Raw genomic sequence first — 72089 nt, forward strand, 5'->3', positions numbered from 1 at the left:
TAGATTTCTGCAGCCCTTCCTTCCGGGCCAATCCACCGTTATTAGCTCAGCGGACCGAACAGCACATTATACCTACCATACATCGTCAGTTAGAAAGTGTCTTTTATACATACACTTTATAACTATGTATGGTACTTATAATACTTAAAATAAAGTATTATGTAAACCTTATCATAATTATAAACATGTAATAACAAGTGTTATAAGTGCCTTAGTTATACAGTAAGTGCATAATAATGCATTATAAACGCGATTATAATGCATTATAGACCTGACCTTTAAGTTAAGTGTTACCGGGGACTTCAACGTGTGTCAAAATAAGGAACTGTAAAATATAACAAGTTGAAAATCTTACAGTGGAATCAAATGGGTTTTGGACTACTTATACAGGCTCGCATGGAAGCCCATTTCCGCGGATTCTGTAAGTCATTATAATGAGAAATGTTCTCAAAATAATAATGACTTAGTATCTCACAATAACGAGAAACTTGATGAAGTCATTATGTTGATACAGATCTCTGGAGGAAATGGACTTCCATAGGAGGCTTGACTTCAATTTGCATGTTTCTGTACTCAGGCTGAAGGTCAGAATGTGAGTGGGTGCAACACTTAATGTAGCGAACCGATTATGATTAGAATGAATAATCGATTATAATAAAATAATTGATTTGGGGGGGAGAAATGTACAGTACATCGTCTGTCGGGTGGAAACCTCATATGTCTAAAACGGTTACTTTTCACGATTCAAATTCAAAAGCATCAAAAGTAGCAGATCCACAAGCTCGTTTCGAGCCTCTGGATCTGCTACTTTTGATGCTTTTGTGTGACACTGATCAGGTAGGGCAGTGGTTCTCTCAAACTCTTTCATGTCAAGGACCGCCCAAATTGACACTTATTAGCCCGCGGACCCCCATTTGAAAAGAAATGCCAGGGACCCCCATAATAAATAAAAAAAATATCAAAAAATGCACAGGGCAGACATGACAAATAACACTATATAATAAAATACACAAAGAAATCATTGACATAAAAAAAAAAAAAAAAAAGAGGAAATAGCTGCATCGATTCGTTACTATAAAAAAGACACGTTCTCGATTATTCAAGTAATCGAAATGGTCATCGATAGAATCATCACCAAAAGAAATAAAATAATGAATGGTTGCAGCCCTACAGTTATATGTGAGCCCAATGAAGAGCAGGTAAAGCCAGCAAATTTGAGTCTCACTTTTAACAACACACACCACACACGCACACACACCCACCCACACACGCACACACCCACCCACCCACCCACCCACACGCACGCACGCACGCACGCACGCACGCACGCACGCACGCACGCACACATACGCAGTTACCAAGGTAACCCCAAATTTATACCATCTCTACATCCTTGGTAACAAGGTAAAGTTGCATAGACACTTCCACAGAAAACCAGTCCATACAGTTTGAGTTTACAACTTTGGTTCTCAAACTAGGGAGACATTTGAGGGGTTCACTTGAGGAGAATGGTTTGATTTCACTATGACAGTATACAGTACCGTATATACAGTAATTATATATATTGTCTCTGTCGGGAGTAAAATGTCCAAAACTGTTCAGGAAATGGAAAAAAGGTGCCCGTGGATCCAATGTAGTTGTTATTCAGTCATAATCTCTCGTTAATACTTTTCATTGGTTAAATGAAACCTGGCACAGCCACACTTTCACAAAGAAGAAGCAAAAATAACGTTGCGACGTGTTGTGAGCTTGTAGATCAGCTGTTTTTGCTCACTTCTGCACTTTATTGTGCTCCAAAGTAGGAACAATGGAGATACAAGGTTTATATCGTTGCTGTCAGGCGGACATCTCTCATACTACAGTACATGCGTCAAACAAAAGCACCAAAAGTAGCAGATCTACAAACTCGAAACGTTGCGCGAAGCTTGTACTTTTGCTTTTTGAATTTGAATCCTAAAAAGTAACAGTTTTGGACATATGAGGTGAGGTTTCCACCCGACAGAGATGATATTCTATCTGCCTGGGGGACCTTGACGCGAAAAGTCCAATGCCGATGCCAATGTTGGAGAGTCCTACACCAGATACACCAGTCCGAACGCGACGTGTTGTTGTGAGCTTGTAGATCGGCTATTTTTGAATATACAAAAGTCTAAAATAATTGCTAAGATAAAAATGTAGTTAAGTTTAGTTAGTCTGTGTTGTGACTTTAAGACCTCTTTCACTGTGCAATGCAAGTCAGCGAGGACACAATTTTGGAATATCAATTCCTAATCAACGGAGCAACTAGCCTATTGAAGATATCTCGACCAATATTTGGAGCTACATCAGGCCAGTGTAAAGTACACAACCCAAACCTCTACCAAACTAAGTCATTCTGCTTTAACTGTTGGCCAGCAGGCTACTGTGTTGGGGAGGGAGACGGTCCCATGGTGTCCAGCAGCCCACCTACTCCTCCTGGCGTATTTATATTTCTTTATCACATCTCTCGAGGATAACTTAACCCATTAACACCGGGAAAGCATCTGTCACTTTAGATTACAACTACTTTAACCCTTATCTTATACTTTGGCTATTCAAAAATAGCAGCTATACAAGCTATGAGCTTGTAGATCTGCAATTTTTTGAAAAATCCTGAAATGATTTGCAAATCTTTGAATATATATATTTTTTAAAGTGAATACGTGTAACTCAAATCTTTGCTTCTGGTGAATCATTCTACAAATGTCTTCTAAATCCTAACAGTATTTTGAAAAAACGTATGTTGCTATAATCAGTGGTTTCTCAAACATTTTCATGTCAAAGACCCCGCAAAAGTATATGTATTTGGCCACGGACCCCCATCTCAAAATATGTTGTTCCAGGGACCCCCCCAGAAGCAAAGATGAGTCCAAAATGTTCGCTTTAAAAAAACAAATATATATTCAAAGATTTGCACACATGTTCATGATTTAAAAAAATATATCAGATCCACAAGCTTATAGCACGGCAGCGCTATGAGCTTGTAGATCTGCTATTTTTGAAAAACCAAAGTATAAAACAATGGTTAAAGTGGTTACAGAGATGCGTTCCCGGTTTTAATGGGTTAAAGCCCTCAGGAGGGCAACCAAAGCCTTTTTTTTCCTCCCGCTAAAGGCTGAAGGAGCCATGATGCACTCAAGGTTGTTTACCTCTCTGCCAAGAGGGCTGTCACGGTGAGAGTGGGCAGCACAATGACATGTTTCTATGGTTACTCGTGGGTTTGAGCTAAAAAACCTATAAATGTGCCCGCACTTCCCGGTAGTACCGATATTACAAACATCAAACTGTCCTCTAGCAGTTCATACTGTTTCTCTCATACTTTTTCAATGTCAAGTCCAGGACCCCCAAAGTAATATAATGTATTTAGGCCACGGCGGACCCCCATCTGAAAATATTTTGTGCCAGGGATATTTATGTGGCATGGGGGGGAAATAGATGATCTACAAGCTCAAAACATGTCACGTTTTGAGCTTGTAAATCTGCCATTTCCACTATTTTTGAATTGTGACGATTATGCAAAAAAAAAATTGAGTGATTATCTCAAATAATTGTAATTAGGCGATTATGTAATAATTGTGACAGGCGGACTCATGGTGGCACATTAATGTAAACATCTGCATACAGACAGACAGTATGGTGCTACCGTTCTAAACATCAAGTAGCCTACATACAGTACCTGCTACTACAGTACATATGCCACCTGTGTATACGTACAGTGTATATATATATATATATATATATATATATATATATATATATATATATACATACACACACACACACACACACACCTATAACTTTTGGATTATTTGTTTTTTTCTTCTCACCTGCTTTTACCACCTGATTCCAGGCGGTCCCCAGCGAAATTAGGAAAAGTTCCCCATTTTATTTTTCGGCTATTCAAAAATAGCCAATCTACAAGCTTACAACACGTAGTGATGGCGACGTGTTGTAGCTTGTAGATCAGCTATTTTTGCCTTTTACAAATGTTGTCAAATTTTGACACATCTTCTCTTATGGGGGTCCCTAAGGCACACGGTCTTTACAAATGGGGGTTGGTGACCAAATACATATACATTTTGGGGTCGTTGACATGAAAATATTTGAGAACCACTGCTAGTAGAAGAAAACAACAGTAAAATAAGAATGGAATGCATTCTACCCAAATCCAAATACATAATGTATGTATGAATGTATGAAATGAATGTAATATCACAGCCATTCTAGCTATAGCTATAACCCTGTTTATACTCCGCAGAAGTATGGTGTTGCTTGCTGAAAAAACTGCTATAGTAACGGTACTACTAAAGTCTGTATCTGGGTATTGTGTAGCTCTGGTCCATAGCGTCAGAAGGGTAACAGGATAGGTGGGCACTAGGGACATCTGGGCACTGGCTATTTTGTCCAAAATGTTTTTTTTTTTAAATAGTAAAGTAAAGTATTCATGATTAGAACATGCTTAAACATCTGACAATTAAGGTCTAATATTTCTACAATTGCAGCAAATTGCTACAAAACCTCTATATCCAGTCATTTTGGGGCATAAACAAGAAGTTGGAAGGGTAAATATAAGTCTAGCTCTGGTCCATAGTGTTAGAAGGAGTTCTATGGACCAGAGCTACTGTAGGTATTGGCCATAGTCTCTCAATCATCAAAATGTCCCGCTTTTCAACATAATAGAAAATGCCACAGTTAAAACAATAATAATAATTGTTGTTTTCAGGGGTTGCATTATAGACGTTTATCAATCATGTTCAGGGGTCATCATCACCATGCTGGCTTGTGGTGGACAATAGCTGTCAAAATTTGCCAAAGACATACAAAATCAGTGGACAATATCACCAGAAACACAAAAAGAGCTAGCCCTGAATGACCATAACAGGTCTGTGACTCTGAGAGTGTACAAATGGAACCAAATGGACGGGTCCATTTGGTTCCATTTGTACACTCTCAGAGTCATGAGGGTCCTTGCAAATAAAATATAAATACTAGTATTACTAGTGGACTCCTAATAATGCGCCATAGTGTCATAGTCAGTGTAATCAGTGTCATATATATTCTGAAGAAAGCCTGGAGACTTGACATTCAGCTTTGAGTATTATGATCAAAATAAGAACATTATAATGGTGTTATTATAATGGTCTAAAATTAGCCACGGACAAGGCCAAGTCTTGTGTTGACATATTGATGACCCCTGATCATGTTCTGTCCATCTCTTTTTTGCTTTATTGTTAAATTATTTGCACTGTTTCTGTAAAGCACTTGTGCTTTATTTTTGCTCTGTAAAACGCACTTTGAGCTGTATTTCATGTCATACAAGGTGCTTGAAAAAAATCAAGTTTATTATTATTATTGTTGTCTGAATAGGCTCTATGCACAGCAGCCATATTATCACTTCCTTCACAGGTGTTACCAATGATACTAATGAAGGCTCTGTTCCATTTAGTGTAGCAGTGGTTTCCACGACCCCCATAACTCAAAGTGTACAAATGGAACGGGTCCATTTGGTTCCATTTGTACACTGTCAGAGTTACACAACTGTAAGGGGCCATTTGGAAGCCCATGAGGGTCCCCGGACCCCAACTTTAGACCCACTGGTGTAACAGAGTGTTTCCAGTGAGTGAGCCAACATGCACAATATCAGTAGCCTGGCGTAGACAGACTATATCACTGCAGAGCACTCGCAGATTCGTCTGGTCCCAGGCTACAATATCAGCACCCTGACTCCGTTTGACCATTAGTATCATTGGTAACACCTGTGAATGTCTTCATAATATGGCTGCTGTGAATAGAACTGCCAATCGGTCGTCACGCGTGCGTGACTGTGCACGAATGGGCGTGCACGAACGTGCGCATTTTATTTAAGAGGGTCCCGGGTTGGGGAAGGTGAAAATAACAGTCACCCTAATGTACAACTATTAAACTAGTACAGATACATAGTCATATCATTCATAACAACATAACACAGACATAATACAGTAGTACTTACACTATTAAGGATGAAGTTTTATGTCCAGGACCCAGTAGTTCTTCTCTATATACATACATTCATAATTACATTCATAATTCCTTCGTAAATCCACACATCCAGCCATGAAATGCGTTCTAAATGACCGGCTTCTCCTCTCACCACTCTGCCATGGGCGCCGCCATGTTGTTTTTGAAAAACAAACCTTTATGGACACAAGTGTCCTTGTCAAAAACAATTCAACGTTCAAACCACGCCCCTGTTTAGACAGAGGAGGAAAAAGTGTGGTGGAAAAAGTACTCACATTTTTCATTTAAGTAAAAGTATCAATACTGCAATGTAGAAATACTCTGTTACAAGAAAAAGTCCGGAATTCTAAATTTACTTGAGTAAAAGTACAAAAGTATTTCAAATATTTTATATTTTGAAAATAGCAGATCTACCAGCTCACATTGCGTTGCATCACCACACATTGTGAGCTGATCAGTGATCAGCTTTAATAATAATCAAAATCTAAGTAACTAAAGTTTTCTAATAATTGTAGTGGAGTAAAAGTACAATAGTTGCCTCTGAGATGTAGTGGAGTAGAAGTAAAAGTACTGAAAACTGGAAATGCTCCAGTAAAGTAAAAAATACGTAAAAACTACTTGAGTAAATGTACTTAGTTACTTTATACCACTGCAAGTGTGTAGCAGTTTGATTTGAACAACTGTAAATGCCGAAAACAAAAGTGTTTTATTAGCTTTTGAAATGTTTTGAAATGTTTAAAGAGAGAAAATATATATATATATTTGTGGAACTCATTTTTGTGACTACGCATTTTTAACACAAATCTTCTATTCTGGGGGTCCCTGGCACAAAACTTTTTCAGATGGGGGTCTGCGGCCAAATATATATCGATCCTCATGTCCTTGACATGAAAAAGTTTGAGAACCTCAACCTCTTGTCTTAAAGTGTCCCTGCTTTAGCTACATGATGTCTTCTGGCATCCCTTTGAAAACATGCAGCCAGTCACACCTGACCTGTCCTGAATGCATGCTGTAGGTCAGCACTCAGCATGTTCTATATTTTGTATTGTTGGTCAGCATGTTCTATATTTTGTATTGTTGGTGGTCAGCAAGTTCTATATTTAGCATTTTGATTCAGCAGCACAGCTGGTATGCACAATCTTTTTATTTTAGATGTCTCTGCTTGTTACCGTAGCAACCCCCTTTTATCTTCCTATGTGGTTGGCCTCTCAGTTGAGCAAATTGTAGGATAATATCTATGTATGAGAGTGTGCCAGTGGTGGAAGAAGCACTCAGATTTGTACTTTGTACTTTTACATTGTGAACAGTTGAAATTTAAATGAGTGCAAGATACACAATTTAGTTTTTTTACGTTAACCACTGCTCTGTATATATATGGATGCTACCATAGCATCCATATTCTGAGGAGAACTGTATAGCCAAAAATAGCAGATCTACAAGCTCGCGCTGAGAAGCGTTGTGAGTTTGTAGATCGGCGATTTTCGGCAAAGAGGTTTGGTGTAGAGGGAAAAAAGAGCAGACCATAAGTTCAGAGTGAAAGTCAAGTTTACTAAGTGTTGACGGTTTAAGTGGTTAAATGTCTGAAAATACACATTAACATGCCACAGTAATGATGCTGTCAAATAAGTCTATGAAGCTATGAAATCTATGAAAAAGGTTAATCTGCAACACGGTTTTATACAAGATGTAGTGGGAGGTCCCTGCTTCAGCTCTCTCTCTCTCTCTCTCTCAGCTAAGGGGTCCTTGGCTAAATGTTGAAGACCCCTGATTTAGTAATGTTCCAGCGAAAATAGTTGAAGGTGCTGTTAACAGCCTATAAAGACTACAAAGACTGTTAACAGCCAGCCTAGAAAGACTGTCACCTTGTCATCTCCCATTGCACTGCCACAGCACAAACACAAAGCACAGAAACAAATCACACCAAACAAACCAAATGACACCACGAGGCAAGAGTTACATTTTTTAAATGATTGTTATTTCTAAAAGGAAAAGGAAAAAGGAACATCATGATTCCACTTGTTGCACCCTGGCTGAATGTATTACATCAGCGGTTCTCTATTTATTATTTATAGCTGTTATATTTTAAAAAGAAAATTCGCATCAAAATTGGTATAACCACTTTAACCCTTATATTTATAACACTTTTGAATAATTTAGAAACATTTAAACAGCATAAATTGTAATCTTTTGTCATGGAGGTCCCTGTCACAACATTCTTTCAGATGGAGGTCTGTGGCCAAATCCATATCAATTTGGGGGTCCTTGACATGAAGATGTTTGAGAGCCAGTGTAAAACACAACAAGGATACAAACAAGGCTGTCATCATCATTACACGTAGCCTACATCACTTCTGCAGCGTGACTCTTTGAGGTAAATTTCCACAGTCAAGTGCTAGATTGTACTGAGACACTGCCTCCACATGAGGAGGAGGATGAGGAGGAGGAGGAGGAGGAGGAGGAGGAGGAGAAATGGAGACTCCTGCAGCCCTCCACAAACACAAGGATACTTAATGCAGTGGCTCTCCGACTTTTTCATGTCAAGGACCCCCCAAAAATATATAGATTTGGCCGTGGACCCCATTTGAAAATATTTTGTGTCAGGGACCCCCAGAAGAGAAGATTTTGTCTTTTTATTCAACATCTTTCAAAAATATAGCAGATGCACTTGTCGATCTGCTGTTTTTAATAGCCAATTAAAGTATATAAAATGTGGATAAAGTTGTTAGAATGATTGTGATGTTATATTAACTAGTTTTGCTGGGGACCCCCCTCATAAGGACCTCTGGGAGGATCCCCGGACCACACTTTGAGAACCACTGCCTTACTTCTGCAAAGTGTGACTTTGATGCCAACTTCCACAGTATCCAGTAAGTGATTACTGATTGTACTACTGAGAGATGGCTTCCATCCCGGAGAGAGAGATCCACACAAGAAGATGAGAAGGAGGAGGAGGAGGAGGATGGCGAGGGTCTAATCAGAGCTCCCCGGAGCTCCCACCTTTGATCTGAGCTCGCACACAGCCATGTTGCCATGTCTGGTTATTATTATAAGCGACTTTGGGCTTGTTTTTTCTGTAAAATTGTAAAATATTGGTAGTTGCGGGTTGCGGTTTTTCTGGGCTTGTTTCTAAACAAGTATAGTTGCTTAGTTTCATGTCAAATAACCCCAAATTAATATGTATTTGTCAGCAGGACCCCGATCAGAAAATAGTTTTGCCAGGGACCCCCCATGCAAGATTTATGTGTTTAAAAAATATTTCACATTTATTAAAAAAACAAAATAATTCAAGATTTGTTTTGAAAAGAGAAAATAGCCTACTAAGTTGCACACTGCGTTGTGAGCTTGTAGATCTGCTATTTACTGAGCACGACACCAGCAACGCAACTAAGTGAGACTTGAGCTGGAGACGACAGTGAGCTCCTTAGTGTGACGTCAGCAGTGTTGTAAAGTAATTAAGTGCATTTACAAGAACAGTTTCGAGGTATTTTTTACTTCCAATTTTCAGTACTTTACTTCTACGCCATTACATCACAGAGGCAAATATTGTACTTTTACTCCACTACAATTAAAAACGTTAGTTACTAGTTACCTCGTAGATTTTGATTATTACAAAACATACATTAACCACTTCAGCCCCATATACATTTTGGCCATTTGAAAATTGCCGATCTACAAGCTCACAATGCGTCGCGATGGGACGCATTGTGAGCTTGCAGATCTGCTATTTCAAAAAGGCTTTCATACAATTTACACATTTGAAAACTTGTGAAATTCTTCATAACGAATACTACCTGCTTTTGGTACTTTAAGTAGGCTACATTTTGATACCAATACTTTGAATTCCTGGCTTTTACCCGTAACAGTATATTTCTACACTGCAGTGTTGATTCTTTTACTGAAGTAAAAAATGTGAATACTTTCTCCACCACTGGACGGCAGTGAGCTAAAACCCGGGGCTCTCTACGGCCCGCCATCCGTCACATGTACATCAGAGTCAAGCGGGCGCCACACCGCCCCAAGGCAACAACAGGATGTGGCTCCTTAGAGGAGGAACGAGGAGAGAGGGGAAATGGCTTTATGACACTATTTAGACCGTTGACTGTGCTCATCCATCCAGACAAAGATCTGTCATCACACAGTGAGCACATATGATATCCCACTGGAGAGCAGCGAGAGCAGATGTGCTACTTTTGCTGTTTTTGAATTTGAATGCTGAAAAGTAACGGTTTTGGAAATATGAGGTTTCCCACCCGCTTGCAGTGATGGAAAAAGTCCTCACATGGTCTACTTAAGTAAAAGTATCATCAATACCCTATTGTAGAAAATAGAAATACAAGCAACACGTTTTGAGCTTGTCGATCTGCTACTTTTGCTGTTTTTGAATTCGAATCCTGAAACGTAACAGTTTTGGACATACTGTATGAGGGACATGTTTTTGCCTAGTAGTGTATATTCTGTCATTAAATGTTTCGATGAATTGAGTACAAAGGACCCCAATGGAAACAAGCCATAGTGCTTTCTTGGGTTTAAAATCCTCTTAACAGACATTGTATTGAACTGTACTTCCCTGTGCTTGTCTTTGCAAACTGTTAATAAAGTATTCAATCAATCAAACATGTACAGAGGAGGGATAGTGAGTATATCGGTAGAAGGATAGGATACTGAGGTTGGAATTGCCAGGCAGGACGCCTAGAGGAAGACCAAAGAGGAGATTAATGGATTTAGTGAAATAGGACATGTGTGAGAGAAGAGGAGGCAGAGGACAGGGTGAGATGGAGGCAGGTGATTCGCTGTGGCGACCCCTGAAGGGAACAGCCGAAAGGAAAAGAAGAAGAAGAGATTTTCACCCGACAGAGTCGATATGTTTATTAGCCACTTTCAACCTGGCAGCCTTATTTTTGGGCATGTAACAGGCATAAAAAAGGGGACGGGCAGATCTACAAGGTCAAAATATGTCGCATCATGTCATGCAAATACCAAATTGGAATTGGAACATTATAAAATTGAAGCTGATAAATGGGTTCTCTCTCGTGAAAATGCATACTGTTTACTAAAGAGCTGGAGAGACAAGGAGAGCCTGTTACTGAACAAACACTCTAGCAATGACCACAATAACAAATATTAAGCTATAACCTTTTAACTACAACAAAAAAAAGTTTAGTTTTATCCAATAAATATCATTTACAATACCTTTGACTTTGAATTAGGTTGAACACTTCAACTTTTACAACCAGTGAGGCCTGACAGACGCTACCTGCAGCTATGTCTTATAGACTATGGATTTTATTAAGTGTATCGACGATTGAGTGGGTTCATCTGGAGGTCACTAATCCTAAAATCAATGTTCATGGATGTGCTTTCATGTTAGGGTTCAATGAGAGGTCTTTGAACACAACCAGATGTAAGACAGAGGGATTCACAGTGGTTACCATGATGGGCCCCAGGGTTTTCATCTGAGATATTTTGAATCTCTAAAAAGAGTTTAAATTAAAACAAGTGGTGGTGACAGGCAAATCGTTCCCCTTGCCCTAGTGTCACTATATTCTGGGGCAAACATTCGGAAAAATAACTTAAGCACTGGCTTTTCGCTTATGCAGTGAGTTGAAGTGTGTCATTTTGTTCTTAGTTTGAAGTCAATTGGATTATTTTTGAGTTATGGCCAGAAAACAATTTAGGCTTCTTTTTTTTTTACCTTTGACCTTGACCCAATTACCCCCAAAGTTCTCAGTAGTCTAGCAACAACTCTGTTCACCCCACTGGACCAATATTTTCCACCGCAATTTCGGGATCATGGAGCTTCTGTTCAGTTTCTGGAAGTTAGAAGTAAACACTAGCAGTGCAAGCAATGGTCTTTTTCAGGCCAAGCAGCAGGCAGGAGTGAAAGCAGCGATATTTTGAAAGAGACGTTGGCTAAGGTCTAAGGAGAGGTATTAGCCTCACGAGCCAACCTCCAGGAGGAACAAATACCTCTGAAATCCCTCGCTAAAGACCATGCACACAAACAGAACCTGTCACAAGACATGGCAAAACCACCGCTTCCAGCGCTGGATGTACACGGCTTCAGTGGCTTGAGACTGAGAAACCGACGGCGATGTTGCCAGGCAGATTCATTGAGCAGATTACTGAGTGGGCCGGGTCTGAAGTTCAGTGGCAGTATGTATTAATTTCATCCTCTCAGAACTTTCTTCGGGATTGGCAGCCAGAAAAAAAGTTTGGACATTGGTTTGACTATTTTATAAGCCCCTTATATGCTTTACATTTTTGACTAAAAAGTCATCTCCTTTGAAAAGCAGCAGCAGCCTCGCTCGCCTCCTTCTTTTCACCCACGTCGCTGCCTCCCAGCAGCTAGCTCCACGTTCCAACATGACAAACAGCCCACGGTAATCTCACCCTCCCTCCCATGCCTCTCTCATCCTGTTTTTTGGAGGACGATTACATTTCACCAGCAACAGAACCCCATGACAAATGAGCACACAGCATTAATGTGTTAGATGGGAAGTGGATGAGGGGAGCGGAGGGTAGGAGGGTGAGGGGGGGGGGTTGCTGCCTCTACGTGTCCAAGGTGACCTTTTGTGGATGGCTACTGTGATTCACATCCAGCCTGTCCGGCGGTATTGAGAAGTGAGCGGTGCTGGTTGGAGGAGGCATTGGCAGCGAGAAGCAATCTCACACCATCTCAGCTTCAAGAGCAACGAGGAGCAGGCTGATAGGTCTCCACAACGCCTGTGACCAGTGCTCAGACGGGATGATAAGTGTGATGTTATTCTCAGGGCCTGTTTCACACCGACAGCCCCTCCAGGCAGTGCACATCTGTCACCGATCTTTACCCATAGAACACAGAAGCTAGGAAAGCGTGGTCCTCGGAACACAGATATGCACCTGGTTGCGTACCCAGGGCTGTGTCAGTCATCAGGACAGGCATCAGGACACGAGGAACGTGTGGGGGGAATTAAGTGAAAGTGCTTTTGGTGGTGCGCCAATAGAGGCCCTTCGACAAGCGATTCCAATTTGGGATGATCGGATGTTGTTGCGCTCATGGCAATTGCAGGCAAACGGTATGGAGTATCAAAACCCTGTTTGACATTGTCACATGACTCATGAGACCATGTATGCCTAATTTGGTCTACCTACAAATGTGTGGCAGGTTGGAGAAACATGATGATGCACTTTTAATCCAAGTCTCTTTGTACTATACCTCTTTATATTAAATTATTTTTCAGTTTAGGTATTGAAGTTAGAGCTTCATTAGAGCTGCAGATCTGATTCAGTTGAACTAGATTTTTATTAATTTTATTGGATGCCTTTCAAGGCTCTGCCATCCTAGCGCTCAAACCCACACAACAACTGTTCTGTTGCATGTAGTTCTCAATCTTGTTTTATCTCATTTTCACGTTGCCCTTTCAATATTTTCTTATCTATGTATATTCATGAAACTTTGTTTAATAATCTGTGTCTGTCCAGACATGTAGTATACTGTATGTAGTGCAAGACTCTAAAGGAATGCAATGAACGTGTTTGGTCACAGTAACCTTGACCTTTGACCTTTGACCACCTACTTATAATCAGTTCATTCTTGAGGAATAATAAAATGTATTATTATTATGGACATACTCAGTTCCATTGGGGGGAGGGATATCCCCCCCACTTTTGGGATGAAGAAAAAAGAAAAAGGAGAAACCTCCGACAATCTGCACTTCATGGAGTACAGAATTAACCGAATTAACCAAATGAATGTAACAAAAACACACAAAAAAAATAACAAACCCGGTACAAAACCACTTCGCGTCCCCTTCGGTTGCAAAATGCTCTCTGCATCCCTGCCCCATTCAACTTCACACTCCATATTAGACTCACTGAAAACACACGTCCCTGCTTTTGGTGACTTACATTGTCCTTCTAATGAATGAGCAGAGCTTCATTTTTCAATTTGTTATTTTGTTATGTTAATATTTTCTGTAATGTAACGTTGCATCAAAGAATCCTGCAACATACACGGAGTAACTAATTGAAAATTGGCATTCATTACAAGGACAATATTTTCAATGAGTCTAACATGGAGTTTGAAGTTCAATGTGCTTATTATATTGGAGGGGTGGGGGGGTTCAAGTGAATATCAAATATCTAACCAGGCAACTTAAAAACTATCTGAGGTGCACACACAAGAGCCTGAGTAGACGTGAAAATACCCATGGGCCATGTTTAAAAGTGAAATACCCCTTTAAAGCCTACTTACTAAGTTAACCGGAATCCTCTACAGCTTAATCTCATCGCTGAATACAACCGATATATTGTACATCAAAGAGCGGCTCAAACAACGGGTTGTGAGCTTCTAGATCGGCTATTTTTGGCCAACGTTCACACCAGAATAGGGACGCTATAGGTTCACGTGGTTAAGCTGACAAAATGAGTATTCTGTGATGGATAGGCTGAATTTCCCCTCTCTACCGTTCCCCCTTCCGCTCCAACCACTACCATCAGCTATTTCCTCTACCTCTCGTCTCCCCAGGGACTCCTGGGTAATTAATGCTACTAATTAACATGCTACCCTTCTGTCCTATGAATCCATCTGCAGTCTCTTAGATCACAGCCTAGAGTCGGGTAAGGATTCTTAAGCACCAGGTCTCGCCCAACAAATCCACTCTTGATCTTGTGGATTTTAGCCTAAACTGTCTTTCTTTCTAAACTGTCTTGTTTTATTTCTACTTATTTTGTTTTTGCTATATTCAAATGTCCTTTCATATTTTCTCGCTGTGTCCTGAATAGGTGTTCAAGGAGATAGGTATCTATATCCTTTTTTCCTCTTTTGTATTCATTCAAATGCCCTTTTATATGTATTTACATTTGCTATAACTCTCCTGTTCTACCCCAGATTTGAACCCGGGTTTTCTGCACAAATGCTGCAATTTGTTAATGTGTTTGTTCACGTAATCAGTAACTAAGTAATAGAGCCTGCCTGCTTGCTCTGGGGAGAAATAGAATTTTTACCTTCAGGTCAAAATTTTGGTCAAACCAGAAACAGGATTGTGTCCAAGGTCGTGTCCAACCTAGACACAGGATCTAATTGTCTCAATAGAAGAGCAGGGAGACCAAATACAACCACCCCAATTGTATAAGTTATATCGTAATAACATACTCTACCATAAAGATTGTATAAGTTATATTATAACATACTCTACCATGCAGATTGTATAGGTCAGGGTTCCCCAAATAGTTTTCCCCAAGGGCCAAATTATGTCTAGTGTACCAAGTCGAGGGCCAGGGGCATTGCCGAAATCGTGCACGCGTGCACATTTTTGAGTTTTCTATTCATTTTTTTTCTCTTTTTTTATCTAGCAAATTTGACACTGTGTTATTTTAGGCCTGGGATTCTTAAATCCTGTGTTGTGGGTCACACAAGGAAAAAATGCACTCTGGAAACAAAAGAAGTTGAGAACCAACCATTTACTTAAAAATATTTGGTTGTTACAGTCTGCTTGAAAAGTAATACAGCAGCCAGTTGTACATACTGAAAATCAAAATAGGTCCAGAATCAACAATTTACCTACAGATGTGTTTGTTACTGTCTGCTTGAACAGTAAAGCGTCTTAAAGCGACCCTGTTCTGGCCATGTCATAATAGCTGAACATTCGGCGAGAATAGCAGATTTGCAACCTCACAAAGAGTCGCGTTGTGATCTTTTAGGTCAGATATTTTCATTAGCCCATTGAAATGGTTCCGTGAGTCGTGACCCCAAAAAAACAGGTCGCGAGCCATTGTTTGGGAACCACTGAGCCAGTGGATCTGCTAAACCAGCGGTCTTCAATGTTTTTCAGCCTGTAGTAGGACCCCTAGCTGAGAGAGAGATGAAGCAGGGACCCCCCACTACATATATAGTATAGAATTGTGTTGCAGATTGAACTTTTTCATAGATTTCATAGGCTTGTTTGACAGCACTATCATCAATGTAGTACAAATGTATGTTTTTTGTTTATTTTTTACACATTAGCTTCTCTATTAATTGGATGTTAATGTGTAATTTCAGACTCTTAAAGTCTCAATACCAAAATTGACCATTGGCTCTGTACTTGGTTTGCTCTTTTTTCCCTTTACACCAAACCTATTTGCTATTTTTGGCTCATGTTCCCCTCACTCCCCCCACACAGACTAAGATTTGGAGGACCCCCTGTAGTAACTCTGAGGACCCCCTAGGGGTCCTGGACCCCCTGTTGAAGACACCTGTGCTAAACGGTATGTCTGCTCAAGTACAGGCGAGTCCGGCCCGGACGGCTGGCATAGCGGTCCGGGCACCAAGGCTGCTAATGCGTGTCGCAGGTTTCAATCCTGATCCCAACGACCTTTGCTGCGTGTCACTCCCCATCTCTCTCTCCCCATTTCCTGTCAGTCTACTGTATACTATCAAATAAAGGCTGAAAAGCCAAAAAAAATCTTTAAAAAAAAAGAAAAAGTATAGGCGAGTCAAAGCCCTTTAATAGGTCCTCATTTTTGTCTTCCAGAGACACAGTTTTGAGAAAATGAATCTTTTATACATTCTCCTTTGGCACAAGAGGCTTTTATCTCCGTCCAATTTGCATTTTTGGCCCTGAGGCAATTTACATTTTTATAGCATAATTAATGAGCAGGAACACCATTTACATTTTTTGGCTCTATTTGCCGGGTACATTGTCTAGACAGTCTAGCCTACCTGGTAGAGAGAAGTTCTCCTTTGGAAATGTGTGAGTGTTTTGTGTGCACGAGTGTGTAGGGCTGCAACAGTTAATGGAACTAATCGATTTAATCGATTATTTAAAATAAATATCGATAATTGATCATTTGATAATCATTTTTATCAAGATAATTTATTAACAGGTTTTTCAAAAAACTCAAAAAATAGCACATGTACGAGGTGGTACATCTGCAATTTTTGAAAAAAACTTGAAAGTGTTAAAAAAAAAATGATACTTTGAATATTTGTTTATTTTTTAACGCAAATCTTCTCTGTGCCTGGGGTCCCTGGCCCCTGGCTGGCACAATACATTTTCAGATGAGGGTCCGTGGCCAAATACATATCATTTACACTTTGATAACTGGGTAGGAGAGGGGGGTGCTTTCAGGTGCAAATCAAGGCCAAAGGTGACCCATGTCGCTCACTTCAAGTTCAACTGTTCTCCAAATCAAACAAACAGAGGCGGTCCTCCAGAGAAAATGAAGCCATTTATAAGCAGCACAAAAGAAGACAATTCATACAAGTATCATTCATATTCTCTGGCAAAAAGATGAAAGGGAATGATTTATCTTTTTTCTGCCAAGTCAAGGACCTGTTTTTTCATTTGAGAATGTACCTTCCCTTCAAGGGGATTGGAAATGGAATACATACTGGGGGTCAGGATAAAAGAGCATGCATTGATAAATAATTGACTATATAAAATCTCTCAATATTATATAGTCAGTTGTTGATTTCAGGATTAAAGAGATGGGAGACACATTGCAGTTTATAATAAGCCTACTTTTGTTATCTACTGTATGACTAAAGATCTCCCCGGTTGATTATGATTATGATATAACTGTTATTAAACAATTTGAGAAACTAAAGGCACACCTTTTAAATGTTCTAGATATGCAAGAAAGAAACAAGACAGTGCAAGAAACCTTAAAGCTTGAAGAAAATGCAATTTTGTCCAATCTGTATGGTATAGAGTATGTTAAGGGACAATTGACGGTCAGCTCAGACATGTTCATGTATACATGCACGGTGATTAGGCACCTCCGCTACGCATTGGTGCCTAATCACCCTGCCGGGATTTATTTCTCAATAATGACCGTCGACCCGCCAATCATCCCGTTTATTACACGGCTACTTAATAAATAAATTAATAAATTGACCCAAAAGTAACAACAAAACGAAGTATTTCGTTGTTTACGGCAATGAAAGTATTCCATAAGTGTTGCACTGGCTGTCCGCCCAGCGAACACGGTCACCTCGGAAAGTGTTGATCAAATAGAATACATTTTCGGTTACTGCATTGTCTATTTCTCACTTCAAATATTTTCAAAAACATTCCTAAGAGCAATGTTTAGTTTTAAACGACATTGTGCGTTTGTTTACATGGCTGCCTGGTTCGAAACAGCGCAAAATCAAGCAGCACAGGTTGATATGAGCAGATGCTCTGAGTCTTTAATTAGACGGTCTGTTATAGAGCTCATCGGTCATTATAAAGAAAAATAACACACCACTGAATTCAGTGATTGACCAATCAGAATCAAGCATTCAACCAAGCCTTGTAATAATACCATATAACTTATACAATTGGGGTGGTTGTATGTCGTCTCCCTGCTTTTCTATTGAGACATTTAGATCGTGTCAAAGGTCATGTCTCACCTTATGTCTCAATTTATCCCCTGGACCGGTAGGCAGGCTCTATAAGCTCAATTGCAAAAATGTCTGCACTTGCACAGGAAACCGGGTTCAAATCCGGGGAAAGAAGAGGGAAGTTACATAGTGCAGCTTTAAAACCTAATTATACTCAGCTGTGCGCAGCGTCACACCAAAATACTTAGTATAACTCAGCCTTTATTTATGTGTGATATTAACAGGCTTGGTAAGCATTGGACTCTGGCCTCTAGGCAATGTTTCTGCCATCAGAAATTATTTTCCCTGAAGCTCAGAGTGATTTGTATGAGTGTGATCCAATTAGCTTAACCTTTTAAAACCGGGAAAGCATCTGTGTAACCGCTTTAACCATTATTTTATACTTTGGCTATTCAAAAATAGCAGATATACAAGCTCAAAGCGCATCACTTCGTACCGCACTATGAGCTTGTAGTGAGCATGTGCAAATCTTTGAATACATTTTTTAAAGCAATCATTTTTTACTAAAATCTGTGCTTCTGGGGGTCCCTAAAACAAAATGTTTTGAGATGGGGGGGGGGGGGGGGGGTCTGCAGCCAAACATATACATTTGGGGGTCCTTTACATGCAAATGTTTGAGAACCACTGCTATTGAAAGTAACATAATTTTTTCAGAAAACTGTTAGAATCGGCCTCAGGTCTTAATGGCTTAAATGGGTAGGACAGGACAACTAGCTCACAGAGGGGAGCAGATTAAGAGCCTCTTGCCAAAACAGAGCAGGTGCATCATAACAATGTGTAAAAACCTTTATTAGAGCTGCAGAAAAAAATGAAATGAACTACAGCTGCGTACCCCGCTGTAATGGTGATCTTACAGCATTTTCTATTTGTAAATGGGTGTTATGCTAAAATCACATGGAAAGGGAACAGCTGGGATTCCTAGTGCCATTTAAGTACGGAGGTAGTGGATTTGTCACGGAGGTAGTGGATGTGTCACAACGGGAGTGGATGTGTCACAGAGGTAGTGGATGTGTCACAGAGGTAGCGGATGTGTCACAGAGGTAGTGGATATGTCACAGCGGGAGTGGATGTGTCACAGAGGTAGTGGATGTTTCACAGAGGTAGTGGATGTGTCACAGAGGGAGTGGATGTGTCACAGAGGTAGTGGATGTTTCACAGAGGTAGTGGATGTGTCACAGAGGGAGTGGATGTGTCACAGAGGTAGTGGATGTTTCACAGAGGTAGTGGATGTGTCACAGAGGGAGTGGATGTGTCACAGAGGTAGTGGATGTGTCACAGAGGTAGTGGATGTGTCACAGAGGTAGTGGATATGTCACAGCGGGAGTGGATGTGTCACAGAGGTAGGGGATGTGTCACAGGTAGTGGATGTGTCACAGAGGTAGTGGATGTGTCACAGGTAGTGGATGTGTCACAGAGGGAGTGGATGTGTCACAGAGGGAGTGGATGTGTCACAGAGGGAGTGGATGTGTCACAGAGGGAGTGGATGTGTCACAGAGGTAGTGGATGTGTCACAGAGGGAGTGGATGTGACACAGAGGTCACCACCAGTTACGTAAATTACCCGGCTGTCATTTGGCCTGTCACAATTATTACATAATCGCCTGACTGCAATTATTTGATATAATTGCAAAATGGCTTAATCATTAAATCAATAGATAAAGTGAAAATGGCTTAATAGCAAACATAGCCAATCTGCAAGGTCACAACGCTCATTGTGAGCTTGTAGATCTGCTATTTTTTTCTATTTTGGACATTGATGAGCAATGGAAGCCGTTACAGAATAAGAACACCATTACGTGGGCACTTTAACATAACGGCCATGCCATGTTGTAAACGTGACATTATTAGCCCCGGACAATTTAATGAAAATTGAACAAGAGCAGCGCACTAGGAGCTCTGAAAATGCTCAAAAGGCATTCTGAGCTGAAGAATTCATTAAAGACCAAATCCACGAGGGAGCAACTAACCTGATTACATACCCTGAAGGCAATTGTGCGTCCATAGCTGCTGTGCCTGCGTGAGCAGAGCTACATGTACATGACCTCGCTGTGGAAATGTACAACCATCTAAAGGTTGTGTCATTTCTGTCAAATGGTTTGTAACATTGGTGGGCAACTTTGATGATAGAGAGGGCCACTATATTTCCACACTCACTCCAGAGGTCCACATTGCATATACTGGCGGGCCATCTATGTCACACAAAAGTTCCAAAAATAGCCGATCTACAAGCTCAAAACGCATCACAGTGCGACGCGTTTTGAGCTTGTAGATCTGCTATTTTTGCTATTTTGAAATTGGAATCCATGGAATCCATTTTTGATTTTACTTCAAATGCGTTTAGTTATACTTATGTTAACTTTATGAACTTAAATACAAAAACATTGGACATAAAAAATAGATTTTTAATACTAGTCATTAAGCTACTAATATAGAAGTAATTAAAGCGGGTCATGTTTGCATGTTTGGAATTGTAACAGATGAACTTAATTAAGTGAAGGTGGGGGCCGCATGTGGCCCCGGCCCCCCGGGCCTCAGTTGCCCATGTATGGTTTGTAACAATAATGAGCAGCTGAAGGGTAATCAGTGACTCTGAAACTGAGAGCTCTGAAACTGAATTGACATGCAGTGCAAATCAGTGGTGGAAAGTAACTACTGTAAGTACATTGGAGTATGGGGTATTTCAAAATGTGTATAGTTTTATTTTTACTCCACTACATCTCAGGGCTTATGTGAGCACCCCAGACAGTTCTTAAGTTGCTTGATTCATTAGTTACCCATTGTAACTTCAAACTCCATTTTAATCATGTTAGATTCATTGAAAATACTCGGCCTCGGTTCTGGTGACTGATATTGTCATAAAGTGTGAGGGGGCCGTATTTTTTTCAATTGCTTCTTTCATTGATTTTATTTCATTTCATTTCATAATTTTAATTTCTTAATTTTCCAAAGAAATTAGAAAAAAACTAATGAAAAAAGTAATTGAAAAAACACGGCCCCTCACGCATTAGATTAGAAGGACAATATCAGTCACAAGGACATGTGTTTACAATTAATCTAACATGGTTAAAATGGTGTTTGAAGTTACAATGGGTTTAGGTTTACTGTATATAGGAAGGGGCGTGTCTGATCAAATGAATATCAAATATCTAAAATACTGGATCAAGCAACTTCAAAACTGTCTGGGGTTTTCACAAAAAACAGAGTAGAGGTTAAAATGAGCAAACATGTTTGAAAGTGAAATATCCCTTTAAGCCCTGCAGTTATTATGAAAATAGCCTACAAGCTCACAATGCAGCATCAGGATGCAAGTGTTGTTAGCTTGTAGATCTTCTATTTTCACTATTATTTTATTGATTACATTTTTACCTAGAAAATCTTTGCAATACAACAATGCAATTGATAAAGGTACTTTGTAATTTGCTTTTGAATTATTAGAAGCATTTACGTTTGAAAAGGCCTACTTAAGTATTTTTCAAAGCAAGTACTCCTACTGTAGCTACTTTCACTCAAGTTCACATTTTTTATTGAGCAACTTTCACTTCTAGTGGAGTAATAATATCTGACCAGGAGCATCTATACTTTGTCTCAAGTAGGCCTACAGGGGTTGACTGAGTCCTTTGTCTTCCACTGACTGGACCTTTAGATCTGCTATTTTTGTATTCATAATTTGATTATAGTGGAGTAAAAGGTAGGCTACAACCTTTGATGTATAGAAGACAGAGTATTAAGAAATGGCAACATTCAAATAAAGTAAAATACCTTGAAATGGTATAGGCTACTTAAGTCTACAGTAGCTACTTGGGCGAATGTACTTAGTTGCTTTACACCAGTGCTGCGCACAGGAACGGGGTAGGCTACTGTTGTGTCCCCGTGCAGAGCAGATAAGAGCAGAGCATAGATAGAGCGTTTAATAGTAATAGCTCTGCCAGGCGCACTGCTCTGCTCATAGATCCAACATTACACTGCCGTGCGAGGTCTACAACTTTAGTAAAAAATAACACACATATTTTGTTACTCACCAAAACAAAGGTTGTTTTGTGTTGTTGAAAGTCTATTCTCCAGGGTGGGAAGCCTCTCAGCACCCCATCTTCTCTGTATAATACACTTTTTGGGCAGAAAATAAAATATGTCCGCCAGACAGATATTATTGTATTTACTCTACTGCGCCCTCTACAGATCTGGTCAATGGTCATTTATATAGACCAGATCTGTAGAGGGCGCAGTGGAGTAAAATAAATAATTTCCGTCTGCCCAAAAAGTGTATTATACGCACGTATTATACAGAGAATGTGGGGTCCTGGCTGAGAGGCTTCCTACCCTTGATAATAGACTTTCAACAACACAAAACAGCCTTTGTTTCGGTGAGTAGAGAAGTATTTGTGTTTATTTTTTACTAAAGTTGGAGACCTACCTCGCACGGCAGTGGACTTTTCGGTCTATGACGGCTGGCAGAGCGTTAGAGAGAGAGAACTCACTATAACGCTCTGGACCAGAGATATTACAGCAGAGAGAGCAGGTGGCTCAGACTCACTCACTCGTTCCCTCATCATCCATCCAGTCCGCTCTTTGCGCACAGCTGCTCAGTCAGTGTGGTGGTGACTGTAGGCTACTGTGGTCACACACTGTGGTCACACTGTGGTCACACTGTGGTCACACCTGGAATCACAGCGGGAGGAGGAGGAGGTCAGGAGGACTGAGGACTTCAAGCCCAGACATGAACACAACAGCTCAGCGTCCACGCGACGCTCTGACAACTAATAATAGCTGTGGTGGGAATTAGGACGCGAAGTCAGTCAGTCAGGCAACTTTGGGAAGCGAAAAAAAAGGAGGAGGAGGAGGAGGAGTATAGAGAGAGAGAGAGAGAGAGAGAGAGAGAGAGAGAGAGAGAGAGAGAGAGAGAGAGAGAGAGAGAGAGGAGATGCGCTCCGATGATGACAAGAGCAGGACGTTTCCATTCACAACGACTCGGCTAGCAGCAGGGGATCGCGACGGACATTTACCAACATTCTAGCCTCTACCTACGCCCCACGTCCGTCCGTCCGTCCGTCCGTCCGTCCGTCCATCGCCTGCCTGGCTGGCATTGCCACCGCCACGCACCACCCCCACCACGCACGCACGCACGCACACACACATACAACACAGACAGATCACCATGCGAGCAGGAGAGACGCACCCTGTGCCATGCTGAACAACTGTCCATCCACCGTGCTGCTGCTGGTGGCTCTGACCCTGCTTCTGCTCCTCCAGCGATGCTGCCATGGCTGGAGCGACGAGGACCTGCTCCTCATGCCGCCCATCAACTCCTCATCCACCACCAACACCTTCTTGCAGCACCGCGGTGGTGGTGCCAACCTGGAGGTGGACGGTGGTGACAACCTGGAGGTGGACACTGTGCGCTACTCCTCCAAGAGGTCCGCGGAGGACACTGAGGCATCGGCATCATCATCCTCATCCTCCTCATCCTCTGACAGCTGGCAGTCCCAGTGTAACGTCAGCATCCACAGACTGATGCCCACCTCTCTGGTGGCACGGTGGGACGGCAGCCTGGGCTTCCAGTGCGACGTGCTCGTCTACACCACCAACAACCACGGCAGGGCGTTCTTCTCCGCCTCCTTCAACAGGGCCATCTCGCCCGTGCTCATCGAGCACCTGGGGGTCGCGGGGGGTCAGCAGGAGCTGAGGCTGTGCGTGGGCTGCGGGCTGTCGTCGCGGTTCCGCAGGTTCGGGTCGAGGGCCAGGGGTCAGGGGGGCTCTACCGGGGGAGGGGACGCGGTCAACTTCTGCTGCGTGGACTTCAGTCTGGACGAGCTGAAGGGGGACAAGAGTTGGAGGATCATGAACCGTAAGCCCATCGAGTCCACCCTGGTGGCCTGTTTCATGACTCTGGTCATCATCGTGTGGAGCGTGGCTGCCCTCATCTGGCCGGTGCCCATCATTGCGGGCTTTCTGCCCAACGGGATGGAGCAGAGACGGCCGAGATAATTCATTAAGAATGACTTTTAAACCTGGAATTAATAAGCCTTGCTGCCTATATACTCAGTGGTGGAAGAAGAAGGAGAAGTACTCAGATTTGTTACTTTTAAGTAGAAGTAGCAATACCACAGTGTAGAACATACATGTTACAAGTAAAAGTCCTGAATTCAAATATTTACTTGAGTAAAAGTACAAAGGTATTGGCATTAATTGATTGTACTATATAATGTAAGATATTTCAAACGTTTTCAACTCCTCACGAGCTTGTGGATCAGGCTGGCTATTTTCGAATAGCTGAAGGTATAGAATATGTTTTTTTTTTAAATTAATAATAAAACATTTTCAGTAATTGTAGTGGAATTAAAAAAAACAATATTTGCCTCTGACGTAGTGAAGTAGAAAGGCCTATAAAGTATAAAATTGAATTACTCAAGTAATGTAAAAAGCACCTCAAAGTTATACTTAAGTACAGTACCTGAGTAAATATAGTTACTTAGTTACTTTCCACCACTGCCTATACTATCTGTAGCCATTCAACTGCTGATCTGAATGAATGAATGAATGAATGTTTTGAGGTGTGGAATGGATAACACATTGAAAGTGTTTGGTTCAAACATAGGCCTATATGTTAACTTAACTTATACCCTGTAGAGTTCCTCTTTAGGCCACCTTAGGGTGAAGAGTATAGGGCTGAGCAGTTAACCCAAGATATATCCAAACCAACCTTTAGAACCAGTATGTAGGTTAATCGAATAATCTTTTTCATTATTTTATTTTAATTTTGTAATTATTTTTATTTCTTATATGTCAACGAATCAATACCAAAAGATTCTATTGATCCACTGAACCCTGTATTGTACTTCGTTGTACAATGGTGGCGTGCACAAATAATGCAAAAAACTATTGAGGAGAGAGACCACTGTATAATGCAAAATAATAGTTTTAATGCATTCAAAGAGATGTTTAACTTTTCTTAAAGCAGCACTGCTGTATGTAACTTTCCTCTTCTACCCCGGATTTGAACCCTGTTCCCTGCTTAAGTGCTGACATTTTTACCATTGAGCTAATACCTGCTTGCAGGTATTAGCTCAAAACATACTCTACAGATTGTACAAAATTACATTTTATTCATTAAAAAAAAGTTACATAGTGAGGTTTTAAGGCAAACCGCAAACAGACACCCAATGCTTAAAATCTTACAGACTACTCAGCGACATGTTTTGAGTACAAAATTGTTTTGTACTCTAAGCAGTCTGTAAGATGCTTTATAATGTTTGAAGGCATTAATACTATTCTTTTGCATTATACATATATATTGCATTCTCCCTCCTCAATAGTTTTTTTTGCATTGGATTTTTGCCTCCTTGGGATCCAGGACTCTCCACTTTTTTGTGTGATATACAAATTGTGAAAATAGTGAAAACACAAATAGTCGTGTCGTATCGTGACTCGAGCATGTAGATCTGCTATTATCACTCTTTTTTTGTTTGTTAATTAATCGTAATCGAGGTAAAAGTTTTAACTCTAGTCTTGATATTAATTTGAAGTCATATCGCCCAGCCCTAGCTAAGAGTCACATAGCCCAGTAGTTTTCAACCCTTTTCATATCAAGGTCCATCATTTGAGCCACGGACCACCATTTGATGAGATTTAGACTCTCAGACCCAAAACTTAGAATATTTTGTTATTGTTGGACACAATTTTGTCCACAATTCCATGCTGTATTGATGTGGTACCATAGACAACAGGCAAACGTTGATCAAAATAACAATTATCTTTAAGTAATGCAGATGTTAAACAATGATTTAACACTCTCAAGAGTAAAATGAGAGTGTTAACGGGTCCAATTGGTTTCATTTTACACTCTCAAGAGTTAAAGATCTATAACTCTTAAAGATCTATAAGGGTCCATTTGGTTACCAACTCCATCATTTAGCTGGGGACCACCTGGAACCTCCTCAAGGACCACTGGTGGTCCCTGGACCACTGGTTGAAGACCCCTGCCTATAACCTTTTGAGGTCTGTAATGGGGCCAGCTGCTCAGCTCTTAAAAGTAGGACGTCTATAGTGTTTGTTTTTCTATCCATGTAGACCTTCCTATAGACGAGGTCAGTGTGAGTTGTGCACACCTTTTTCCTTAAAGCAGTGTTTGTATTAGTTTTTACTTAGTATTTCTAGATTTGTTTTGTTTCGCCTTATCCTACGTGTAGGTCCTTTACACTGAACACACTATTCAAGGTGTGTGAAAGTATGGCTATACGTGTGGCCTATGTAGTCAGGTTCATAGTTAATGTAACCTTGATTTTCAGTATATTCTCAAAAATAGATGTTTATGACAGTTGCAAAAGTTTATATTGTTAGATTTATAAAGTCAAGTTCAATATAAGTGCTGATTTGTATTTATGTTACCCTTGCTACGAAGAAAATAAAAATGTTTATAGTCTTATTACATTGGGTCTGACCTGTTCTGTGCTGCTTTGGAAGTCATTTTAATTTGAGATGATTTGTAATTCAAATGAGACCTGCTGCAGGAATTTGTAGATGCAACCCACAGTCAAATGAGTTATATCATGGGCCTGGTGCAGGGTACATTCAGTGGTGGAAAAAGTACTCACATTTCTTACTAAAGTAAAAGTATCAATACTGCAATGTAGAAATACTCCGTAATTCTAAATTTACTCGAGTAAAAGTACAAAAGTATTGGCATCAAAATGTACTTAAAGTGCCAAACGTAGAAAGTACTCATTATGCAGAACGTCCCATCTCACAAGTTTTCAAATGTATGAAATGTATACAAATATTTTGAAAATAGCAGATCTACAAGCTCACAATGCAATGTATATTGGGCTGAAGTGGTTAGTGTATGCTTTGTATTAATAAGTAGGCCTACAGTTAAGTGCAGTACTTGAGTAAATGTACTTAGTTACTTTACACCACTGGGTACATTCATATCATTAAACCATTCAATTGAGGACAGATCAGTTTACACAGACAAACACAGTCGTACTGCGGAATATAAATGAGTCTCTGTACAGTACCCAACACAAGGTGCTGTAAGTGATTATTTTTAAGTTATGGTGAAAAAGTAAAAGTGACCCCTCCATCCCAATTTCCTGTGCCTGTTCTGTGCATTTCTCCCCTACAGTAGGAGAGTAGAAGTTAGTAGTAATTATGAATGGTAGACCATTTAAAACTCATACTTAGCTGTCAGATAGACTCTAGCTTCTGTCCAGTTTGATAGTGGAAAAACAAATCTCTTAATACAATAACAATGTACACGTCACATTGTGGTGGTGGTGTGTGTGTGTGTGTGCGTGTGTGTGTGTGTGTGTGTGTGCGTGCGTGCGTGCGTGCGTGCGTGCGTGCGTGCGTGCGTGCGTGCGTGCGTGCGTGCGTCAGGTGGGGACTTTAATGTTGGTGAGAAAATACCATTACAATACCTCTGGGATGCATGCTACATCTGAACAACACATTTCCATTTCTCTGTGCATAAAAAGTGGACATGCATATATGTGGTGGAAGAACTAGCAACTAGCAACTGTTATTGAACAAACACTCAATGATATCAGAACATAGAGCTATTCAACACTTATAATATTCACTTACTGCACCTTTAAAAACAATAGGGGTGTTGTTGGACTAATATTCAATTAGTTCTTGCTCATTACTTTCTGGTAAAATTACTTAATCTGTGATGAGCCGGCTACAGTGCGATCCATTATGTCTCTAGACATCATCTATTCCACTGATAATGTAATGGTATTACCAACCTCTAATCAAATAACCCCACCCATTAGCAGTCACTCACGTGCTGTAAACAAGGACAGCACAGAAGTAAACATTGCTCCCCTCCTGCAAAAGCTTTCCAGCAGTATTGATTTAGTTCAGTGGCTTCCCAACCTGTTTTCCTTCAAGCCCTCCTTCTTACTGTACGTCTGACAAAAGCTGAGACCTTCCACAGCCTATATACTTCTTGTATGATGAATGCAAGCTTGCGATACAATGCGTTGTGATAAAATGAAAATAAGAAATTAACTTTTTGAATAGGTTTGAAAATGTGTTGACTATTTTTTGACAATTCTTTTTACAAGAATGATATGCCCAAAATAGGGATGCCAAGTTGAAAGTGGTATCAGGGGTCCAAATGGACTAACTCAAGCCTGATTGTGGAGAAGACTGCCTGGCACAAAGGGCGGTGACTGAATGTACTCCTCATCCATAGCCAGTAGCTCATCATAGAGGGGCTGAGAGGGGTTCATCAAGATAGCAGCCAGCTTGCTCCTAATCCTATCCCTCTGTAACCACCTCTTCCAGATTGTCCAGTTCAACTGGACAGTTTATATAGCTGGATTGTCCAGTTTAACTGCTGTATAAAGCAAGGGAAAACAGACACATGTTCATCCTAAATGTAAGACTAATAACCAATCAATAGGCTACAAACCAGGCTACAAGACAGTTTTCGGCTTAGACATGCCTCTTGGTTTACATATAGGTCTACTTCATTAGCCTATATTTATGCCATTAAATTGCTATATGAGCCAGTTACATGACCTACATGCTGACAGTGAGGTGTGTTTGACATAGTAGGCTATTACCCAGGCAGGACTATGTTTACAATCAATCATCCTGACTAATCACAACAGCAAACACACTGAACCATCTGCCTACTGTATGTTTTCTGCTGAGTTTACAGAATACTGTACATTATGGTCCCTGTGTATTCAATGTTTGGTTCCCTAAATGTTAAAAGGCTATTAGTGTCTACCTGTATGAACATTGCTGCATTGTGTAGTATGTGTGTGTGTGTGTGTGTGTGTGTGTGTGTGTGTGTGTGTGTGTGTGTGTGTGTGTGTGTGTGTGTGTGTGTGTGTGTGTGTGTGTGTGTGTGTGTGTGTGTGTGTGTGTGTGTGTGTGTGTGTGTGTGTGTGTGTGTGTGTGTGTGTGTGTGTGTGTGACAGACAGACAGACAGACAGACAGACAGACAGACAGACAGACAGACAGACAGACAGACAGACAGACAGACAGACAGAAAGACTAGAGAGAGAGTGAGACAGACAGCCAGACAGACAGCCAGACAGACAGACAGACAGACAGACAGACAGACAGACAGACAGACAGACAGACAGACAGACAGACAGGGCGAGACAGAGAGAGAGAGAGAGAGAGAGAGAGAGAGAGAGAGAGAGAGAGAGAGAGAGAGAGAGAGAGAGAGAGAGAGAGAGTCACTGTTATTGTCCTATTGTGTATTTAGAACTGCCCTTATAATAATTCATATCTAAATATTATATTATGGTGACGCGTGCGCCGTGCAGTCGTCAAAACTGCCGACTGGGCCACGCCTTTACCTCCAAGACACCTCAGGCCCCCAGAACCGCGGTGGAACAGTGAAGCTGCCGTCGCCTGGTGGTCAAATCTGGGATAGCAACACTTCTGCTTTTAAAACGCTACTGCGTGTGCGTCTACCGTCAGAAACGCTACTGCGCCTGCTCTGTTGGCTCTTAACGTTGGAGCCAATCCAGTAGAGGTACTTCCGGGTGCTTCATGCGCTTGTATGAGCAACTTTCATTGAAATGAATAGGTGGGGACGACGGGGCAGTCCGTTCTGTAGATATATTATACCTCTATGCTTTACCTGATGAGGAGGAGCTGACATACCTCTGGTGACACCCTGGTACTGATCAGTATAGTAACAGGAAGCACCGCTGCATCTCTACTGTAGATAATAATAAGCACTAAAACGGCCGGACTTCACCTTTATGAGCTGGATGATAATAAGCCATAAAGCATGCGCTGCTCAGGATCAATCTAATCTGTTTATTTATGTATTTATTGTCTTGTTTCTCCTCCAAGGACAGTAGCTATGATCTCATCAGTAGTCAGAGTTGTTCTACATATTTACTTATTTGCGTTCTTCTCCTTCAGTGTATCAGGTAAGTGATGAATTATAATTACTAATATAACCTGTTGATTATATTGCTGATCTGTCGATCTGATAAAAAACTATTATTACTGCCGTTTGGGTGGAATGTTTGGTTTCATCCTCCTGACTCTTTATATGTGGCATTTAAATAGTTATAACATGATTAGGCCCTGTTGTTTGTTTGGGTATGCTTACTGGCTAATGTTTACAAATCATCAAATACTATTATTTAACCTTTGAGTGTTTTACTTGAGGAAAAGTCAGTGTAGCCTTAATAAACCTTTACGTATTTGTTAATAAACGTGATAGTGCATATCAAACACACTGGTGGAAAAAGTACTCACATTGAGTAAAACTAATTAAGTATCAATACTGCAATGTAGAAATACTCTGTTACAAGGAAAACAATTCAAATAATTCAAAATTTACTTGAGTAAAAGTATTGGTAACAAAATATACTTAACGTACCAAAAGTGTGTACCGTTTCACAATTTTTCAAATGTATAACATTTATAAAAATCTTTTGAAAATAGCAGATCTACAAGCTCACAATGCGTTGCATCGCGAGCTTGTAGATCTGCTATTTTCAAATGGCCTAGATGTAGTTGAGTAGAAGTAAAAGTATTGGAAATTGGAAATACTCAAGTAAAGTAAAAATACCTCAAAATTGTACTTAAGTACAGTACTTGAGTAAATGTACTTAGTTATTTTACACCACTGGATAAGTGCGTGTCAAATATTTTAAGGACCCCCGTTTGATATCAGCTGATGGATTATTATTAATTTATTTTAATCTCTGACTATAGGACCTCAATACACTGTAAAATCCTCAGTGTTAATTGAACTCTGAGAGTGTACAAATTGAACATTAATTTGCATTTGTAGCTACTCTTTTAGAGTTACACACCTATTACGGTCCATTTGGTTCAAATAGTTTAGCTGGGGACCCCCTGGAACCCCCTCCAGGACCCCTGGGGGTCCCTGGCCCTGGACCCCACTTTGAGATCCACTGCTAAAGATTACTGGCTTGAATGATGAATCCAGTAGCAGGTTATATGTGTGGATGTATTAGTAAACAATAAATAGATAATATGATGTAGGACTGTTCTTTCCCCCATGGAACATGTTACAGCTGGTCTAAGTCTAGTTTTACTGTTGGAAAATGTTAAAAATGTTAGTCTTGTGAAAGGCTGAAGCACGTAGGCTATGAGTCATCCTCTGGACTGGAAAACAAGCTGTATCACCACTAAAGAACTGAAAATGGAACTGAAAACAAAATACAATCTCTGCCCATATTTTGTTCATTCATTATACACAGTATCAGTAGCTGCAAGGCGTGTTTATATTCGTTTATTACCATGAAATGGACTGAAAAGAGTTTTGGTCGGCAGCCTATTTTTGCTTTTTAAATGTCTGCTACTGGAACATCATAGTTTTTGAGGGACAAATTATGAGACAATAGTGCGAACAGGGGTGTGTGTGTGAGAGAATAGACTATGTAAACTGTCTTTGCGCATTAGTTGCTGTGTGTGTGTGTGTGTGTGTGTGTGTGTGTGTGTGTGTGTGTGTGTACAGGCCTGTTTGTTCAGGAGGTATAAAGGCTTATTAGTCATAGAGGGAGTGAAGCCAGGCTGTCGCCCTCAGCTCACAGCGCAGTCAGTCATAGCAGCTTGTTACAACACAACAGCACTACCAAACACACATTATATGGACCTTAATATAACATTTTCTGATTCTAATCTCATTTGCAGCCCAGAACAGATACAAACCCAAGACCACTTTGGTAGAGGTTTGGGTTGTGTAGTTACCTTGCCATGATGTAACTCCAAAGGTGGCCAAGAAATCAAAAATAATTGCTCCATTGATTAGAAATTGATCATTCAAAATATGCTCCTCATTGACACTGTACGGTAAAACAGCTCTCAAAGTCACTCTTTTAGCATGAAAACAATATACATAACAGACAATATAGAACATCACCAAACCCAGTACTGTTTGTTTTTTAAATATTCTTTTTTAATTTCCTGTTGACTTTGCCATTTTTATTAAGAAGAAAACCCGGACTGGATCCGCTGATCCGGATCTGGATCTTCAAATAGTAAAATCAGCAGGAAGTTAACATTTAACAAAAAAAAATTGAATATATATATATTTTTAAAGTGAATGTTTGTAACTCAAATCTTTGCTACCGGGGGTCCCTGGGACAAAATATTTTGAGGTGGGGATCCGCGGCCAAATCATTTTGGGGGTCCTTGACGTGAAAAAGTTTGAGAACCAGTGACAAAGCCAATCTTCTGAGACCAGTTTTCTTGCCTCTAGAGACCAGGTTACTGCCACCCCTACTCATTAGTCATAATAACATGTTGTGGCATCGTGACATTCAAAGAAAATGAAGTTATCTTCATCATCTTGTTTTTGTTCCCCTGTCCCCCCCACCCTCCTCCAGGAGTCCAGAATAAGTTGACCCTCAGCCCTGACCGGGGCTCCAGCGTCTTCATCAGGAACAAGGTCAGAGGGTCCGTGTGCGTGGTGTGTGCCGAACAGGGCCGCTCCTCCAGACAGTGTGGTGCGTCTGTGCGGTTGAGCGACGCGGGTGCTGCCTCTCTGGAGTTCAACTGTTCCAGTCCTCAGGATGTGTTCAGCGTGGAGATTCTAAAATACATAAGTAAGTGTTTATTAACCCATTAAGACCGAGAATGCATCTGTGTGTAATTTTTTGATTTCTGTGGCTATTCAAAAATAGCAGATATATATAGATAGATATATACAAGCTTGAGCTTGTATATCTGCTATTTTTGAAAAATCGTGATATCAGTGGTTCTCAAACTTTTTCATGTCAAGGACCACCCAAAATTATATGTATTTGGCCACCGACCCCCATCTCAAAATATGTTGTTCTAGGGACCCCCCAGAAGCAAAGATTTGGGTTACAAATGTATAAAGCTCATAGTGCGGCACTCGGTGCAGCACTATGAGCTTTATATCTGCTATTTTTGAATAGCCAAAGAAATCTAAAATGACACGAAAATAAAATGATGCGTTATCTTAATAGGTTAAAGATCATCTGACAGGTCTGTAGGCTAATGCTTAATCTATGCTACGTCGTACGACGGATGCCACGCGCTGTGAGCTATTTTACGTCTACGCCAAATGTCTTTGCCCAAAAATAGCCGATCTACAAGCTCACAACGCACCACGTTGTGACACATTGTGAGCTTTTAGATTTGGCTATTCTTGTCTAATGTTCCCCTTTGAATATGGATGCTATGGTTCAAGTGGTGAATGGTAAATGGTGGATTTATATAGCGCTTTTATCCAAAGCGCTTTACATAGATGTGTGCATTACATACCCATTCACACACACACATTCATGCACCGATGGTGGAGGAAACCATGCAAGGCACCAACCTGCTCATCGGGAGCAATCAGGGGTTCAGCATCTTGCTCTTTGACACTAACTCTGGGGGAGTTAGTGTCACGGTTCCCATCCGGCCCCTCTACCCCTGAGCCACTGCCTGAGCCACTGCCGTTGGTGGTTAATCCCGCCCCGTGGTTAATGGTTATCTTACCTAAATGATTTGATAGTATCATAATTGTGCTTTCTGCATTTTAAAAATGTTGTGTGCGTTTGTATATTGTCAAGCAGAAACCTTGTTTCTCCCTCTTCCAACTTTTTATTGTTTTAAAAAAAAGAAAATCCCCTACTCCTTTGTCATCGGAATGTCACATAAAAGTGAAAATATTCAAGCTCACAATGCGTGACCAATACTGCACCTGCTTTTCACAGAGTGTACCACAAAGCTCTGTGATGGGATCGTCCTGATTGAATCACCGGGTTCCCTTCCTCTGTCGGACTTCGACCGTACCTTCACCTGGAACCTGACGACCTCCTCCTCCTCCTCCTCCTCCTCCACGGTCCCGGCGGTGTTCCGAATAGACTTCACCAAGACGGGCCTCGGGCAGATCGATCCCAGGGAGAGCTGTCCGGACAAACACACGTACACCCTGGAGGGCTCCCTCCAGGGGCAGGAGGTGGTGGCCATCGGAACCTACTGCAGAGAGGGAACCGTCCGCGGGGCTCAGGTGCAAAACCAGGGTCGGTTTTCTCTGAAAGTGCCGGCCAAGCAGAAACTGCAAGCTGCCCTGTTCCCTGTGTCCGTTGGGGAGAAAATCCAATGTGAGTTTGTAAAGACTGCATTTGACATCCCCCCTCTGGTTATTAATCTTTATGGGATATGGATATGGATATGCTTCTGGTTAGACTGAATTAAATACATGCATTTTCTTTTGTGGAATGTAGACTGTGTGATACTGAATACTTGATTTAATGTTTCATTATATCAAAATGTAATAAAAGATAATATGTAATACATGTTTTTAATTTAAAAAAATAGAAAATAGCAGATCTACAAGCTGAAAACACATTGCATTGTAACGCATTGGGAACTACCTTTCGTACGACAAAGTATATAGGGCTTAACTGGTTAAGAAAATGTCCCCTCTCTGTACTTTTTACAAAACAAACCCTGGGTGGATGTGATCAAACATCCAGTGGATTAACCCAGCGTGTTCTGACAGTCTTCATTCACTTCCTCATTCTCTCCCATGCAGCACTTGCCAGAATCCAGGTGGTTTTACCAGAAGGGATGTCCTCTTCAGAGCTGCTGTCTCCAAACTACCCCGACAGTCTTCCAGATGACGCTGTGATGGAGTGGGACTTTCAGGTCGCGGCCAAACACAGCGCCACCGTTCAGTTTGTGGACCACACGCAGCCCCGGTGTCGAAAGAGCGGCCGGGCCGCCATGGAGTACCTGACAGTACCGGGCACGCTGGGGGGCAGAGGGGTGGGGTCTGTGCTGGAGCTGACAGCCCGTCAGGCGACGCAGATACGGGGCAACTTCTCCTTGACCCTGAGCAACTGTGACATGGACCGGAGCCGCGCCAACTCCCCGGGACTCTCTGTCCACTTCAAGGTCTCTGCTCTCAGGACGAGCTTCCCAGGTTTGCAAAAGCATGCGGTACTGCCGTTAGTTAGTTATTTTTTTATTTCGGTCATGATTTATTTTTTAAACAAAACAGTTGAACATACAGTACAACTGTATCATAGAATCACAGTAGCATAGAGAAAACGTAAGAGCAAACAAAATAAAATAAACAAGTCTTCAAATATTACATTTAACAAAAAAAAACAAAAAAAAACTTTCAGTTTACAATAGTTTTTCAGACGTAAACAATTTGTATATACCTTTTACTAATTATATTATAACAATATTTTCTATCACTAGTAGCATACCATCACTATTTAAAATCATCATTTTATTTTATCTTTCTATGTATTTATTTATTTTTATCTTCCAATTGTTAGGTTACATTTGTATTTATTTGTATAAATATATATCTCAATAACATACTCTATGAAGTGGTTGCTATATACATAATATATACATCCATAGAGGTTGGTGGTCGTTGTAGGTCTTGGAAACGCTGCATGTCCAAAGCCGTTTTTTTTCAGGAATAGGAAAAAAAGAACTTGTGTTCCAATGGATACCAGTTATTATTTAGTCACAAGCTTGTTATTACTTTTAAAACCCACAGACACACTTAAACCACGTTTAACCTGGTGTCCCTATTTGGGGCATGTGATTATAGGTGGATAAAAACAATAATAGCACATCTACAACCTCATAACAAATCACAATGCTACACACTGTGAGCTTTTGCTTTCACATTGCTTCTTCTTTTCTTTTCTTCTTTTGTTTCACTTACGTTTGACACTGTCATACAAAAAAACTATAACAGAGCTTTCATTTAGGAAAAAAACAAAAATATGAAAAATGGAGATCAAAAGGTTTTCTTATATACACTGTATGAGTGGTCAGGAGAATGTATTTTAGATATTGTGACTGTAGCAGAAAACATGTCTTTTTCTAAATCTTGGCTGACATGGATTCTTGGTGTCGACCTGAGATGCACTTGACTTGATGACAACGTTGCATGTTAGAACATGGTACAAGATGATGTCATGACGACACATGGCCTCGTGGCCTTTATATGAACCCTGATTGGTTAACTTAGGGGAGCTCTGGGATTGCGTCATCACCACAGAGTCACCAATAGAACGAACGCATTGTTTCAAGGATGCACTTCCTTTATGTCAAATCTGTGCTATATATGGCTGGCAGTGATGGACTGCCCTAATGTGTGTATACCTGTGAACATTACACACACACACACACACACACACACACACACACACACACACACACACACACACACACACACACACACACACACACACACACACCGTAATCAAATGAATAATCGCTAAGAAAATATTGCTTGATTGAATACTTTGTGTACAGTTTGCAAAAAAGTACAGCGTACGATCATACAATGATGATAAAAGGATAACACAAAAAGCTCTGAGGGCTTGTTTCCATTGTGGTCCTATGTATTCAATTCATCAAGATAAGATAATCGATATTTGCAGACCTTCCTGATTTTCAGGCATTCGTTTGCGGACAAAATGCTGATGTGTTATTGTTGTATCATGTGTGCAGTGCAGTGCAGCGTCGATCTTACGAAGAAGAAGGGCCTTTCTCTGAACATAGAGAAGACCACGCCGGACTCTGACTGTGAGATGCAGATGGACTCCGTCCCCCAGGGGAAGATCAGCGTTCCGGCAGGAAAACGGGCCCAGCTGTCCTTCCAGGACTGCCACCCTGAAGACCTCCTTGTGGTCGCCAGGCAAATCATAGGTAACTTGTACACTACTGTACTTTAAGTGTGGCTGTTAGAGCCCTACGATATGTTTCGATTCAGTGATTTAGTCGATACGATACATGAACGATACAGGTTCATTTAGAACGATACGATATGTTTCGATTCAGTGATTTAGTCGATACGATACATGAACGATACAGAACAGGTTAATTTAGAACGATACAATTCGATTCAATGATTTAAAATCGATATAGTAACTATTTATTTACCCAAAAATTATGTGTGAAAAATAAATACCTGGATACTGGATATAAACCCCTCTTTCTCTTTTGTTCTTCTTAAAAGTACTTAGTACTGATAAAATTGATTATTTGCATTGCAGAACGATTCAATACGATTATTTGCATTGCAAAACGATTCGATACGATACAAAGTCAAACAATACGATATTTAGCTGTTTGCATATCGATATAGTAGATCGTTGAAAATTCAAAACGATTTTTCGATGCAGTTTCTATATCGTTACACCTCTACTCAGTGGTATGAGTTCTCTCTTCTGGCAGGATAAAATTGGTATCCCGTCCTGAAGATTTATTTTCTTTTCACTAAAGAGCTGCCCGTTGCTGAACAAACACTAGTAATAATATATGTTTTTCAAATTGAATACATTTTTTTTTTCAAGAAACATCAGTAATAGCCTGTAGTATCGGCATCAGCACCCATGAATCTGACATCTGTCAGGCTCTAGTTGTAGGTGCAGTATCAGACTGTGGATCACCGGCTCCGTGGTGTGGTTGACCGCTCGCGTGACTCATGTCACACACAATGGTAACGTTGCAAACTTCTGCCATGACTCATGTACCTTTTTAGCTCTATGTATTCACACACCAGCTCACAGAGCGACCGCTTTGTGTCATTTACTGCTCATGATATCATAAGAGTTGATGTGCTGCTAGAGGATCTTCCTAATTGTCATGCAATTATTACATGTGATATAGTGTACTGTACCTACAGTATCACCTTTTCAACAAAACATATTCTTCTTTATTTTGTTTTGTTTGGAATCACAGTTTCACTCTGTCTTGCATGCTGTAGCTCTCAGGTCCTACTGTATCTCGCCCTCTGATATGATTTACCTAAAGCAGTGGTTCTCAAACATTTTCATGTCAAGGACCCCCAACTTGACACTTATTTGCCGGCAGACCCCCATTTGAAAAGATATGCCAGGGAGCCCCATAAGAGAAGATTTTTACGGCTATAGCAGTGATTCTCAACCATTTTAATTTCAAGGACCCCCCAGTTTGACATGCATTAGGCTACGGACCCCCATTTAATGGCATTTCTATCTCTGGGACCCCAATTTATATTGTAAAATCAATGTTAATTTAACTCTGAGAGTGTACAAATGGAACCAAATGGACCATTGGTTCCATTTGTACACTCTCAGAGTTACAGACCCATAAGGGTCCATTTGGTTCCTAACTAGCTATCATTTAGCTGGGGACCCCCTGGAACTCACTCAAGGATCCCACTTTGAGAACCTGCTCTAAAGACGTGCTTCCCAAACAGTGTGCCGCCTGTGAGTCAAGTCCAGGTGTGACTTGGGATTGCACCAATATAACTATACAAAAACTTAAGGATAATTTTATTTTTAAGTTCTATAATTTATACTATTAAAAAAAAAATATATATATATATTTTAACCAATTTCCACCTGGCAACCCTATTTTGGGCATGTCATAGGCAAAAATGTAAAAAAGAGAATATATATTTTCAAAATGAGCGAAAACAGTAGATCGCGACACTTTGTGAGCTTGTAGAACGGTTATTTTCGCCACGAGCACAGCTGTGCCTTGACATTTTAACTTTCCCATTGGTGTGCCTCGGGCACAGAACCCCAGTTTGAAAACCACTGCTTAAGTGCACATGTGTGTCATTTCTCCAGAATGTCCTGAGCTCAGAGGATGCTCCAGCCCCTTCGCCCTGACCGTGCCTGACCTACGTAACTGCCCCCCCGCCCCGCTGAGCAGCATGACGTGGACCCTGCGTCCCCCGCCCCACGGCACCGTGGAGCTGTGGCCGTCCGCTTCCGCCGGCGGCGGCCTGAGGCAGTCTCTGCCCGAGCAGAGGTGAGGAATTTGGTATCAATTAATGATTGTTGAGGCAAACGGAGTCTGAGACACTTCACATTATAAGATAGATGTTTAAGCAGAAAATAGTTAAACTTTTAGAGAGGAGCGTGGCTCATCCTCATGTCTGTGTCTGACAACCCAGCCATTTACAACCTGACGTTGAATCCTTACCACAACCAACCATGAGTCCATGTTTACATTGTTTCACCGTAAGCTGTTTGTCTTAATAACACTAATGACAGGACGTTCGAGCACAGCAACGGTTGATGGGTTCAAACATCGCGCGTGTCAATAAACGCTACGAGCAGCTAGCGCTCTGGGCATGATGTCCAAAGTGTTCCTGTGCTCATTAAGTGCTTTCTGTGGACACGGCCCCTAATACACCACATACAGTACAGCTCATGGGAGAAGTACATTACACATTCAGGGTGGTGGTACTGTCGTTCTTGGGGGAAATGCAGGGGGAGAGAGTATATAACCTCCTATCTCCATATTTGAACTGTTTGTGTTTTTTCGTAAATTAATGCCCTACTTGATCATACTACAGTGTCACACAAAAGCTGCAAAAGTAGCGGATCCACAAGCTCGAAACGCAGCGTGAAGCGGCGCGTTTTGAGCTTGTGGATCTGCTACTTTTGCTATTTTTTATTTGAATCCTGAAAAGTAACAGTTTTGGACATATGAGGTTTCCACCCGACAGAGACAATATGCAAAGATAAGAGAGACAACTGCTTGTGTCACGGGACCAAGCTGTACCCAAAAACAATACATACAAGGGCTGTGCCTGCGCCATGGCATCTTGACTCTGAATATATATATATTCATATGGTCAGAATATAATCAGACGGTAAAAAGGAGAACAACGTAACAATTATAAAGTGTTAATTCTACCACAATTCTTCCTCAGGTGCAACGACAGCAGCGGAATTCTCAAGATTTCCGAGGACGACGGCACTTCCGTGGGCCAGTTCTGCCCTCAGGGGCCCGTGCAGAAGATGCAGATCTACAGCAACGTGTCCGTCGTGGTCTCCAGGTCGGGGGGCAAAGAGTTGGTGGCGTCACAGTCGCTGCTGAATGGCCGCTTCAACGCGGAGATCTTTGGTGAGATATCAAAACTGGTGAAACATTTTCAACCAGGGACTATAAATGAATTGATAACGTGAGGTGAGAAATAGGCAGTAGAGTTCTCAAATTCTGCCTGAACCCGACCCTACCCGACCCGATGTTTTCGGGCCAGGCCGGGCCGGCCTAACAGTAAGGTAAGGCAGTGGATGTGCTTGAGAAAGCTCAAAGTGAACTTTACTCAGGTATCTAGTTTGTCACCGTCCGACCTTCCTAGCCCGTGTTAAAGAAGAAGAAGAACGGTTGACAATCGGCGATCGAAAATCGGGCCTAAAAGTATGGTAATTGTTCGGGCGCTAGGGCCGGGCTTTAATTTTCAGGCCCATTGAGAACTTGAGAACTCTAATAGGCAGTACAGTAACAAACAGAGTACAGAGACACCGACCTAGCCCCTGTTTCACTAGGATATACATCACGATATTGTCACGAAAAGCCATTTAACTAGTCTTTAAGCCATCGAAGTGCCTTGATTAACTTTTTCATTTTCTGTTTGTCTCTCGTCTCTCTCTCATTCTTACAGAGAGGTACATATTCACTGTGTCTCCCAAGAAAGGCGCTACCACCCGTTTGGCCACTCCTGGCTGGCCGGCAGGCATGAAGGCCTACTCCACAGTGGCTTGGATAGTCTCTGTGCCGGCCAAGATGGAAGCCAGCATCCAGTTTGCCAACGCCAGCCGGCCCAAGTGCGGCAACCGGCACACCAACATCGGGGTGCGGGCCTTCAGCTCCCCGGAGGAGATCTACAGCCGCCGGGAGGACGAGGCCACCTCCGACGTCCTCGTCTACGAGAAGTTCTACCTCAACATGTCCAACTGCATGCCCGAGTCGGGACAGTTCAGCGTCATCTCCCAGATCACCCTGCAGAAGAACAAGAGTGAGAGAACATTTCACCTGGGGATAGAGGGAGGGAGGGAGGGAGGGGGTTCATTAGTGACTTTAATGTTCCCTCATCAACCCTTGTGTAAACTAGGGCTGCACGACAAACCCCTTTAAACCTGGCATCCATATTAGCTTGTAGATCGGCTATTTTCGCTGTACATCGTATGACGAGGTAATGTGTATATGGGGCAGAAGTGTTTCATAAAACTAAATTGCAAAATGAACTACTACAGTTTCAAAAACTGTTTGTCTGTTTGTTCTTGTTGTAATGAACCAGACCTGATCCTGACCATCGTCCTGAGTGTGGTGGCTGTCCTGTGTGTTCTTACCATCGCTATACTAGCAGTGGTCTGTGTGGTGATCAGGTGAGAGCGTCATCATCGGCTAGACTTGCAATGTTTATCAAAGCTGGTTTAGTCAAGTTGTAGTTATTATCAGCTATTGCTGTGTACTTAAGCACCCATAAGTGAGGGATAGTCAACGACAAGCCATGTAGTTATTGAAAAACAATGCTTTGTATCAGGTGGTTTGGCTCTCTGCCAAACCACCTGAGTGCATTGTTTTCTGTTAACCGCACAGCGGAGTTGATCATCCCACTTACATTGGCACATGTTTATTGAGACTAGATTGTCTACATTACTCCATTAGTTCTTGGGGGAATGCATTTCCTTCTCAAAGTGATGTGTTTGTATTGTAATATTCTGAACTTTTTAAATCCGAACCTGACGAATACTGAATATGGTTTCCTGAAAACAGCCTCTGGCCAAACAGAATCAAGTAATTACTTCAGAATGAATCACCAGTAGATGAAAACAGATAATTTCTGCTATTTGGGTACATGATTAGATCTTAGTTTTCAATCATGTCACTATCCACCTCTTTACATTGTTCTTTTCCACAGACACTCTAAATACTGTTCCCCCTCCCATCCTCTCATACCCAAACAGGAAGAAGAAGAAAAAGTTGAACCACCAGGTGTCCATCTACAACCCTAACGGCGCCAGCTTCCTCCCAGGGCAACACAACGGCTTCCCCAAGTCGCGGGAGGACAACGAGTCGCACGTCTACGCCTCCATCGAGGACGACCTCGTTTACACGCACCTGCTGCGGAAGGGCGAGGAGGAGATGGAAGTCTACGGAGAGGTGGACACCTACCAGCCCTTCACGGGCCCCACGGACCAGCCCGGCCCGTCGGGCTGCGACGCAGAGCACACGAACATTGGAGTCTACCAGTCGTATGTGGCCAAGTCTCAGCAGGCGCCTCCGCTGCCAAACAGACCCGCGAGCCACGGCCCGCCCATGGTGGACAACGAGATTTACGATGGTACCGAGATCCACGGGGAGGCGGACGGTTCCTCCCACCACAGCGAGGAGGTGGTGCGGGGGCCCAGGTTGGACCCCGAGGGAGGGGACTGAAGAGGTGATCGGAGGCCGGTCTTATCACTTAGCTGTAACTTGACCACCATGAACTTTGTAAGGTGCGTCCCCCACCCCCCCTGGCGTCTATGTGATAAGTTGCGATTTTGCTCGAAGGACACTAAAGAAACGGTCTTCATGCCCACATGAACTAAAGTTCTCAGTCGCCACGACTGATTTTTTTATTAGATCTATGATTATTAGAAAACTACAAATAGAATACTTGTTCGGAAGCATCTTTAAATAATGGTCTCGGATATTTCATAAAAGCAATGATTAAAGGGATAGTTCACCACAAAATGGAGACTCTTTGTGTCTCCTACCGGAACCAAAAACAAAAACAATATCCATGAATTCAAGTCTCCATGGGGTGACTTGAACGATTGAAAAAAAGTAATTTTGGGGGTGAACTATCCCTTTAAAGCTAGCCTGGTATTCACATTCACATTTCATTTTCGAATGAAAATTAATTGTGAATTCCGCGACCGGAAGGGTTTACCAGGCTAGGTTAAAGCCTCAATCTGCAATTTCTTCAACTGGTTGGCTGTGTCGAACAACGGTTTAGAATGACAATACCTAAACATCATAATTCTACATATTGTGTCAATTGTTTAGGAAATACAGCGCTAGTGTGTGTGTGTGTGTATTTTGTTTCATAAATCACAGATTGGGACTTGGCCTGACAAAAATGTTCAGTTGTGAGATTAGTTTTAGCTTTAAGCCCTGTGCCCAGAAGCACCTGTTCAAACCTGTCCGTGGGTGAAGGCACACACTCGGTTTGATAATCAAGTTTACCTTCATGCCCGATTTACACTTTTAAGCCATTCAGATCGGGAAAGAATCTGTGTCTTTTTTTTAATTTATTTGGCTATTTAAAAAAAATCGTGAACATTTGAGCAAATCTTTGAAAATATATATATTTTTAAAGCAAACATTTTTAACTCAAATCTTTGCTTATGGGGTGATTCTACAAATGTCTTCTAAAACAGTTTTTTGAAAAAAAATGATGTTGCTATAATCAGTGGTTCTCAAACCTTTTCATGTCAAGGACCACCCAAAATGATATGAATTTTTGCCACGGACCCCATCTCAAAATATTTTGTTCCAGGGACCCCCTAGAAGTTGTAACAAAACTTGTAGATCTGCTATTTTTTAATAGACCAAAGAAATCTTAAAATGACACAGATGCGTTCTCGGTCTGAAAGGGTTAAAATAGCCAATCGGCTATAGGGTGCGTTACAATCACCCATTCACACACACATTCACAGACACAGCCATGCAACGAACCAGCCTCTTCGGGAGCGGTTTAGGGGTTCAGTCACAGTGTCTGTCTTGCTCAAGGACACTTCAAGGTGAAGCCGGTAGGAGACGGGGATCAAACCGGTGTGGGAACCTTCCGCTTCCCAAGCGGGCCGCTCCTCTACTGTAAACCTCCTGAGTCACGGCCGCTCCTCTACTGCCAGACACCTCCACTGAGGCCTTTGTATTGTTTTTAACCAAAGGAATGTATTTCATTTGTGTTTGTATTGATGTTTTGTACATAATTTTACATGAGATGTTACAACCAAATAGGCTACATATGTACAGTATGTTTCCAATGTCTGAGAGTGCTGCTTTACGTGTCGTCTAAATAAGTAATGCTAAGATTTTGAATTGTATTTTCAGCCAAATATGCCTTTTTGGACAGCCATAATGTATCAGGTGTTTAAATTAAGTATTGCAAATGTCCACCTGTGTGTGAAATACAGACATTGCCTGTAAGACAAATACAAACGTGCATGCATGGAAGAAACCTTCTGGGTCTGGGTGGTTTAATATAGTGATGAACGGTGGTGGAAAAAGTACTCACATTTTTTACTTAAGTAAAAGTATCAATACTGCAATGTAGAAATATTCTGTTACAAGTAAAAGTCCGGAATTCCAAGATTTGCTATCAAAATGTACCTAAAGTACAAAAGTAAAAAGTACTCATTATGCAGAATGTCCCATTTCACAAGTTTTCAAATGTATGGAATGTATGTAAATCTTTTGAAAATAGCAGATCTGTCGCTTCACAGCTAGAAGGTCCTGGGTTCGATTCCCGCAGGGGACGCTGTGGGCGCTGGGGGCGTGTTCTCTCCTCCACGTCATCAGTGCCCATACCCAAGGTGGGGTTGGCGAAAGGGCCTACTCTGTGTGGAGTTTGCATGTTCTCCCCGTGTCTCCTAGGGTAGGTACCCTCACAAAAACATGCAGTAATCCTGGTCACTATACTGCCTCCCCCTGGTCAGCCAGGGCGCCTGATGGAGGGGAAAGGAACTGGTTGGAATAACGTGTTCCTTCCACGCGCTACGTCCAACCAGGGAAACTCTCCCCTGTCAGTTGACAAGAAGGTCAGTTGGCTCTCATACATTGAAGGAGGCATGAGCTCGGCCCTGGCCTCCCTAGGTTGGCAGAGGGAAGGTAGTGCCCAGGATTACATAGACAATTGGCACTGGGTGTAAAAAAATAGGGTTACAAAATCTTGGGATAAAAATTTTAAGTAAAAAAGAAAAAGAAAATAGCAGATCTACAAGCTCACCGCATCGCGACGCATTGTGAGCTTGTAGATCGGTTATTTTCAAACGGCAAAATGTATATAGGGCTAATGTATATTTTGTAATAATGATCAAAATATACAAAGTAACTAGTAACTAAAGTTTTCAAATAAATGTAGTGGAGTAAAAGTACAATATTTGGATCCGAGATGTAGTGGAGTAGAAGTAAAAGTATTGGAAATAGGAAATAGTCAAGTAAAGTACAAATACCTCAAAATTGTACTTAAGTACAGAACTTAAGTAAATGCACTTAATTACTTTACACCACTGGTGATGAAGTAGTTTCTTTTTTAAAGACCTTGTGAGACACCATGGATACATCAAACAGTTCAGAGGATCACCTACAGAGGGAGACATCGCAAACGGTACGTCTCCCATAGAACCCCAAATGTTGCTCCTTCATTTTAAAGGTTAACGGTATATTGTGCAGAGCTAACCAGGTGAGATACTGAATGTTCTATAAAGCCAGTGGTTCTCAAAGTAGGGTCCGGGGGGGCCCCCAGGGGTCATTTAGGGGGCTCCAGGGGGTCCCCAGCTAAATGAGTTACTATACCATCAAAATCAGTTTAACCACTTTAGCACTATTAAATGTGGCTATTTTGAAACATTTAGATTAATCTTGACATTTTTGCCAGACCCAAGGGGTCGGGCTTACATGAGGCTTTGTATCTGTGTGGTATCGTTTCAAACATGGCAACATGATATAACCACAATATTCCATCTAAATGGGTAAACATTGGAAGGTCTAATATTGTGCTAGGTGATTTTGAGTTTTGCAGTTAACAGTGTTTGGAGTCGGAAACAGTGTCTGTCCCATCTGGGGGGAGGCGATCATCAATTTACATTCCCAAGCACTCCAAAAGTTCTTGGCCATTGTTTAAGTTTCGAAGCCCAGGTGAGTGGGGGTCTGGGCAGGAAGAGATTTGAAGTCTGATTAAATCAGTCACACCCTGAGGATCCTGGTTTTTGTTCTGCAACAGCAGAACCCAGCTTTAGGTGTGAACTCAAAACAAATCACAGAGCCAAGTTCTTTTGTTAATCAGGAGGTTGATTTCATGGCTATTGTCCTTATGCAAGGGTGATGGTCAAAGGGGAACATCTGTTAATTCCCTCTGTCTCTAGGACATGGGACAGAGATGAAGTTAGAGTCAGATTGTTATTTCTGGGTAAAAGCTTATTTTGTAGTAAGTAACACAGTGTGAAAACATATGCTATAGTTGAAATGAATAAAGTGGATAACTATGATCTGTGCTGTTAACCAAGAGAAATGCCATTTAAGGAAAAGATTCAGTCTGGAGTAAATGTTGCTTTATTGATGTATGTCTAACTGCGGTTTGTAACCATGAAAGTATAGAGTGTGTGAATTCATTCTAAAGCTTGAGAGATGTTGAACAAGAAAGACTAAACCAGCCTTTGTGTAAAAGTAAAGTTTGATAATTAGAAATAAGACAAGTTGTTACACTACAAGGACAATGCAAATGTGTTTCAACAGGGTGTTGCGGGGGGCTCGGCCACGACCCTTTCAATATTCCTGTAATTGATGTGTGATTGGTGAACAGGGATCAGGGGCTGGTCTAAAACTACGTGACCCCTCCTCTTGTGGTAGAAGGTGAACTCTGTATAAATGCTTTGTTGTTACTTGTGACTGGGCGCTGCTGATCGGAACCCACATGGCAGACGTCCCGGTCAGGCTGAAATAAAAAGATGCTCTGACCTAAATCCTTGGACTCTGGACTTCTTTCAACTTTAAGCTTTCTTCAGGAAACCGGTATTAAATGCCCGCTCTTAGGATCGAAAATATACTTCATCTGTTTTCTCCATACATGGGCATGGTCACTTTGTCCCCCGGCCCCAGCCAAAAAAGTCTGTCCCCCTTTCGTCATAGAAGGGACATAGAAGGGACACACGTCATGCGAAGCCCGGCCATTCAGATTTCAACCACTTGGGGTCTGGCGGTACCAGGTCTCCTGGTTCCCTTCTTCTTTGAAAAAGAAGAAAAAATGTAAGAATGTTTTAAACCTTTTAAAACATATAGGGGTCCCTGGCACAAAAGCTTTTCAGATGGGGGTCCGTGGCCAAATCAATTTGGGGGTCCTCGACAGAACCACTGCTGTATAAAGGAGTGACACCCAGGAGTGAATGACTGAGGGTCTGCCCATAAATATGACTGCAGAGCCAGAGACGTGCAGGTGCATTTGTCTCTGAATTTGGGAGGGAATCCTGCTGAGAGAGCAGCTTTACCACAGGATGACGCAACTCCTCCATGTGCCATTAAACCTGCTAGCCAACTGGTTATTAGTGGTGGAAAAAGTAGGCTACTCACATTTATTACTTAAGTAAAAGTATCAATACTGCGCATCGTGACTCATTGGGAGCTTGTAGATCGCATCGAAATACTTAAAGTAGCAAAAGTAAAAGTATACTCATTATGCAGAATGGCCATTTTAGAATCAGGCTGATCGAAAATAGCTGATCTACAAGCTCACAGTGTGTTGCGGCGCAAGCGAGCTTAAAGAGCTACTAATTCCGAAAAATGTATAACATTTTTGATACAAATTTGGCTTAATTGTTCATAATCTGAATCTGCAAAGTAACTAATAACTAAAGCTGTCAAACGATTGTGGTCGAGTCTACAATCACACACACGCACGCACACACACACACACACACACACACACACACACACACACACACACACACACACACACACACACACACACACACACACACACACACACACACACACACACTCAAACCCAGAAAATCCAGTGTCTCTTCATTCACTGAGGTACAGAGGAGGCTCCTCCTTTTAGACCTGGCAGTGTGTATGTTCACACTGCTATTTAAAGCACCAAAGCAGATTAAAATGATATTAAACACTTCATCATCATCCAGCCAGCATTGTTAGATCTATTTCTGGAGCCACATGCTGGCTTGTGCCGGCGTCTATATCAATGAACTGTGAATCCTATACAAGCACAGGAGAGTAATGGAGCACAGAACAGTAAAACAAACAATTCAAATAAGTAAAAACAAATATGTTAGGTTTATTCTTCTTTACTGTAGGCATGGGTTTCCGAGGCTACTTTACTGTTAACTGAATGGCGGACCTTGCACTCATCCGGGGCTTTGTTTACAGCTGGGTGATACAAAACCACTGCAGTATTAACAGCGATAATATCAATATGACTCAGCAAAATGGCACGTCTTTTTTAGTAGTAGTAGTAGTAGTTTTATTTTGGTAATTAAAGGCAATAAAAAAATACAATGTATTCATTTCATATATATGAATCAGTGAAACCGACCAAAAAGGTGCAGGTTGAAGCAAAAGGCTTATTGTGCCTACAGTATATACCCTTTTAACATTTAAATCTAAAATCAAAGTAAATAGAATACTACAAAAAAACACAACAGAAAAAATCAACTAAATGTGAATGTGATAGATATACAAAAGAGAAAAACAACTGACAAGACTTAAACCACATTTCTCGAAGCTCTGTATTTTTTACATGGACTATAATGCCTAGCAACCACTTGCTGAAAGTGTCCACAGTGGGTTCTGGTTTAGTGCTAACCAGAAAGAAACAACACAGCAAAGAAGTTGTATTTCTCAAAAATTGTGTTTAAATCATTACATTTCAGTTTTCATACACAAATAACACTAATTATTAGGAGCCAGTGTTTTTAGCTAATACTTATTCTGCATTCCAAACTACTGTGACTTTCTATGTCATATGACCAACAAAAGGTAATGGTTTGTTATAGGAACAGCGACCTATTGACTTGAAGCATAACATTCCTCAAACCTCTATACTCAATAGCACTGTGCTGATTTGAATATTTTTTTCAACAGAATGACATACTGAGGATTGAGGAGGCTGCACCATGACCCTCCTCTAGTCTAGAGCCAGTGGTTTTCAAACATTTTCCGTGTCAAAGACCCTCAAATTGAAAATACGAGACGATTTGTAAAAAAATTGCAGATCTACAAGCTCACAACGTGTCCGCCAGCCTGTATATCTGCTATTGTCGAACAGCCGGTCAAGGACCCCTGGGTGTGTCCCCCCGGAACGGACCCCACTTTGGTAGAGGTTTGGGTTGTGTACTTACCTTGCCATGATGCAACTGCAAAGGTGGGCAAGAAATCGAAAATAATTGCTCCATTGATTAGAAATTGATCATTTAAAATATGCTCTTCATTGACTTATATTGTACGGTGAAACAGCTCTCACTCTTTTAGCATGTAAACAAACGTAAACAAAGTTGATTCAGACAATAGAACATCACCAAACCCAGTATACTGTTTGTTTTTTAATAATAGTCTTGTCAACTTCTTGTTGATATCGCTATTTGTATTAGGAAGAAAACCCGGACTGGATCGGCGGACCTGGATCCGGATCTTCAAATAGTAAAATCAACAGGAAGTTGACATTTCTATTAAAAAAACAAACATTACTGGGTTTGGTGATGTTCTATATTGTCTGAATCAGCTTTGTTTGTGTTCGTTTACGTGCTAAAAGAGTGACTTTGAGAGCTGTTTCACCGTACAATGTAAGTCAATGAGGAGCATAATATTTGAATGATCAATTTCTAATCAATGGAGCAATTCTTTTTGATTTCTTGTCCACCTTTGGAGTTACATCATGGCAAGGTAACTACACAACTCAAACCTCTACCAAAGTAGTCTTGCCCTTTAAGAATCACCGTCCTTACTAGACAATATTGAACTCGCAAACGGAGGCCTTTTCGGCGCGACAGCTCTCGTCGAACCACTTCCCGTTGGCCGTGGTGGAGAGGACGCCGCAGTTCTGGCCACGCCCCCCGTCCGGCTGCAGCGTGATCTCCGTCTCCCAGTTCTTGAAGCGCACGCCGGCCCCCGACTGGTCCACCCAGTGGCCGTCGGTCACGATGTCGTTGACGCCCAGCCAGATGTGCTCTTCGGGGCCGATGCTCTGGCGCACGTAGTCGTGCAGCGCGTCGTTCTCGTCACCGGTCACGGGCGTGCTCAGACTGCCGCCCTTGGCGATGCAGTCCTCGTTGGCGGCGTGGTAGGACTTCTTCACCGCGTCGGCCAGAAAACACTTGCCGAGTATCTTCGTGCCTCTCAGGCAAACTGAAAGGAAAGGGGAGACCTGGGTTAATACCGCGGGGGAAATGCCCTTTTTCAAGCTAGGGCACATAGCTAGGCCTGTCACGTCGTCTAATCACAATTATTTTTGCATATCATCATAATCGTTTCCATGTTGAAGAAGTTTCACACATTTTCAAGTATTAAAAAAGCAGAAATAGCAGATCTACAAGTATAAAATTAATTATTAAATATGTCAATCATTTCTTTGTAAATTTCAGTCTTTTGTCATATATGCGCTGTGAAATTTTGGATTACGATGCTCATATGTTCCAATGTTCAATGCCAAACACACAATTAAATTAATCGCAATTATTTGAGTGACAATTAAGCGTCAACTTAAATTTGTAATCGTGACAGCCCTACACATAGCTGGGGCCGGGAACCTGGCATCCTCTGTTTCCCAGGTGGCCTCTCTACACATTTAGCTATGGCTGTTGAAGGGGAATGAGAATGAGAGGATATTGTACTGTTCCTTCCATCTTGGGTTTAAAGCTCGATGACACTTTGGTAGAGGTTCGGGCAGGACTCTACTTTAGGGCCAGCCCCACGCTACCCAGAATAGCTCATCGGGTGAGGCGCACACACACACAACTCATTATTAAAATAACAAAAAGATAAAACAATACTTGTTGGTCAGACCTGGTGGGGCCCAAGCTATGAGCTTGTATATCTGCTACTTTTGAATTACCAAAGAAATCTTAAAATGACACAGGTGCGTTCCCGGACTGAATGGGTGAAGGTGTAATGACACTTTGGTAGAGGTGTGGGGTGTGTAGCTTCCTCGCCATTATGCACGGTAACTCCAAATTGGGGAGATACAATTATTGTCCCGTTTATTAGAAATTGATCATCCAAAATAGTCCTTGGCGGCCATTCGGCGGCCATTGACCTGACAATATATCACCGTACATATATCGTCAGTGGCCAAATACATAATCTAAAAATGTTTTCAAAATCCTAACAGTATGTTGCTATATCAGTGGTGCTCCGACTTTTCCATGTCAAGGACCCCCAAAATGTATTTGGCCGTGTACCCCCATCTCAAAATACATTGTTCCAGGGACCCCCCAGAAACACAGATCGGAGTAAAAAATGTTCGCTTTAAAACATACATTCAAAGATTTCCACACATTTTCCACGATTTTTCAAAATAGACAAAGTATAAATCATAGTATAAATCAGCCTTCATAAGGCTGATTTGTAGATGTGCTATTTTCAGCAGGAGACGCGGGGTCTTACAACAGACTGTAAATTCAGCATCACTTTGCTCCCCCCCTCCTACCGTGTCATCCTTGACTAAAGACTAACATCCATGGAGCAGCTGCTCACCATGTGAGGTCCTCCTTCCCTCCCACACATAACATCACATTTATACTGCATGGGGAAATAAAGAACGCTCATGAAGCAGTGGTAGAAATTAAGTATTGTGTTTTTTTTTTGTGTTTTTTTATAACTGCCAACTTTAAACTAAAAGTTTTAAAGTTCAGCAAATATAGTAATCATTGCCACAGAGTGTTTGTTCAGTAACAGGGGTCTCCCTGTCTCTCCAACTCTTTAGTCAACAGAAAACACATGTTTGGGTGGGTTACACATTTCATCCAACCAGGAGAGAGAACCCCGCAAAGATCATTTATCAGCCTGTGTTCCAGTTTCAATTTAGTATTCTCATTCATCACTTCCAATCAATGTCACTTTGTTTATCTTGCATCCTGTATGAGCTCTCTCTCCTGATTGGATTAAATTGATATCACGATCTGAAAATGTATTTTCTGTTTACTAAAACTGGCTAACACATATAGTACCTGTTTGTAAAGCTTGTTGCTCTTTCAGTAAATTCAGCTCCTGAACAATGTCATTAATCTGTTGCTTCATCTCCTCTATGGCAGCATTGATCGCAGCGTCTGTTTAAAGTAAAAAGGAGCCAAATAATGCAACATGATTAATCTACAGCAAAAAAAAAAAGCAGCAATGTATGATAAAACAAATATGGTATTCTTGTCAAAGATTTTCAAAGCCATATGCTTTGTTTTGTCAAGATCAGTGTTGGAAAAAGTACTCAAATGTTTTACTTAAGTAAAAGTATCAATACCTAAATGTAGAAGTACTCTGAAGTAAAAGTTCGGAATAAAAAATGTACTTAAAGTACCAAAAGTAAAAGTACTAAAATGTTTGAAAATAACAGATCTACAAGCTCACAACGCGTCACATCTTGTGAGCTTGTAGATCGGCTATTTTCAAATAGCCTAGGTATAAAATAGGGGTGAAGTGGTTAATGTATGTGTTATAATGTAATAGTTTATATCTGCAAAGTAACTAGTAACTAAAGTTTTCAAATAATTGTAGTAGAGTAAAAGTACACTATTTGCCTCTGAGATGTAGTGGGGTAGAAGTACAAGTATAGACAATTGGAAATACTCCAGTAAATTAAAAGTACCTCCAAATTGTACTGAAGTACAGTACTTGAGTAAATGTACTTAGTTACGTTTTACACCACTGGTCAAGATAAAAGCAATCTTACCTTTTCTGCCATTCTTTTTCTTTGGGGAGGTTTGCTGGAGTGTAGAATGTGCCAGCAGCACAACGCACAGCATGAGGAACACATCTCTAGTATCCATAGCTCCACAGTAATCAATCCAGTGGAAGTAAATCCAGTTTTGATATTATTGAAGGTGCACAACAACAGCTCTCTGTGGCTACGACGACACAGATCTCATGTGTTTTACACAACGAATGGCGGCACAGGGTTGCATGAGGAAGTCTTATCTCAGAGAGAAGAAATGTTTTACAGATGTGGAACAGACGCTTGGTGTTTCTTTTCAAAGGATGACAAGAGTGTTGTACGCGGCGTTTTAACATGTTTGGGATGGCTCCATGTGTTCCCCAATTGTAGTGACAGAACACCAGAACTATGCCCCAAGTGCACCACTTTCAGCAATATTATATTGCTGATTGGGGAGCAATATCTTTTTAAAAAGGAAATGATTTCAACATATTTCAATAATGATAAACACACGAGAAAATGCTGTTTTACAATGCCGATGCATTGCACAAGTTCTAAGGAGTTTGGCAAATGGCAGTCACCATTAACAAGTGACGTATGTCTGTACGAGGGCAGTGTTCTGTTGTGTTATTGTTGTGTCCCTGACAGACCCCTACATCTGGTTCCTCTTACTGGGCTGGACAGGGTCCATTTGACACATGGAGAGAACTTGTGTAATGAAGCAACCCTGCTGCATTTTGCTTTTTAGGATGGAGATGTCAAATATTAAATCTCCCTCAGGCAAATTCGTGTTTTTCATGAAGTTTTTTCAAGCCACTCCAAAGTCTGCTCTTAAATCAGATTAGAACAGACAGCAGCTCAGAGTGCAACAGTGAAGACCACTGTAGGACAACACACATATTGGACAATGTGAGTAAGATAACATTTAAATATATTTATAAATATAAATATTACATTATATTGCAATGATAATATAATGTACATTATTAGAATCAGTAACCCCAGTACATCAGGTAAAGTATAGACACTGCTGGTCAAATATTCAATAAATACTCAATAGTCAACTTCAAAATGAAAGTTGCTCTGTCAAAACATTTAAGTGTTTGAAAGTACAAATTAAAAAGTACATTTTCTTTTTAATATCAAGACATTGTATTGTTTACACGATGCATTTAAAGAACATTGTAACTTTTTGAAACCACCTAATAAATGTACTTGAACCACTAGCTATTCAACACAGAGTCGACATCATAGAAATACAATCAAATCAACGAAAGGACAGTCATTCATCATCCATTTAATCAAATGTGTACGGTTAGGGTATTTTATTAAACAAATAGGTAAGCTAAAGTTAAAACAGCTGTCCTATCAAGTTGTGTGTCTATGTGTGTGTGAGAGAGAGAGAGAAAGGGAAAGGGAGAAAGTGAAATTGTGTTTTTTGTACCATGCCTGGGAAACAGAAGGTCCCCAGTTTGTGTCCCAGCCCTGGTCTATGTGTAAAAGTGTCCCTGACTCCCGGAGCAAGGCACTTAACCCCTAACTGCTCTCTGGGTGCTGCCTCTGTAGAACCCACTGCTCCTGATAGACCTATGATGGGTTAAATACAGTGTACACTGTACAGTATATCTCTGCTGTCCGGCAGAAACCAGCTAACTCCAAAATGTTCATTTTTCAGGAAATGACAAAAACAAAATAAAAAGTGGATTTAAGAGGTTTTGTTTTTCATTGATAAGAACAGATGAATGGACCTCCAAGCTCACAATGAGGTTGGAGGTCAAAAGGGGGTGGAGCCTGGAGTCAGCAAAACCAGCTAACTCCACCCCCCTTTGGTGGAGATTTTTTTTGTCAGAAGCACTTTTTAATACTTTTCATTGGTTCATTATTTTTTAATCAACACACAGACGTAAAGGGTGTTCAATAGCACTGATTTATGGAAAAAGATGCAAAAGCGGAAAAATGGAGTTGGAGCTGGTTTCTGCCGGACGGCAACGATATGCAAATATACTGTGTGTGTGTGTGTGTGTGTGTGTGTGTGTGTGTGTGTGTGTGTGTGTGTGTGTGTGCGTGTGCGTGCGCGTGTGCGCGCGCGTGCGTGCGCGCGTGCGTGCGTGTGTGTGTGGAAAGAGATAGAAAGAAAGTGTGAGGTAGTGTGTGAGCAAACAAAAGAGAGAAAGAGAGAAAGAGAGAGAGAGAGAGAGAGAGAGAGAGAGAGAGAGAGAGAGAGAGAGAGAGAGAGAGAGAGAGAGAGAGTGTGTGAAATTATGTAAGTGATTTCTGTAACTTTAGTTTGAGCTGATATTATTACACCACAATTGTACAACTTCTTACTTGGAAAACAAACAAAAAACTTTGTTTCTTGATATTTCTGTCAATCCAGTCAGATCAAAGAGGGTTCAATATGATGGAGGAGGCAGGGAGGAGAAGCAGGAGGAGAAAGGAGGTGAACATGGTGTCAGACAGTCTCACAGACCAAGGCTCTGGTTCACAGGCTACAGGAGATCAAGGTACATTAACACACTTACAGGGTTACTCTCTCTTCCCATATAATTACTAAAGCAGTATTTGTCACAAAATATTCAAAGTATAGTAGTACCAATGTTTACAAGGAACACGCCACCATGTTGGACCAATGACAATCTAAAGATACATTATGAACGTTAAGAGCCTGTTCCTCCTTGTGTCTCATCTCATTTCTCATTTCAATTGCATGTTGTAAGGTGAAAACATGTTCATCTACCTTATCGTGCATCACACATATGGACCTTTCTGCAGAAATCAAAGATAAAGGGGCTCTCTGAGTTCATTGCACCAAATCACTTAAATATATAATATTCATTGTGTGTTCTTTGAAATGAAACATTGGAGCTGATCATATTAAAGTTGAACTCTATTGTATTAATATCCTCCAGTTGTCCAGAGAGACCTCATCATCCAGAGAGACATGGTCAGAGTGCTTGCAGTGTGTCTTATGCTGCTGTGTGTTCTACCAGTAGTGAGAACCACAGGCATGACCATGGAATGTGAGTATCAGGGGGTCAAAGGTCAAATTCATGCTCTTAGAACAGTAAAGAGACTTGTGTCTCACACATGAAACCTACCATGATTCACTTTTGATGTGTGTGGGTTCTCTAGTACTTTATTATACATGTTGAGATCTATTCAAATAAAAACACCTGATCAGGAGATGACCTCATCATGAACAGTAGCAACAACTGTTTTTATTGTAACCCATCGGTCCTTTACAGATCATTCAGACAATAACCAGTGCAACTGCAACAACTTGACCCTGGAGAGAGACCAGCTTTACACCAAATACAACCACCTGATCCTGGAGAGAGACCAGCTAGAGGCCCACCTGATCATGCAGAGAGATCAGCTATACACCAAATACAACAACCTGATCGTGGAGAGAGACCAATTGCAAAGAGAAGTAAACCAGCTTAAGAGAAAGATAGCAGGTGAGAGAGGTTACAAACATTGTATATACATTTTAGTATTATTATCTCTGCCAGGCCGTAATGGCCGGGCATGAAGGATTATGTTAGGCTCATTCTGCAGAAAAAAATGGTGGTGGCATCGCCCCTGTATGAAGGCCACGTCCATTTCCTCAACATAGAAATCGGTACACATTATCTCTGGAGTCATGTGATAAACATGTATCAGTCAGGCTTTTCATATTACATTTCAGTTGGCTATACGATTGGCTTCCTGTGGGATGCCTGTTTTGCAAAAAATGCCACAAATCATGAACGCAGTGTCCAATTTGCCCAAAATTTGTAATCCTCCTGTTTTGATAGACAAGTCGTGTCCCAGTGGATGGCAGAAGTTTGGATGCAGCTGTTACTACACATCTACTGAATTAAAAACTTGGGAGGAAAGTAAAGAACAATGTATGAAGACAGGAGCAGATCTGCTGATCATTAACAGTGAAGAAGAACAGGTTAGTTTATCTGTGCAGCGTGCGTGCGTGCGTGCGTGCGTGCGTGCGTGCGTGTGTGCGTGTGTGTGTGTGTGTGTGTGTGTGTGTGTGTGTGTGCGCGCGCGTGTGTGTGTGCGTGCGTGCGTGAAAACTGAACATTTCAGAGACAATTAATTATGGTTCAATCATGTACAAATGATCAGGAATTCATCAGAGGATTGAACCCTGGAGATCTGTTTGCATCATCATGGATTGGTGTGAAAAGGACTGAGGGTAAATGGACGTGGGTGGATGGAAAACCACTGACAACACAGTAAGTAATTTAGTTATTTTATTGTAATTCTAATTCAGTGTTGGGGAGCATTAAGCTACATGTAGTTGAGCTATGTAGCTTAACTAGATTTTGTTTTATTTTGCTGGGAGCTACATTAATATTTGTGTACTGCGTCAAGTAGTTGAACTACTTTTTGGGAATTTTTTTGTAGCTTAACTGCTCAAGCTCAGGGGTCATCACCATGCCAGCTTGTGATGGACATTAATTTCCATCAATCTTTTATTTTTGCAAAACAAGTGATCAATAATATTACCAGAAACACATAGGCCTAGCCCCAAATGTATACAGTACTATGGACTCTTGATGTGTCATAGTATCTACTCTATTCCACTGCGCTACACATTTTAAAATGAGCCACTTATAAATACAAAAAAGCCGGAAAAGCAGATCTACAAGCTCACAACACATCACGGCATGTTGTGAGCTTGTAGATCAGAAATTCTCAGGCATGCCTATAATGACATGCCAAAAATTGGGATGTCAGAGTTAAAAGTGGTTAGCTATACTTTAGAAAACCTGGAGACTGGGAAGTTATCTACTGTATACTGGCAGGTTGCAGTCCTGAGACAGACATTAACCCATTCAGTCTGAGAACGCATCTGTCTTTTTAGATTTCTTTGGCTATTCAAAATTAGCAGATCTACAAGCTCATAGCACGGCACTGAGTGCCGCGCTATGAGCTTGTAGTTCTGCTATTTTTGAAAAATCCTGAAAATATGTGCAAATCTTTTGAATATTCAACAAATGTCTTCTAAATCCTAACCGTTAAAAAAAAAACTCATGTTGCTATATCAGTGGTTCTCAAACTTTTTCATGTCAAGGACCCCCAAAATTAAATGTATTTGGCCGTGGAGCCCCATCCCAAAAAATGTAGTTCCAGGGTCCCCCAGAAGCAAAGATTTCAGTTTAAAATGTTCGCTTTAAAACATAAACATTTGTTAACACTGTCACACATAGGTGAATGGGTGTGTATTATACTTATTGTTATTACAGTATATAGACAGATGGCTTTCAGAGGACAGTGTTACTAAAGGACAGGAGAGACGGGAAGTACCAGCTAAACTAGTTTTTTGTTTGTTGTGGTTTCCATTAAGGTGAACAGGTTAGTCTAGGTTGATGAGAAAGCAAGCCGATGGAACAATGGAAAAATAATTGAGTGTCAAGTAAGTCAGATAATACATGATGAGTGAGTGATTCATGAAGGGCATGGCAGGATTTAAAGGAATGCAGTGTCACAATAGTTTGATGCAAAGGTGCCTATAACTTTGATCAGAGGTGAGGAGGAGGTCTGATGGTGAGGCTGTGGATCAAGGGTTCCCATGGATTATGTTTGTTGAGTGTTATTACAATTTAGTTGTTATTGTTATTATTGGACACTTTGAAACACTTTCTCTCAACTGACGAAAATTAGCTTTAATTGTCCAGTTCTGCCCTCTTTTGCGTTGGTGCTCCTTCTCAACAGATGGCATGCCATGTTTTTGCTCTTTTCCACTGTGGTCATACCGTTGACTTGATTTGACCTATGACGTACGTGGTACAGGTAAAAAGCAAGGAATGTCCCTTTTTCTTCCATTCTGATTGCCCTGAGGGCATGTCAGCACACGACAAGCCAACAGCTGCTTCTGATTGGCCTCTGATTGGCCCTGGTATCACTCCAATGCTTCACAGGGTGGGTGGGTCTTGCTGCAAAGAAGTCCAGATAGTCATCTGGTGACAAAATGTGTTCAAATCTCTGCCCAAAATGAGAGAAGTCTTCATAATTAAGTTTCAAAATAAAATTTCTCCAGGGGCAGAAATGTAGCTTGATCAAGCTACTGCCATGGTGAACTGTAGTCTCTGTACGGTATGTGACTGAGTGGGAGTGGACTGAAATAATGAATTAGCAGTTAATTGAACTATCAATTTAATTGATTACAAAAATGATCCATAATTTCATAAAATAATGCGTTATTATTCGAATCCTTGGGCATGTCATTATCAGCAAAATAAAAAATTGTGAAATAGACCCTCTGCAAGTTAGAATGGGACCGCATGAGCAGCACTGCCACTATAGTTGTGAGCTGTGAGAAATTTTCACTATCTTTGCACGGCACTGTTATGCGACAAAGAATAAAATAACACTTAAAGGTAAGGTAAGTGATTTTCTTTGGTTAAAATAAAAATGAACAGACAAAATTGGAACTGGAACACTATAAAAATAAGCTGATAAATGGGTACTCTCTCCAGATTGGCTGAAATGTTGTCAGCTACCTGAAATTGTATTTTCTGTTTATTAAAAAGCTGGAGAGACAGGGAGACCCCTGTTACTGAACAAACACTCTATAGCAAGTATTACTATCAGAATAAGGTGCTTTAACCTTTTAACAAAAAACGTTTTGTTTTAACCAAAACATATCACCTACCTTTAAGTGGTTAATGAATTCATTGATAAACATAAAATAAAATACAAAAACATGCTTCTCGATTATTCAGTAGAATCAGTAGAAAAAGTAATTGATAGAATAATCAGCAACATAAATAATCTGTAGTTGCAGCCCTATAATGTTGTTTACTTTGCAGGTACTGGGCCAGGGGATATCCTCGTACTGATGGAGAAGACAGGAACTGTGTAACTTACACACACAGCGACAGAGGATGGAGTAATTGGTTATGTTCATATAAAGCCTACTGGATCTGTGAGAAGATACATTTATCTTAACCTCACTGATAAAAATGAAAGCTTGATGTTCTGTTTTGTCAAGTTTCGTCAAACCAAAAATAGAAACAAAAACAACGGAATGAAACAGACAAATAACACTTCATTCTTATGTGCGTGCCTTCTTTTTCACATGATTTGACACTGCTGCTAAATATATTAAAGCTATTGTACCTACCTGTCTCTAAGACAAGACCCTAACCCTGCCTTCTATTTCTATTTAATCCAGCATTTCTGTATTATGTTATGGTTAACAATCCCACCAACATTTTGCTTGTGTTTGTTTAATTAAGTGACAAATAAAGCTTTTATTGATTCTTGATTCTTCTTGAAACTGAGAAAAACTCAAACATTTTATTGTACAGAAGTACAAACTGTCATAATCACATTAAATAACATTTTCATGTCATCATTGTAAGCTAAGTCTCTGCACGCTGTTTTGTACAGTATCTTGACCACAAGGGCGCAGTAGAGTAATGTACAGTATGCTCTGAGTCTGAATAGACACTTTCTCTCCACCTGTAGAGCTACACATGCTAAACTTGTGTGTGTTCTCTTGTCTATACATCCTGCATCCATTGTCTGTATGTCATCATTATCTAATACAATGTTATAAGATATTTTACTTTTACCCAAAAAAGTATTGTTAGACGTTTGTATTTGTTTTAGACAGTAATACTATTTTCAATAAGCCAGAATGATCACAATTAATCACAAAAAATGTCAGCAGAGACATCCAGACACATAAAAACAACAATAAATACATTCAAATTTCAACATGCTAGATAACTACAAATATCAAATATTAGAACAACATGGTACTGTAAATAAACCTGTTACAACTCAACTAACTGATGGTTAGGTCCAACTGCTGTTCAGCCTCCTTATTTATGGAAGACTGGAAGTTAACATTATCTTGGATTCTCCCTCTAGCAGACACACTAGACGTGACAAAAGGACATTCTACAAGTTATTTTAATGAATTCAGATATTTTCAGATGGGTCATTTGTGTTCAGAGCCTGCTGTGTTATTGTTGATATCTACAGCAGGGCCACAGGTTGGATGTTGTTGGGGAAAGTTCTCCCAGACAGACCCCTACATCTGCATCCTCTTACTGGGCTGGACACATGGAGAGGTCTGTTGTGAACGTTGTATTTTGCTTCTTAGGATGGTGATGAAAACATTTATACTCCCTCAGGCAAATTAATTTTTTCTTAAAGTTTTTCAAGGCACATGTCTGCTCTTAAAGTCAGATTAGAACAGACAGCAGCTCAGAGTGCAACAGTGAAGACCACTGTAGGACAACACACATATTGGACAATGTGAGTAAGATAACATTTGAACATAATACATATAATACATTATATTGTAATGATAATATAATATACATTATTAGAATCAGTGATGGACAAAGTAACCCAGGTACTTGAGTCAAAGTATAGATACTGCTGATCTTCAATTAATACTCAAAAGTCAACTTCAAGTTAAGGTTACTCTGTCACATGTTTATTTTAATTAAGTTACTGGAGTACTTGCTTATACAAATTACAGTAAATATACAAAGTATATATATACCAATACATTGCTGTATTGTTTACATAATGCACTTAGAGAACATTGTAACTGTAAATAAAAAGGACACATTTTTTTATTGAAATAAAATGTGAAGGTTAGGGTATTTTAATAAACATGTACGATAAAGCTATAGTTTGGAATGTACTGTATACAAATCAACAACAGCTGTCCTGTCAAGTTATGTCTGCGTGTGTGTGTGTGTGTGTGTGTGTGTGTGTGTGTGTGTGTGTGTGTGTGTGTGTGTGTGTGTGTGTGTGTGTGTGTGTGTGTGTGTGTGTGTGTGTGTGTGTGTGTGTGTGAGAGAGGGAGGGAGTGAAATTACATGAGGTTTGTAACTTTAGTATGCTCTATTTCAGTGGTTCTCAACCTTTAAAGCCTGCGAACCCCCAAAATAATCCCCTCCACCCCGACCCTGACAATCACTTGGAATTGTAGGAGTTGAGACATTCAATTTAGTTTTGATTCGGTTCCACAGATGAATATTGTGAAAATAGCAAGCTACTAATCTACAAGCTCACAACGCCTCGCAACGTGAGGTGTTGTGAGCTTGAAGATCTGCTATCTTCAATTTTTTTTGCCACTATCTTTATTATTATTTGACAATTTGTCCAATGTTTGACCAGTTTTTATAGTATAGTTTGTTGGTTACTTTTGATGCAGTAATGGTCTTTTTATTTTCTTTCTTAAAAAAAAAAAGTAATTAAAAAGGTCTTAAAAGTCCTTAAATTGTCACTTTGCTGTCATCTGGGGACCCCCCCAAAATCATGTGGGGACCTCCCTGGGGGTCCCGGCCGACCCACAGGTTGAGAACCACTGCTCTATTTGACAATAACTGAGCCATAGCTGGGTTTGATTGATTGATGTACTTTATTTAGTAAGACATGAGAACAGTACATGGCAGTACATAACAGTACATGGAAGTACAAATTCGCAATACAAGGTCTACTAAACTGGATAGCTCAGTTAAGCACGTAGCTTGTTTAAGATGAGATCCCCATGCACACAAATCATGTTGACATATAAGAGACAGACAGATATACACACTATACAGAATGTCATACAATCAGTTTACAGGTTACTGGTATGAAGTATGAAGGGTGAAAAATATGTACAAAAAAGAAAGAGAGGGGGGGGGGGTAGGTTAGGTTAGGACATGGGGTAGGTTAGGACTTGGACAGGGGCCATTTTTGAATTGCAGCCTCCTGAAGGTGTATCTTTAGGGCATTTTTGAAAGTAAGTAGGGTTTTACACTCCTTTACTCCTTTTGGTAGGGCATTCCACATTTTAGATGAATAGCATGAGAAAGAGTTCATTCCCTTTGTTGTGCCAAATCTGGGTTGAACATGGTTTGTGGAGCTGCCTCTGGTGTTATGATCATGGACTTGATTAACATTTTGGAAGTATTTTGACAAATACAGGGGGATCCCAATGTTGTGGTGTATCTTAAAGACCAGGCCCATAGCAAGTTGCTGTACTCTGTCCTCAACCCTAAGCCATCCAAGCCTAGCAAAATGGGCATGGGTTAGATGGGTTTTGAAATTGAGGCCAAGAAGTAGCCTTACAAGTTTGTTTTGGGATGTTTGGAGCCTTGTTTTTAGGGCCTTGGAGGTGTTGTGATACCATGAAGTGCATGCATAATCATAATGACCTTGTATGAGGGCCCCTACAAGAATCTTCAGAGTATTCTTACTGACAGCCTCCACATCCTCCGTGTTATTTTGTGGACCTTTTTGATCGTCTTTTCAGCGTTTTTGTCACCTGAGAGGTTTGCCTCCAAGATGGAACCCAGGTAGGTAATTTCCTCCTTTCTTGTGATAACATTTTCACCCACTTTGATCGTGAACAGGCTGTCTGGGAAACAGAGGGTCCCCAGTTTGCATCCTGGTCCTCCTGGTCTATGTGTCGAAGTGTCCCTGAGCAAGACACTTAACCTCCCTGGGTGCTGGCCCCGTAGCACCCACTGCTCTGATCTATATGCAGTGGGTGAGTAACGACAACCTTTCTAGAAGAGTCAAAAGAACAAAATGTATCTTGTAGTGAAGTGAAAGTCATAATCATCCTCCACCCCTCAAAAAACTACTCAAGTACAGTGCAGATTCAGAAAAAGATTTTGCTGCACAATACTCAAGTAAATATACTTTACAATTATCCACCACTGATTTGTATTTTGTCTTTTACTTTTTTGTGTTGTTTCTTGATATTTATGGCAATCCAGTCGGATCAGAGAGGGTTAAGTAGGATGGAGGAGTCAGGGAGGAGATGCAGGAGGAGAAAGGAGGTGAACATGGTGTCAGACAGTCTCACAGACCAAGGCTCTGGTTCACAGGAGGCTACAGGAGATCAAGGTACATTAACACACTTACAGTGTTTCTCTGTCTTCTCATATTATCATTACTACAGCAGCTTGTCACAAAATATTTAAAGTAGTTGTACAAATGGTTACAGGGAACACGCCACCATGTTGGAACAATGCTAATAGAAAGAAACATTATGAACGTTAAGAGCCTGTTGTTCCTCCTTATGTTTTACGTTATTTCTCATTTCAATTGCATGTTGTAAGGTTTAGACATGTTCAACTACATTATTTTACAGCATACCTTTCTGCAGAAATAGAAGATGAGGGGGGTTCTGAGTCAATTGCATTCCATTGTTCTTTGAAATGAAACATTGAAGCTGATCATTAAAGTTGAACTCTATTGTATTAATATCCTCCAGTTGTCCAGAGAGACCTCATCATCCAGAGAGACATGGTCAGAGTGCTTGCAGTGTGTCTTATGCTGCTGTGTGTTCTACCAGGAGTGAGAACCACAGACATGGCCATGGACTGTGAGTACCAGGGGTCAAAGGTCAAATGGACAAATTGTCAAATTTGGCCGCCCCATACATCCCCTATGCCCCCCACAGCCCCGATACCCATTCTCATCCCATTCCTACCTGAAAGCTCCCCATGCCAACTTCCCATTTTGTTTCCTCAAAGCTCATGACCACAGTTGCTTGACCTTATCATGAACAGTAGCAACAACTGTGTTTATTGTCACTTTCTGGTTCTTTACAGATAATTCAGACAATAACCAGAACAACTGCGACAACCTTACCCTGGAGAGAGACCATCTATACACCAAATACATCAACCTGATCCTGGAGCGAGACCAACTATACACGGAGAGAGAGCAGCTAGAGGCCCACCTGATCCTGCAGAGAGACCAGCTATACACCAAGTACAACAACCTGATTGTGGAGAGAGACCAATTGCAAAGGGAAGTAAACCAGCTTAAGAGAAAGATAGCTGGTGAGAGAGGTTACAAACATTTATGTTACCCATTTCCGCCACACAAAATTTGCCACCATTTTGCATTTTCTTCAAAACACACTTTTTGTTTTCTGCTCCTACAGATTTTGTCAAAACTCTTGAATCGTTACACAAAACTCTGACTCTTCAGTCACATTTGTCATATTATATTCCAATTGGCTTGCAAAGTTGTCCAATCTGCCCCAAATTGTAATCACACTTTGAAGGGCCTCTTAACAATGCAGAGCCAAACGCAATTTCACTTCCACCCAATGGGTAAAAGAAATTAGGCACAAGAAATTAGGCACAAATGCTCTTGTGCATCATGTAATAATGACTGCCAAACAGGTGGGCGGGGTATGTTGAGGGGCTTCTGTACGCACCTCCAAACCCGCTTTCACTTCTGTCTATAGGGGGCATCACAAATGCGTACAGTTGCACCATCTGCCGGACAAACTCTATTTAGTTTGACCCTCTAATACAGTAGTACATCCATGTTGTGATTACTATTAATAAAGCACTTGACCCATTTTCAACCTTATCTTATCGCATATAATGGGTCGGACTCCTCACTAATGATAAGTAGGGGTGTGCCGATATATCGTCCCGCGATATATCGCGATACGTTTTCGCGACGATATGTATCGTTTTGGGGGAAAAAAATATCGTTTTTGAAAAAAAAAAAAAAAACATTTTTTTTTTTTTTTTTTTTTTTTTTACAATCATAATAATCAGGCATGCAAACGGCCCCGAAGTGAAAAGAGTGACAACATGTTTTTTTTTCGGGTCAGGTGTCATACTATTTGGATTCAAAACGGCTATTGTAGCTGAAAAGCTACAAATTTGCATGTCTGAATAATGCAAAAACAGAATTATTTGTTTGCATTTTCTTTTTTTCTCCTCCATATATTTTCATAATAAAAAAAGTGCGTATCGTATCGTATCGAAATCGTATCGAAGTTGTGAGCCAAATATCGTATCGTATCGTTTCGTGAAATTAGTGTATCGGCACACCCCTAATGATAAGACGGCACAATTTCAGTCTACTCACTCTGCATCTCATTGGTGGGCTATGGGCAGTTCAGAAACCAATGACATCATCGACAGGAATATCAATCTAATATCATCTAATAGAAATGATCAAACCTGCCACACACACGCACGCACGCACGCACACAGTTTTATATATACAGTATTATATAAAACTCCTGTTTGATATTTAGACAAGTCGTGTCCCAGTGGATGGCAGAAGTTTGGATGCAGCTGTTATTACACATCTACTGAATTTAAAACTTGGGAGGAAAGTAGAGAACAATGTATGGAGACAGGAGCAGATCTGCTGATCATTAACAGTAAAGAAGAACAGGTTAGTGTATCTGCGCGTGTGTGCGTGCGTGCGTGCGTGCGCACATGTGTGTGTGTGTGTGTGTGTGTGTGTGTGTGTGTGTGTGTGTGTGTGTGTGTGTGTGTGTGTGGGGGGGTGTGTAGGCCTATGTGAGTGTGAGTGAGTGTGTGTGTGTGTGTGTGTGTGTGTGTGTGTGTGTGTGTGTGTGTGTGTGTGTGTGTGTGTGTGTGTGTGTGTGTGTGTGTGTGTGTGTGTGTGTGTGTGTGTGTGTGTGTGTGTGACATTCAATGTTGCATGTGATGTCATTCTGTGAGTGAAAAGTGAACATATCAGAGACAATTAATTATGGTTCAATCATGTACAAATGATCAGGAATTCATCAGAGGATTGAACCCAGGGGATCATTATGCATCATCATGGATTGGTGTGAAAATGACTGAGGGTAAATGGACATGGGTGGATGGAACACCACTGACAACACAGTGAGACATTTTACATGTTCTGTAATACTATCAAAGTAACTCTATGTGAGTGACTGAGTGGATGCGGTTTGAAATACATCATGTTTTACTATTGTTGGACAGTAACTACATAGTTACTAAGTCATTTATTACTGTAATATTATATTACTTTCCTCAATGACTAGTGTAACATTTTAAAATGACCAAAGCAGTAATAATATTACAGTTATTAATCATCAGTTATTAATCAATCAATAGTTACTAAATTGCAATGAATTTGTATTTGACTGCCTATAATTTAAACATCATAGACTATGATGTATAAATTATTATATTATTATAGTAGGAGGTTGTCACATGCAAAAAAAGGAACAGATCAACAAGCTACTGTATCAACATACAGCAATGTGACACATTTTTAGCTCTTATTTTTATGCATGCACCATCTGGCAACATTATGACATAACAGGGGTCCAGAGTGTACCAACTTTAGTCTCTCAAGCCAGACCAATTGTTAAATGCTTCCGTCATACAGTCTGTACCATGGAAGCACTGAAATCTAAGTGGATTTTCCACCTCCCGCCCTTCTGTCTCGTCTTTGCAGTCGCGCAATTTGTAAATCAAGCATATATGTACAGTATATATTGAAGAATATATAGCTTGCTGCTTAGCAGAAACTGAAAATATCTATTCTAAAGATATTTTAGAATATATTTTCATTAAAAAAATGGCGAACAGATGACAGCTTCCTTTCTCAGCTTTCGGGAGTTGTAGTTCCAGAACTAAAGGAGCATTCGGAGCATGCGAGACTAGGGCCACGTTTAGACGACAACGGTCTCTAGAGAAGACGGCAAAGTGCCGTTGCGTTCTCACTTTTTACTCTGAGTTTACACGGAGATGCAACAGTGATTGAAAACGCGTGCATGCCAGGTGGAGGTGACACACTGCCAGTAGGCGGCTGCAGTTATGGAAAAAAAGCACCTAACCCAAAACTAATTGCAACAAAACGTTTTTCAACTGTTTCTTGCAGTATTAGGTGTCCTTAATAACATACTCAAAGTTTACCAAAGTTTGAGCACTGGAAAGGTGTTATTTTCAAGATGGCGTCCAAGATGGCCAAAAAATCTTTAAAATAACCTAACTCCTTCATTATTTATCCTAGACAAGTACTTTTTGTGTCTTACCCTATGTTTTGGGGGCCTAGAAATCCACTGGAATTGTCCAAATTGCAGAGATACAATTAGATAATTGTGAAATCCAATATTTTGTTTGTGACTCTATTAAAACCCTCTGAAATGGTCACCCGTTTCAAGTTAACTAAACTAATTATGCAATAAACTAGTTATATTTTTTTTTACTGGAACAAGGCTTCAAGATATCCTTAAAACACAAGTCACAATTTTCATTTTTGTCAATTTTGTCATTCAGAAGGTGCATGGCAGAGAAAGAGAATATTGTCAGTTGATATAGTATTGCATGCAATATTGAAAGGTTTTGGATAGCTCTGTGGATCAAATGTGAATCAAAGTGTCATCTTGTAGACACAAGATTTTGAAAAACAATAAATAGATTTTTGAAGAACTTTTTAACACATTAGGAAGGCAATCAGTGTGAGTAAAGAGGGGTGGGGGTGGCTACGGAGGTTAGTGAAGAGCTGTCAAAACCCATGTCTCTACTGGGGGCCTAGGCAGAGGTGAGTATGCGGGGTAGGTGTTGTGTGAGGAGGTAAAAGGGGGTCTGGTGTAGAGTTTAGAGGGCCTAGGGTTCCCCTCAGGTGGGTGGAGGGGAGTATGGGGAGTGGGGGTCACTGGATTGCTCCCTGGGCACTTGGAGCACAGAAGAGCAAAGTTATAGGAGCCAAGGAGACCCTGAGCTTCTCTCCCCCATGTCCGAGGTGCAAAACCTCCAACAGTTGGCTCAGACATGTTAAAGCTATAGTGGGGCACTTGGGAGCTCAGGACGAGTGCTCATATGCAGTTAAAGAGAATGGGGCTTGTCGGCCCCTGTGGTGGTAGTTCTTAGACCTCCACGTTGTGCATCGCGATAGCCAAATTCCAATATTCAAGTGTCCATCATCAAGTCCTCCACTCCCGCCTTAGCCCTGCCTCGGAGGCAGGAGGTGAGGAAGCAAGGAGCGTAATTTTTAAGTGACAGCAATTATGACGTGTCACACAGTTGGATTGCTGGACTATTTCGGAGCTCGGAGGGCTGTCATGTGGAGGAGGAGAAATTATATGCCACCACGCATTTCAACAAAGACAGTTCCGCAAACGATACATGAAAAATATACAGTACTTGTATCTTGCCATATTTCACTCCAAGTGGCTTAGGGAGCCTGCGCTCACCTGGTTCTGCAGCAAGTCCAAAAGCAAATTAGCATTTGGGATGCAAACAATTTCTAAGTCACGCTGGAGGACGGAGTGAGGAGGAGGCAGAAATTAAGCTTATGCGTTAGGCTGAGAGGAGCGTCCCTATGTCGCCTGGCTCACTGGATAGTCCCACTGGTCCCAAGTGGACCTCCATGCTGGCTCCTATGCCCTATGGCACTCGTGAGTGGCCATAGTTAGTGAGGAGGGACCCCCCATAGTGGTGGTTGTAAGACCATGTGGTGCATGACTGTGTGTCAGGCAGACAGGGGTGTCCCTATGTCGGACTGGCTCACAGGAGAGTCGGTGACTTAGTGACTTATCATTATGGCTCAGAGCGTCCTTTCTCCTCTCCAGAACAAAAAAAAATAGTCTAACATTAGGTGTATACAGAAAGCAATGCTTGTTTGTTGGATAGCAGCAGGGACACAGCGTGGAGGTCGGTTAGATCGGGATTCTATGGGAGATTGGAGCCCAGGGCGTCATGGGCTGTCTCCTATGCCTTCTTGATGTTAAAATTATCCAGAAAAAAAGATCAAGGTTCAAGGTTATTGCTATAGCAGTACCAATCACAAAATAAAAGACATGTGAAATGAATTTTGCACAAAAACCTCACACAACTACTACAATCTCAGGAATAAGAAGATGTCTGTGACGAGCAAATCTGAACCCTCTCCGCACCACACTCCTCCACCACCCCTGCCTAGACACCCAAGACAGCAGACACTAGATACATGTTGTGATAGCTCTGTACTGTCTTGCACATCCTCTCCAGGCCCATAAGGGGCCATTTCTCTCCACTGTAATATTTGAGAATTTGGCCAATTTGTTATTAAAAAGGTCTTAAGAGTGATTAAGTTGTCACTTTGGAAATGTGCAGATACACTGTATACACTTATATAGTATGTTGGTTTGTTTACTGTTGAGTGGGAAAACAATGATGCATATTAAGCTAATGATCTGGGGGGGGGGGGGGGGGGGGGGCTGACCTCCAGTTTGGGAACCACTGCCCTAGGGGACTAGGATTATTATTTATTTTTTTGGCAGACACCTTTACAAACAAAATAGTGAAGAAACTTCTCTGTAAGGAATTTCTTCCAAGATTTGTGTAACATTCCCAGTCTGTGAGTTACAGCCATGTTTTTACAAATGTCACAGTACCACCCAATAATAATGAATTTATTCCTTATTGTTATCAAAAGAAATCTCCTGAAAGCTTCAACAGTGAATTCATGTATAGGTGATGAATTCACCAATCCTGGGCATTATGGCACGTAGAAAAGGGAGAAATGTCCAATTACATTGTTAAATATGCTTATAACCATGCTTATAACCAATTGCTTTATAATTCTATACTTGTAATCACTTGAATATAATTTATATTATGCTAATTAGATCCAAGATCACCAAAACCTGGGGTTAGGCACAAAAATTACTTGTCTAGAATGAATAATACAGGAGTAATGGTATTTTAAGGATCTGACGGCGGCCATTTTGAAAATCGGACCTTTCTAGTGGTCCGATTTTGGTAAACTTTTGATATGTTATTAAGTACACCTGATATTACAATAAACCATTGAGAAACCTTTTGTTGCAATTTTTTTGGGGTCAAATCATAACTGCAGCCGCCTACAGATAGACCAGTAACGCATGCGTAGAACAACTTCTGTTCTACTTCCCATCACAGCTGTTTGTTTGGTTGCCATGTCCTTTGGAATTGTTTCTAATGTGTAGTTGCTTATTTGGGCTTGTTTCCTAATGTTGTTTAAACCAGTGGTTCTCAAATTAATATGAATATTTCCACAGACCATCTGAAAATATTTTGTGCCAGGGACCCCCATACAAGATTTGTGTTGTTACAATGTTTAAAATGTTTTCCAAAATTACCTCTTTTTATTTTCTTTTTTGAAAATAGCAGATCTACAAGCTCACATGCGCCGCGTTGTGAGCTTGTAGATAGGATATTTTCAAATAGCCGTAGCCTAGTCGCTTCTTTTGGGCTTGTTTTCATTGACCTGGTTGCGTATTTCTCTCGCAGAATCTGGCAACACTGGTTAACTCCGTATTTCATGTTTACACCGAGACGCGAGTCGGAGCGTTTTCAAAGATTTCCACTCTGGAAGGGGGTTTCACTTTATTGCGTTTTCAACCCCCGATAACGCCGTTGCCGTCTAATGGACGGCACATCTGATATTTATTTTGTCGTTTTCTCTAGAGACCGTTGTCGTCTAAACGTAGCCTAAGTGCAGACTCACCCAAAAATCTGTCCTGTGCATGTTCATTGATCACTAGCCTGGTAACCCCCCCCTGGAAATCGCTTTTACCAGGCTAATTGGTCGCACCAGTGCACCTACTTGTGTGAGAATGTGTGGGTGCACCTAAATTATATGTCGGTGCACCTGTATGAAAACGTGAGGTACACCAGAGCAACCAACTAAAAAGTTATTAACTTTAAAGGAGTAACAAGTAACAGCTCATTACTCTGCATGAGTAGCTTTCCCAACACTGTTGTTTACTGTGCAGGTACTGGGGCAGTGAATGGCCTCGTGATGAAGAAGACAGGAACTGTGCAGCTTACAGCCGCTGGGATGGAGGATGGAGCAATTGGTCATGTTTATATGAAGCCTTCTGGATCTGTGAGAAGATATATTTATCTTAACTTCACTGGTAAAACTGCTGCTTAGTGCTTTGCTTTGTCAAGTTTGTCAGGGACCGAGTTGGTCGGAAGGAGAGACACAGGGAAAACTTTGTTGGTTTTAAAACATTGTTCTCTTTTTTTCTTTCTTTTTCTTTCTTTTCTTTTTTTCGTTGTTGCAAATAAATGGTTTAACAAAACAATTGTGCTCAACACAAAGGAAATTAAACTAAATAACTAAACAGAAAAACGGGACTGAACAACACAACTGAACTGAAAACTGAACTAACCAGATTGACACAGGAGGTGGACATATATAGGGACGGGTCAGACCACTGTTAACACAAAAGGGGGAAAAGACAAAGACTACCATTGAAACACAAAGTCAAAACCCCTGCCCCACCCCATGGTACAGAGGGACTGTGGTGCAGTCCAATTTATCCAGAATAGCTGTAGATCTGGAGCAGCTGATCCCTATTGCTTTGGCCAGCCCATCATGTTCATGTATGTCAGTCAGCCAGCAGAAAGCAGAAGAAACTCATAAATAAACTCATAGAAAACAAGTAAACAATAAATTATGTCATTATGTTCAACTGGGTAATAATGAACAACTGAAAATAAACACACTAAATATATAAAGCAAAAGGAAGATTACCATACATTATAGTCTCTATGTGTGGCTGCTGAGTCAGGCATCACAAAGTTAAACAGTGGTAATGAGTAGTGAAACTTGGAA

The 72089-nt window shown here is 40.9% G+C and overlaps 4 protein-coding genes across 5 annotated transcripts in view; 2 read left to right on the top strand and 2 right to left on the bottom strand.

Moving 5' to 3' along the window:
- The window catches only part of lars2 (leucyl-tRNA synthetase 2, mitochondrial), a 90899-nt gene extending 84737 nt beyond the window's left edge, over positions 1 to 6162 (bottom strand). The window contains exon 1 of the mRNA XM_084053774.1: positions 6008 to 6162. The gene's annotated coding sequence lies outside the window, so the exon portion shown is untranslated. The remainder of the gene's footprint in view (positions 1 to 6007) is intronic.
- A 17169-nt stretch (positions 6163 to 23331) lies between these two features.
- tmem158 (transmembrane protein 158) lies at positions 23332 to 25336 on the top strand. The gene has a single exon (XM_084052521.1). The coding sequence runs from the start codon at positions 23542 to 23544 to the stop codon at positions 24340 to 24342; it is 801 nt and encodes a 266-aa protein (XP_083908647.1). The 5' UTR covers positions 23332 to 23541; the 3' UTR covers positions 24343 to 25336.
- Positions 25337 to 30022: 4686 nt separating this feature from the next.
- Positions 30023 to 46766, top strand: cdcp1a (CUB domain containing protein 1a). 2 transcript variants are annotated; one of them, XM_084053775.1, is made up of 10 exons: positions 30023 to 30264; positions 32701 to 32919; positions 34042 to 34431; positions 34866 to 35255; positions 36815 to 37012; positions 38923 to 39106; positions 40017 to 40210; positions 40752 to 41105; positions 41388 to 41475; positions 42058 to 46766. In XM_084053775.1, the coding sequence occupies exons 1-10, from the start codon at positions 30195 to 30197 to the stop codon at positions 42524 to 42526; spliced, it is 2556 nt and encodes an 851-aa protein (XP_083909901.1). In that variant the 5' UTR covers positions 30023 to 30194; the 3' UTR covers positions 42527 to 46766. The 2 variants fall into 2 exon arrangements, with proteins under 2 accessions (XP_083909901.1, XP_083909902.1); XM_084053776.1 differs by having other exon boundaries at positions 32704 to 32919.
- Positions 46767 to 48351: 1585 nt separating this feature from the next.
- clec3ba (C-type lectin domain family 3, member Ba) lies at positions 48352 to 52975 on the bottom strand. The gene is made up of 3 exons (XM_084052506.1): positions 52752 to 52975; positions 52036 to 52134; positions 48352 to 50215 (listed from the first exon to the last, which is right to left on the bottom strand). Exons 1-3 carry the CDS (start codon positions 52846 to 52848, stop codon positions 49815 to 49817), a joined length of 597 nt encoding a protein of 198 aa, XP_083908632.1. The 5' UTR covers positions 52849 to 52975; the 3' UTR covers positions 48352 to 49814.
- Positions 52976 to 72089: the final 19114 nt, after the last annotated feature.

Source organism: Gymnoscopelus microlampas (genome assembly GCF_963454915.1).
Source record: "Gymnoscopelus microlampas genome assembly, chromosome: 3".
In the NCBI taxonomy this organism is placed as follows: domain Eukaryota; kingdom Metazoa; phylum Chordata; class Actinopteri; order Myctophiformes; family Myctophidae; genus Gymnoscopelus; species Gymnoscopelus microlampas.

What these genes read in the sequence shown, in the direction of transcription:
- tmem158 (XM_084052521.1), top strand. Translation starts at nt 23,542, where the DNA reads ATGCTGAACAACTGTCCATCCACCGTGCTGCTGCTGGTGGCTCTGACC.
- cdcp1a (XM_084053775.1), top strand. Translation starts at nt 30,195, where the DNA reads ATGATCTCATCAGTAGTCAGAGTTGTTCTACATATTTACTTATTTGCG. An exon ending in CGTTGGGGAGAAAATCCAAT is followed by an intron (nt 34,432 to 34,865) that starts GTGAGTTTGTAA and finishes TCTCCCATGCAG; the next exon opens with CACTTGCCAGAATCCAGGTG. An exon ending in CAGTCTCTGCCCGAGCAGAG is followed by an intron (nt 39,107 to 40,016) that starts GTGAGGAATTTG and finishes ATTCTTCCTCAG; the next exon opens with GTGCAACGACAGCAGCGGAA.
- clec3ba (XM_084052506.1), bottom strand. Translation starts at nt 52,848, where the DNA reads ATGGATACTAGAGATGTGTTCCTCATGCTGTGCGTTGTGCTGCTGGCA. An exon ending in GAAAAAGAATGGCAGAAAAG is followed by an intron (nt 52,135 to 52,751) that starts GTAAGATTGCTT and finishes TACTTTAAACAG; the next exon opens with ACGCTGCGATCAATGCTGCC. An exon ending in GCAACAAGCTTTACAAACAG is followed by an intron (nt 50,216 to 52,035) that starts GTACTATATGTG and finishes CTTTCCTTTCAG; the next exon opens with TTTGCCTGAGAGGCACGAAG.